Raw genomic sequence first — 72,089 nt, 5'->3', positions numbered from 1 at the left:
TTGACATTGCATAAAGAGCCAGGAACCAGAGCCTGGATAGCCCAGAGACCTAGGATAGAACCAAACCCAACCAGGAGAAAAAAGTCAATAAAATGATCCCCAACAATATTCTGCTAAGCTCATAGACAAGAGCTAGAATAACTGTCATCAGAGAGGCTTCATCCAACAACTGATGGAAACAGATGCAGAGACCTCAGGCAATCCAACATAAGAGAAAACAAAGGATTGTAGGAGCCAGAGGGGTCAAGGACACCACAAGAAAATCCACATAATCAACTAACTGAGACTCACAGGGACTCATGGAGACTGAGATGACAATCCGCCTGCACAGGTCTGACCTATGCCCTCTGCAAATATGTGATAGTTGTATAGCTTTGTCATCTTGTGAGAATCCAAACAGTAGGATTCTCTCTCTCTGAAGGTTCTGCCTGCTTGAGGGAACCCCTTTCCTCCTAATGTGTTGCCTTGTCCAGCTTTAATATGAGTGGAGGTGCCTAGTCTTAGTTTATTTTTCATTGCCATGTTTCATTGATATGCCTGGGAGACTTGTTCTTTCTGAAGGGAAATGGAGGGGGAGTGGATAGGGATTAGGGAGAGGCAAGATGGCAAACAGGAACTAAAAGGAAAGGAAGGAGTGGAAACTGTTGGGATGTAATGCATGTAATTCTCCAATGTGAAAACCTATTATACTATAAACTAATTTAGAAAATAAAACTTAAAAAACAAAACAAAGCAAAAGCAATGATAATATAACCTGACAATATGGTCACTTGTATTGGCTCCAGAATAAATGATCTGATTACCTTTGAGGTGAGAGTTGTGGTTTGGCATCTGCAATATTTACAGCAGGTGTTGGTTGTCTATTCATTTGTTAATTGACGTTTGAGTAGCACCCACTTTGTAACTATTATGAGTGATACAACCATAAACATTATACCAAAATCTCTTCAAAACTCTGCATCTAATTCTCTTGATAAATTTTATGATAAACTATATTATAATTTCATTTTTTGAAAGAACTATATTTTCTAAAGAGTTCACATTCCCACAAACATTACATGGATTCCAATTTGTCCATATCCTTATTTGTTGTCTGCTATTTTGTAGACAATGGTCATCCTGAGTCCTCTCTTCTTACAGTCTTGATTTGCCTGTCCCTAATGATTATAAATAATGATTACTTTTTATGTGTCTTTTTATCACTTTTTTTGTCTTCTTCATAGAACCCTGTAAATGATTCCTTGTTAAAACCTTTAGTTTAGGTTGTCTCTGCTATCTTTTGGGTTTTAGATCTGTAGTGTTTCTCCTGGGCTCAGTAGGACCACTGCATCACAAAGCAACATTGCTATGGTGACCTTGTTCCAAAGCCCTGTCACTGAAATACACACAGAAATACAGAAGTAGTTCATTTTATCTTCTCTTTCCTTGTATATGTGTGCAAGGGTGTGTGTTTGTATGTATGAGTCCACATGTGTGCATTGGGGAGCAAAGTTGATTGCAGGAGTCATCCACTGCCCTTATTAACTGAGACAGTATCTCTCTATTGAACTCAGAGCTTGCCCATAGGACTACTCAGCTAGCTTGCTTGCTGTGGGACCTCCTGTTTCTCTGTCTTTGAACACTGGAAAGGCAAGGGTGTCCCCACACCCACCCAGCATTTATACAGGATCTGGAGATCCAAACTCTCATCACAATTGTTGCTTGTTGGTATCTACTTTTGTAGCTGAATCTTTTCCTTAGCTCCCCATGGCTATTTTAATGGCAATGAGTCTAGTTAATATTGATCTGTGTAAGGAGGATGTTAAAAGAAGCAACCTGACATCCCAGTTACCACTTTAATTTGCACTAACTATGAGCTACAATATGTAGAGAATGGAAGATTGCCTAGAGTTCAGGGTTAATACATTCCTCAGTGGCTAGCTGAATATCGGTTAGCCATGCTAGGTTGGGCCCTTTTGATAGCATAGCTGCCCAAGATCATCTAACTCTCCTGTAAGTAACAAGAGAGAAAGAGAATGAGAGAGGCGGAGTGGAGAGAAGGAAAGAAGTAAAAGAGGGAGGGAAGGAAGGAAAGACAGGAAGAAAAGAAGGAAAGGACACTAGTAAGCATGGCAGCCTAGAAGCTCACCAGGCAGTAAGTAAGGAAAACTCATAACACAACAAATGGCTGGGAGGAGGGAGATCAGACTAATGAGCGACTACTACAAGTCTTGACTACAGTACTGTCCACAGTACAAACAGTAATGGGTTCTACACATTTCATGCCAGTCTTAACTCCATCTGGGTATGCAACTCTCTTCCAGGATGTCTAGTTTTGGTTTTTTTTTTTTTTCTTGCCTTCACTTACCTTCTGTGACTTGGGGCTCATTGTCTCATTAAAGTTTTTCTCTCCTAAACCTACTAAACTCAAACTGTCTTCTTTCTAAATCCCAAGACTCTCTTATGATTATCACAGACAGTGCTTTTACATTAGTTTTAGAAAAACATAAGAAATCTGCAACAATTTTAAAAGACATAATTAAGAACACGTACTTGAGAAAATCAATCTTACAAAAATCACAGTATATAATAAGCAAATTACATTCTTCTCTTAATTTCCAAGCTAACTTTGCTTTTTTAGGAATGGAGCTATAGTGAGACGCATTGTTCTTTCTTCTTTATCTTGCTTGCTCTGTGTTTGTAAGATTTATTTTGGAAATCTGATTTTATGAAGAAATTTTCTAGCTATGTAAAAAAGGTTTTATAGTTTCAACAGATTTTAAGATAAGTCTTAATTTATTAGCATCCTGTGTGTCATATTTAAAAATAGCAAACCGATGATGGAATTATTCAATAATTTCTATTGAAAGGCTTAGAAAGTGATGATACAGCAGTTTCATATAATACCTTTTATAAATTGTGAGCATCAACCATTTCATAGATGTGAACTGTTCTTATCTATCAAAAGGAAGCCTCATTCCCTCCACATTCAAATCTTCTACTGACTGATGCCAGAGTATAATCTTCTCTCTCATCATATTACTATTTTGTTTGCTATATTCATGTTAGAGTAAAATCACCAGGTATCTCAGAAAGAATATAATATGCTATTTCACTAAGTCACTTGTAATCCTATATAAGAAAATACCCTAACAGTTAATTTCAAAATGTTCAAAATTAATGATGTTGTTGTTGATGATGATGATGGTGACGACAATGATGATAAACAAGGACCACTAGCTAAAAGGACACACAAGTTTTTGAAAGATACTTGTGAGTCAATGTGTGTGACCTTAGCTGAAAAGCATAACAGTGGGGGCTATGAATCCTGAAGAGGTCACCTCTTGTAGCCAGGCAGGAACCCCAGTGAAGAAATAAGGACACCAACCCACCCACAAAACTTTTGACCCAATATTTGCCTTGTATTCAAGAAATGCAGGGACAAAGAGCACTCTTTCTGACATTTCTAATGGGACACCTACATTTTTCATAAACCTTTTTACTGCTGAATTATTTCTAAATAAAAATCTGATATATTACTAAATTAGAAGTGTGATTATTTTTCCAGTTCTAGGATCTGCTATCAGTCTCTGTGTTTCCTGGCAAAGCAGCTATTTCTAAGAGATAATGGTGTCTCACAGAAGACTCTTGAAAATTGTATAGACTCGCGGAAATGGCTTGAGCCAGCTTTCTTTCCATCATCTTCTGCTTGCCCAGGGCTTGCTGAGGGCCTCACTCCTGATGTGATGATTCTTGATAAAGGTCATTATTGTGACATGATTGTTGTTACATGCTACCTTCTCCTTGATGACAACCCCAGTACCCATCACCCTCATGCATTCAGGAAATAGAAATGCAAGCATAGCATCTGGTCTTGACACAGTAGCACTGTTCTCCAGCCACCAATACTAAATTTCTCTTTCTCCTAATGTAGTTCCATCCATTTACCTGTAAGCTTCATGAACCAGATTTTCATTGCTGATTTGCCAGTTGAAGGACATCTTGCCCTAACCTTAGCTGATGAACTACAGGCAGATGTTGGATGCTATGGAAGGAAATGTTACCTTTCTTTAGGAATGTAGTCACTGATAGGTTCCCTGGACTCAAATGAACAGTTCTCTCATCTGTGTGAACAAGGGCAGCATTAGTGGGAGATAATAAGTTAAAAATATAATAACTTAGTTAATTATAAAGTATATAGAAGAACGTGAAGTTATGAGGAGATGTGATGCAGAGGATCCTGAGGGAACTTGAAGGGAGTGAGAAGAAGCTTGACCATATGGTTAAGCTATGTTGAACAAGCATAAAATTTCAAAGAATAATAATTTGTTTAAATTCATAGACAAAATATTAAAGTTTAAAGGGGGAAGAAAAGAAAAAAAAATAGGTCTACAATTCTTTTCTTTTACATACAATACCTTAATGTTGAAAAATGAGGACACAGAATTCTCACTACTCAGCTTCCAACTTCACCTCACCCATGCCAGACAGGGCTGGCACATCCTCTCCTTGTCTTTATGTCTAGTGTCCTCTAGGGAATGAGCTTCGTAATTTATAGACATGCATGTGAGGGACATACAGAGGTGACATTCCAGAGCCTCACGTGACAGTTAAAAAGGATTTTCTAAAACTTCTACAAAGTCATATGCAAATGTATGCACACTATACATAACTTATTTGTTAGACATCTGCATAGGAGCATACTTTATGTTACATATTATATAATTACTATACATGAGATGATGTATCTATGTAACTTATTTCTGTAAATACTGTATATTCCATTCCACATGTAAGACTTTCTGAAGTACTTAATAAGGAAAAAAATTACCTACCTATTCAAAATATGTTGTTCTTTTACACAGTAAAACCATGTAACTTATTAAATACTAAGTTGTGTCTTAGTCAGGGTTTCTATTCCTGCACAAAACATCATGACCAAGAAGCAAGTTGGGGAGGAAAGGATTTATTCAGTTTATATTTCCACACTGCTGTTCATCACCAAGGAAAGTCAGGACTAGAACTCAAGCAGGGCAGGAAGCAGGAGCTGATGCAGAGGCCATGAAGGGATGTTCTTAATGGCTTGCTTCCCCTGGCTTGCTCAGCCTGCTTTCTTCATGGTGCCAAGCCTCAACTACTTTGCAATTGATGGCCCAGGACTGAAGGGGTCATGGAGTGTTTTGGAGATGCCAGTACCATGAGATGACCACCAAGAACAGCAGCAACAGTGGAGTACAGGCAGCTGGAGCCTAGAAGATAACATATGTGCTACAAAGGGCAAGGCTGGAGAAATGACCCAAGCACTTGGAGGACCCCCAGAAGATTGTGAGTTGGATCTCAGACATTGGATGTTTGGAGACTGATTTTTGCTTTTGATTGTGACTGTGCCCTGATATTTTTCCCCCTTGAAGAAAGAAAGTATTTTAGTGGAGTCCACAGTTAAGAGACTGAATTTTAAAAGACATTGGACATTTTAAAGGGATTTAACTTTAATATACAAGACTGTGGAACTTTTAAAATTGTTTAGATCTTGGGGATGAATAAGAAAGAAAGGGTTGAGGCTTAATAGTGATGTGTTTTTGTGTCAAGTTGACAAGGGGTCAATTTTCCTGGCTGGTTTTGTGTGTCAACTTCACACAAGCTGGAGTTATCACAGAGAAAGGAGCTTCAGTTGGGGAAGTGCCTCCATGAGATCCAGCTGTGGGGCATTTTCTCAATTAGTGATCAAGGGGGAAGGGCCCATTGTGTGTGGTGCCATCCCTGGGTTGGTAGTCTTGGATTCTATAAAAAAAAAAAAAAAAAAAAAAAAAAAAAAAAAAAAGCTGAGAAAGCCAGTAGAAGCAAGCCAGTAACATCCCTCCATGACCTCTGCATCAGCTCCTGCTTCCCGACCTTCTTGAGTTCCAGTTCTGACTTCCTTTAGTGATTAACAGCAATGTGGAAGTGTAAGCCGAATAAATTCTTTCCTCCTCAACTTGCTTCTTGGTCATGATGTTTGTGCAGGAATAGAAACCCTGACTAAGACAATTTGCTAGTCAAATATGTGACTAAACCTGTAATTATATTTCCATATTATGATGGAAATGAAAGAATATATTGTGTCACTATTATTGATATAGTTATATAGGGTTGATATTTTGGTCTTTTCATTGTTTCTAAATATGGCATGAAACTAAAAAAGGCAATTTTCTCACAATGCATCATTAAATGTGTGCACATATGCATAAATCACAAATCATGTTCTCAAATGTTTAACTGCTTTACATGTGCCTGTACTAAAATGAACATACACTCATAGTTCCAAGACATTAAACACCCAGGTCATCATTTTGCCCATACTACATGGGAAACTGGGGAAGAGAAAGCTAGCTCAGAAACTAAGGGTAGGTGACATGCCCTTTCAGATGACGTTTGTTTCCCAGGACCCAAGTTAGGCAGCCCACAACTGTCTAACTCCAGGTTCAGGTACTCCCATATTTTTGTCTCTCAAAGAAGCCTGCATTTAATTGTGCATATACAGGTGTACAGACACACACACACACACACTTGCATGTGATTTAATATTATTATAAAAATAATTTTTTTATTTGTTCTGTTTTGTTTCAAGACAAGGTTTCTTTGTATAGTCTTGCTGTCATGGAACAAACACTGTAGATAAGGCTGGCCTCAAAATAAATAAATAAATAAATAAATAAATAAATAAATAAATCTTTCAGAGAAGAGAGAGAAAGAGAGCGAAAGTGTGCATGCACACTGGGGGGGGGGAGAGAGAGAGAGAGAGAGAATCTTCAGAATACTGGAAGTACTGAAACTGTCCTTCACCAGTACCACACTGTGTTCATACTGGAGGTGGGGTGATCAGGGTGCTTTTAATGGACAAATACTCAATCCCACACCAATGCATAAATACTCCCAACCGACGAGCTTTGCTTGCTTCGATAAGTCACACAGGTACCCACAGATTATTCAACAGCGATATAGTACATGGTAATTTGCTCAGAGAAGGAGAATTTGAAATACTTAGCACAATAAACATTTTACATTATTTTATCTTACTTTAGCAAGAAGCAATTCCAGTGAACAGAAAACAAATTCTTGCTAGCTGGTCCCATGCCAGCATTTGGAATTTCCTGTTCAGATTTGAAGGTTCATCTAAAAACCTGACAGCACGGTTTATTAGAAACCTCATTACTAAACTCTGCAAAACATTCTCCCCTAGATCAAGCTTGTGTTTGACTGGGTCTCTGCCAGATACAAAGCACAGGCCTCATTGAACACATTGCCTCGTGTTCACTGTTTCTAAGCTTCCCCTTGAGGTGAAAACACATGACTGGCCTAACAGAAACCTTCCAGTTGCCTTAACGCCTACAATGTTGAAGCCAATAAACAAAGCTTAGTTCAGCTAAGGAGAGAACTTACTAATATATCATGCCATCTAACTGGATAATTTATTGACTTGCTACATTTGCAACAAATAATAACAAAACATTAATATTCATTAACAAATTTCTCAGAAGATACACTTGATTCTAATTGATTCTGTATTTTCAAGGTAGGCCAAATTTCTCTTCTCTGTTATTTAGGTACTTGATTTACAAACAACAATCATAAAACTTCAATAATTAGAAAAACTACTCAGTCTCATTTTTTCTGAACTGCAGTCTGAAGATAACTACAGCTACAAGACTCTCACACCAATGTGAGCAACTCTGGCACTGCCAGTGTGTTCACTTCTGAGCTGCGTGGGTCTCCATTCTAGTACGTTCTCTTGCCTTGTTTATTTCCTGTTAGTTCTAATCTATTTCTCTGATAGGAGTGCATTATGAAACAATGTATCTATCTGAGCATTAGCATTTTTTTTTCTTTACTGTTAACTGGTAAGAGACTGTTCATTACTGTGAATGTGTTATCTGGTTCCTGCTGCATCCTACATAACCAAAGGAACCAGCCTAAGACAAAATAACATAACTTAATAAGAGTCCCCAATGAAGGAGTTAGAGAACTGAAGGAGTTACAGGACTGAAGGAGCTGAAGGGGTTTGCAGCTACATAGGAAGAGCAACAATATCAACCAACCAGAACCCCAGATCTCCCAGGGACTAAACTACCAACCAAAGATTACACAGGGCACAATCCATGGCTCCAGTCGCATATGTAGCTGAGGATGGCCTTGTTGGACATCAATGAGAGGAGAGGCCCTTGGTCCTGTGGAGGCTCGATTCTCCAATGTACAGGAATGCCAGGGCAGGGAGGCAGGAGTAGGTGGGTGGGTGGCAGAGCACCTTCATAGAAGCAGGAAGAGGGAGAGTGGGATAAGGGGGTTTCCAGAGGGGAAACCAGTAAAGGATTAACATTTGAAATGTAAATAAATAAAATATCCAATAAAAAAAGAATTTTTGTGTTTACTTTGTTATATTTTGTCCTAGTCATTTTTTTAACTTTTTATTGATTCTTTGTGAATTTTTTATCGTGCGCCCCAATCCCACACTTATCTCTCTGTTCAGAAAAGAGAATAAAATAAGATGGAACTGAAGAAGGAGAAGAGGAGGAGGAAGAGGAGGAGGAGGACGAAGAGGAAGTCTTATCCTGTAGTAGGTCACAGTGTATCACATAATATACTCCTTGTTCACACATCTTTGTTTGAAATTGACCATTGCATTGAGCTGTTGCTTTGTTTCGAGGACTCTTAACTTCTGCTACACTCTCTATACTGGATCCTCACAGAGACTGCTTCTGGTTATCCTATTGTTAGCCTATGTCACGGAGATCCTGCTGCTTTGGATCGGCAGGACCAGTGCTTTTATGTTCTCCAACAGATCATAGATGCGGTAGATATTGGGGTATGTTAACTCAAAGCCCTGGATCTAGACCTGAGAGATAGCTGAGCTGACCAGCCAGCCACCCAGTTCTCCTGGGTCCACACCACCAGTATGAGCTCTCAAGCACTGCCCCAGCTAGAGCTCACTCAAAGCTTCAGCCTGACAAGCTTGAGGGCAAGCCTCTGATGCTCACTCTGTGAGGAGCAGCTCACCTGCTCTCTGTCATCAGAGTCAGCTCGACTATGCTATCCAGAAGATGTGCAAGTCCCACTCCCCCCAAGTGCTACAGCTAATGATGTCTAGGAACAGCTGTCCTGCTCTGATGACCTTAGGACTTGCTCCTCTGTCTGCTGTAGGCAGCAAGGGATGAAGTGGGAAGAGTATTGCCTATGCCATCCAAGAACAGAGGAGTATCAGAGCCAGCTTTTCCTCCCTCACACTATAAGGTCTGGCTCATCTGTACCCCTTGCCACCAGGTCTAGCTCTACTGTGCTACCCAGGTGAGGTATAGGCCTCACACTCCAGAGTTCTGCAGCAGGTGAGGGGCAGGGACAGCTCTCCTGCTATATTGCCCTCATGACTCAGGCCAGCTTTTCTGTAAGTGGCGAGGTGGGTGAGTGACTTACTCATTCTTACTCTATGCCTTAGAAATGTCAATACATTTTTTTGTTCTTTTTTTTCCTTCCTTACTAAATCTAAACTTTCTACTTTTTCTTTTAAGAGAAACCCTTCTAGGCATTCTTCAGGACCTAGGATTCCAGCCTTACTGCTCTTATACCAGGAGGTCACTGATAAATACAAAAAACTTGTTTGATCCCAGCTGGTCAAGTATCAACAGAACCTCCTTCATAATTAGCAGCTTACAAAACCAAGAGCTGAAACCCCAGGTCTTTGACCATTGGTCAAAACAATGAGATCCAAATTGTCTCTCTCCCAAGCTCTGTCCACTGATTGGCTGTGGGTATCTGTACCTGTCTGAGTCAGTTGCTGGGTGGAGCCTTTCAGAGGGCAGCCATGTTAGGTTCCTGTCTGCAAGCATAACAGAGTATTATTAATAGTGTTAGGGATTTGGTTCTTGCCCATGGGATGGATCTCAAGTTGTTGCTGGGTTTTGGTCTGCCATTCCCTCAGACCCTACTCTATCCCCAGTGCCTGCATTTCTTAGAAACAGGATAAACTTTGTGTAAAAGTTTTGTGGGTAGATTGGAGTCCCTATCATTCCACTAGGGTTCCTGCTTGGCTACAAAAGAACCCTCTTAAGGTTCTGTATCCCCAATGTGGTGAGTCACAGCTAAGGTCACTCCCATTGATTCTTGGTTGCAGCCCTTATCCCAGGTCTCTGTCTCATGCTGGAGATGTCCCCCACCTCAAACCCATGCAGGTGAAGATTTCCATTAATTCTCATGGACATCTGGCCATCTCTCTTGTCCTTTCCGGGACCTGATGCTGAGCTCCCGAGCAATCCTCCTCCCCACCCGACCCTCTCAGTTCCCTCCCTCCATCTGACTCTTATGACGATTGTATTCCCCCAAGTGAGATACAAGCATCCTCTCTTATGCCTTTCTTCTTGCATGACTTCTGCAGACTGGGTTACCAAACTCGGGATGATAGTCTCAAGTAGCATCCATTTGCCTGAAAAATTCATGATCTCTTTGTCTTTAATAGCTGAATAGTATTCCATTGTGTATATGTGCCACATTTTCTTTATCCATTCTTCAGTTGAGGGGCATTTAAGTTGTTTCCAGTTTCTGGTTATTATGAATAAAGCTGCTATGAACAGAGCATGAGGCCACTGATAAATACATAAAACTTGTTTGATCCCAGCCAGTCAAGAATCAGCAGGCCAGAATGTTAATGAGAATGAGCCTCCTTCTTAACCAGTAGCTTACAAAACCAGGACCTGAAACCTAGGTCTTTGACTACTACTGGTCAAAATAGTGATATCTTAATTGTTTTTCTGGCTCCTTGGTAGGGATATGATTTTCTAAACTAGGAGACAGACAGACAGAGAGAGCACGTGGCTATTGTGTCACTGAAAGCTTTCTAAACATATAACATTGTTTTCTCCCTTAAGAACTAATTCAAACAGATCTGTTCATCCCCTGGCAGAAAGCTGTTTGCTGTAAACTTTACAAGTATTACATAACCTATCTAAACATGTATCTTTACATAATGATATCTCTGGCTATTGTCCATCTCACCCTTAAAAATACCTCATGTTCTTCCACAATAATCCTCTCATCAACACTCATAGACACTATGTTCTGGGTGTCTTATCTAAAGTCACTTGATGGAGACCTCAAAGATGAGGGAGCTAAATGGAGGTCAGAGCAGCGTGCTAATAACAGAATATCAGGAGCAGAGATGGCATGGAAACTCAGAACAAAGATGAAGTGAGCCCAGATGGTTGGTGTGAGTTTTCATCATTCCACACAGATGGCACACAGTTTCAACCTGATGAACTGCTTACATCTAGAATTTTCTGTTTAATGTTTTCAGACCAGCAGACTACAAAGAATGGAAGCCACAGAGAATAAAGTTGAGGATAAGGGCAGATGATTCAATGTAGAACTGACAAATAAGTTTATTAGTACTAAAGGTTAACCTTGAATAATGCTGACAAAAATGGGAAATGATATAAACACTTTAGAAAGTAATTTAGAATTACTTTATACACATTCTCAAGCCTCAAGATAACAATTCCCTCTACAGATATTTGTCATGTATATATATATGAGAAACAGAAAACATTTGAAGACAATTTATAGTGGTATTTTTCACAAGATAAAAAAAATACATAAAAATAACCCCAAGGCCCAATAACTGAAGAATGGGTAAATATATTATTATATATTATTAGAATGATATGTCAAACTGTCATAAAACCTATAAAATTATGCTACAATATTTCCTATGCAGCAACCCAAGTACACTTTTGAGACAGGGAAAAAATCTAGTCACTGAAGCCTACTTATACAGAAACGGTCATTCATGAGATACAAATTGCCTAGAGATACAGAAACAAAACTAAATTTGTCTCCTGTGTATGGAATAAGTTCCCAACAGAAATGTCCTGGTTTTCCTTTAAGCATCTGAAGGACTGTCCTAGTATGAGCACACATTAATAGATTGTATGTGTAACTGGCTAAAATTTGAGAAAAAAAAAAAAAGACACGAATGACTTCAGGGTTTCAGGCATCTTATATCAAGCACTGTTTAATACAACCCCAGTTCTAACAGATGATGTGGTTGGCATCCATACATCAGTCAAAGCAGAAGAACATACTCCTATTCTTTCCTTCCTTAATTATAGATATATCCCTAGTTGTCTTTTTGGTTGTTAAATACACATTTGGTTGTTTTATATAATTTTTGTCTACTTCTAGCTTAGCATCAAACGACCAGCCAACATTGATCATGAATTCTGACAAGCTTTGTAGAGTAATCATGTATTCCAAACTCAGGCTTACATTTGAATGTTGGCTACATATGTATGGGTTTTCAACTTCCAGGAGAAAACGTCTCTTTAAAAGAGAACAACCAAAAGCTAACAGAAAATACAAGTGTTACACTGGCCTTTGTTCGACCAAGAAAGCAATTCATCTTGTTTCTTCCTTTGTGGTATACAGATAAAGAAAAATAAAATCACTACAACGAAAGCAAAATCTCTTCAGCGTCTCTAATACATCTTCCAAATCAGTGTGTCTGACCTTTTCTTAAGACTTTAACCATCACAAGGAAACCAGTGGGGAGGGAGTCATGTGCTGCCTAGTAGTTAAAGGGCAGGAGAATTCACTGGTGTGAGAAGGGATTAGTGAGAGCTGGAAGAGAGGACTAGCCCCTCCCAGTGTGAGGGATCTGGCTTGGGATTTACTGTTTGGCAGAAAATCTCAGGCAATTAACAGCTGGCATCAGGAGAAAAGCAGACATCCAACAAGACTAGCTCTGAAGGAGATCATCAGAGAAATCTTCCAGAGCTTCATGGTACTGGTGAGCAGCTCTGTGGTGGGTACCCTGTGACAAAAGCTCTAGGAACATGAAGGAGATTTGCTTGCTATAAACCTGTTTCCCATTCTCCTTTCATATATATGGTTAGCTATTACTGTGGTAGTCACCAGCTAGTGGATGCTTTTGGTAAATGACATCTATGGAAAGTCTTTTTGGACTAGGGTGATCTTTTTATGTATGTGTATGCGCGTGGATATGGGTGCATGAGAGCAGGTGCCCAGAAAGGGTAGAACTGATTCCCCGAGGAGGGCTTCAGTTACAAGTTGGGAGTGATCTGATGTAGGTGCAAGGCACTGAAGTCAGTTCCTCTGCAAGAGTACTCTATGCTCCTTACCACTGTGCCTTCTCCCCAGCCTGAGAATAGTATTCTTATGGGTAGGAATTTTAAATAAGAAAATTCAACGATCAGAAGAGTAGATTCTGTGATCTAGATATTATGCCTGCAGATATTTAAAGGTGAATAATTGTTTTTACTATTGTTTATAAATGTTGTTTCACATGAAAGATTTCATTTCCGGAGTGCAAAAGAACTTTTGCAACTCTGTTTTGCCTTTCTGTTTTTCAGCTGTATTTTCATCTGAGCACCCCTGTCTTCTCCATGCAAAGAACAGCATAGGAGACCTGTGTTCTGAACTCTTGCTTCGAGAAGAATGAAATCTTACAAAGTCCTCCCCCTAGCCTCTACCTCCCTTTCCCTGATGCTGTTTTATCAGGTCTGGGCTCAGTTTCCACGAGAGTGTGCCAATATTGAGGCTCTGAGACGTGGGGTGTGTTGTCCAGACCTGCTCCCTTCCTCTGGACCGGGGACTGACCCTTGTGGCTCATCATCAGGAAGAGGCAGGTGTGTGGCTGTGATTGCAGACTCCAGACCCCACAGCCGCCATTATCCCCACGATGGTAAAGATGACCGAGAAGCCTGGCCTCTGAGGTTCTTTAATAGAACATGTCAGTGCAATGATAATTTCTCAGGACACAACTGTGGGACTTGCCGTCCTGGGTGGAGAGGAGCTGCATGCAACCAGAAAATCCTCACAGGTGAGTAGAAAGGCGGGGAAGGCAGTTTCACTGAGTTAGACTTGAGGCTATGTGTGAATCCTGAATCACATAGGTCAGGAGTCACCTTAAATCCTAGAGCTCAGCCCACTTTTCCCAATTTTAACCTACACCTTTTAACTAATTCTATTTCCATAAATCTGGAGAGATGGCTTTGTGGATAGTAAGAGCATTCTCAGGAGCTGGGCAGTAGTGGCACACGCCTTTAATCCCAGCACTTGGGAGGCAGAGGCAGGTGGATTTCTGAGTTCGAGGGCAGCCTAGTTAGAGTGAGTTCCAAGACAGCCAGTGCTACACAGAGAAACCCTGTCTCAAGGGGAGGGGGGGGGGAAGCTTCTCGGCACCCAGTAGGAAACTGGGTGTGGCCACTTGTGACTGTATGCTCAGTACTAAAGGTGGGAGACAGGTTAATTTCTGGAGCTTTGAAGATCACGGGTCTAGTCAAAAAAGAGATGAACACCTGTGAGAGACCCTGTCTCAAGATAATGAGGTACAGAGTGATAGAGGACACCTGATCCTACACATACAGGCCATGTCCTACTTAGGCAATTCCTATATGTTAGGACTGACTTTTGTGACCAGAGGTCTGTGTACTAATCCTTGTACATTAGATTCAGAAAGGTCAAACTCATGGATCTGGACCTTTAGCAAAGAAAGGATGTCCACTGAAATCTAGCTAGCTCTAAAGAAAACACTCTCACCTCTCTAAGCAGCCCTGGTGACTCACATACTGAAGAAGTTCATGCATTTTAGATGAAGGAGCAGGTACGTGCAGTATTATACAGTAACAACAACAGTACTTGCTTGGTTTCCATGTGTGAGACACTGACCAAGGGTTCCCAGACTACCTTTTGAGACTTTAATATCATCCAAGCACCCGTCTACTTGGTGGGGGGCAGAAGGGGGGAACAGTGTGTGGGGGGGTATATTCCTCCTCTACATGTCTTTGTAAAGCAAGAGTTTTTTTTTAATCCAAATATCAAATAACAAGAAAAAATAAGCCTGAAAATATGTGACAAAAGACAGAAATTCTCTGTTTTAACCACTATGATGTATTTGCTTGCCTTGTTTTTTTAAGATTTATGATATTTATAAAGTAGAAAATTCCACTGGTAATAGTGATTCACACCTTTAATTCCAGCACTCAGGAGAGAGAGGCAGGAGGATCTCTGAGTTTGAGGTCAGTCTGATCTACAGAGTGAGTTCCATGATAGTCAGAGCTACACAGAGAAACCATGTATTGAAAAAACAAAAGCAAAGAAGTAGAATTTTCTTTAAAAATGCCAATAATAAACAAAAATAAATTTGATAAGCTTTATTTGACAATAAATGATAAATCTCCATGTATTATTAAAGAAATATTTTAGAAATCCAAGAGTAAATTGCTGAGACAAAGAGGGGAAGGAAGAGAGATCAGTCTAAACACAGATTTAATGAAGAGTATTTTTAATAATATACAGATTGGACAGCTATGAAATCAAAATTTCAATATTATCCAAACTCTGAAATTTTGGAACCCCAACATGGTGTTCCAAATGGAAAGTGCCACACTGTTAATCTTTGTTTTAAGCACAAAACAATGAAACTGTGGTTGAAACTGTCTTCAGGCTATGTGTGTAATGAGGTGTATATGAAACAAATGGATTTTACATTTAGCTTTGGACCCAATGCCTAAAATATAATATATAAGAAAATATTTCAAAATGTGCAAACTCCAAAACATATCTGGTACCAAGCATCTTGGAAATGATAACCAGCTAAATAATGTACAAAAGATCTGAACAGGTACACATGTGGCCATTAATGGATACTAGAGGCATAGCATGTTGTAATATGATTGTGCTAATTTTCATGTCTTAATCTTCTCATGTTTACAGTCAGGAGGAATCTTCTGGACTTAAGTCCAGAAGAAAAGAGCCACTTTGTCAGGGCCTTGGATATGGCAAAGCGCACAACTCACCCTCAATTTGTCATTGCCACAAGGAGGTCAGAAGACATACTGGGACCAGATGGCAACACACCACAATTTGAGAACATTTCCGTTTACAACTACTTTGTTTGGACACACTATTATTCGGTCAAAAAAACCTTCCTAGGGACAGGACAGGAGAGCTTTGGTGATGTGGATTTCTCTCACGAAGGACCAGCTTTCCTCACGTGGCACAGGTACCATCTGCTGCAGCTGGAGAGAGACATGCAGGTACGCTGATTCTTGGTTTTTAGGTTCCTGCATGTAACTCACATTGTACTGAATGACAAGATGAAGTGCTATCAGGGTACTCTACACTCTCAGATAAGATCCTTCCCACACTGATTATTCAATAATTTATTAGCCATGGTCTTTTGTACAGTGAAATGAAAGCAATGTTAATGATGAGAGAAAAAAAATGGAGACCTGTTTATGCAAGAGTTAAAGGTTTGGAATTTTTTAATAGTTTGATAACTGAGCAAAATTACTTATGAAACAAACAAAAAAAACAAAAAAAACCCTCACTTTCCAGATCTTCTTCCTCTGTGGAATGTTAACAGTTGCCACCCCCTGGTACATGCAAGTATGTATGGTACATACATGTATGTACCATACATACTTGCATGTACCCTTCCATCCATGTGTAACCATCAAAACAGCTAATGGTTCTAGAGCCTAAATCCTTTCATTTTCACTGAACTATATTTTCTATACTACCTACCATTTTAGAGCTTACAGAAAACCCCACTCAAAAGTCACATAACTGTAAAGAAATAATGGGTGTGTTCAATTTCTTGGAGGTAGTAATCATTTCACTGTATGTATGTGTGTGTGTGTGTGTGTGTGTGTGTGTGTACACATGCATATATATTCCTATTTATAATTTTATATGCCATTTTTTCTAAAAGGACTTCAAATTGGCATATCTTTAGACATGAATTTTCAATCAAAAACTAGATTTTTGAAGGAAAATGTAAAGTAGACCTCAACTGAAGCACAGTAACATCAAGAGTTTTTTGTCTGGTTGGTTGGTTGGTTGGTTGGTTGGTTGGTTGGTTGGTTGGTTGGTTAGTTAGTTGGTTGGTTGGTTGGTTGGTTTGTTTTTAAGCAGATGTACCCAAAACACACTAAGGTATCTGGTAGCATAAGTATCGAGTTATTGCCTTTTCACTAATAAACTACTTTTTAGGAAAAATATTGTTATTCAAAAAGTTAACAGCTTAGGGGTTGTGAGCTTATCTCAATGATAGAGCACAAGGCCCTAGGTCTAATCCCCAGGTTTATTTATTTATTTATGTATTTATTTATTTATTTGGTGTGTTTTGGTTTTTCAAGACATGATTTCTCTGTGTGGCCCTTGGAAACTGCTCTGTAGACAAAGCAGGCCTCAAACTCAGAGATCTGCCTGCCTCTGCCTCCCAAGTGCTGGGAGTAAAGGTGTGCACCACCACGCCCACCTAAGAGTATTTATTATTGGATCTCAATTATTAACTCTATAAATCAAGCTTGTTTCTTATATAAAACAGTCATGAATCTCTACCCTAAAGTTAAAGTCTTAAAATTCATTGAAATTACCTTAACACACACACGCACATGCACACGCGTGTACACACACACACAAAAGCCCACCTCTCCAGACTTATTGATTAATGTACTGAGTGCTATGCTGCTACGCTAGCAATTCAAGGGAAAGTAATGGGTAGCCGAGACACAGTGGTGCACTACAAGAGAGTCAGATAGTTGACAGAAGTTTGTGAAGGTGATTGAACAACCCCTCTAGTCCTCCTGGCATCATATTTTAAAGCTCTGATTACAAGAAAGACATTTAATAGATTGTGAAAAGATGAATCTGTCATCCCTAACTGACTGTAGATCTTCATTCCCTATAGACGCTTTCCCAATGGCTCACGGAAATGAAAAGGCAGGTGGGAAGTGTCTAAAAGCTGCAGTTCTGCATGTGTAACTTCCACCTCAATGACTTACATTTTTTTAGCTGGGAGCACAAGGCATCATCTTGTTCCAGGCTACAAGTGACATGTAGCACCATATGAGTGTGCCCAAATGCCAGCAGCCCAACCACGGTTGTTTTTGATTCATAATGAGCTTGGACGTTGTCACTAACTTTTGTGAGGCACAATACTAGTTTTCTTTATGTGTTATATAAACCCTTGGAGATCAATACCTCGAGATACCCTGAACAGCTCCTGACTTTCTAAAACCCCCAAGGATAAGATGCTTGCCAGAAGGGAGCTGCAATTAAAGAGCAGAAATCGCCAGGTGCTTGAAAGACACAGAAGGCAAGAGGAGCTTCACACTAAAACTCCCTCTCCGGAAGTAACTCCCCAAGGGCTAAAAGAAAAGCAAATGAGAGAAGCAGTGTTTTAAGGAATCTAATAATATAAGCATGTGTCCTTGGTCTCATGAATTTTCAATAACATGTGAGATGGTTTCAAAGTGGAAACTAGGTCATTGGTCTTAAGAACAATAGGCACAGAATTCATTCCACTTCTGCTTAGCATTTTGACTGCTAGCTTCAGGCAGTTGCCTGTCTTCCTAGTTCAGCATTGCAGTGTAGATCTCTAAACAAAACTCCCTTAGTACTTTGCAAATAAGTCCATGTGAGACAAAACAGGCAGTCTGTCAGCAAACCAGAATCTAAGTACATGCAGTCATCCAGACCACATTCTAAACAAAAATTATCGTTACACAAATCATTTCAAAATTGAAGTCATAAACTGCTAAGATTTCATGGTGTTTCAATTAAAAATAAGAAAGTGGAAGATGTAGAAAAATCAAGGATTAAAAAATAAAACTCAAGGATTGTGATATAACCAACAGAAATACAATTATCTGCAATAATTAAAACTATGTTTTCCTCTATATATTTTTGGAGAAATTTCTTCATGAAGTGAGTTTCATTGTTTCTACTGCCCATTTGACTCCTACAACTAAATTCCAAACTTTGTTCAATAAGTTTTGGGTCTCAAACATTATTGGCACACTCACTGACTCCTTAGCAGGTAGAGAGCTAAAGGAAAAGGACACCAGGGCTAAGCAAGCCAGGACACAAGATGTTAGCAGAAACAGAGACCACTAATGGATTTCTATGATCTAGGAGATGCTGCAGGAGCCTTCTTTCTCCCTTCCTTACTGGAATTTTGCAACTGGGAAAAACGTCTGCGATGTCTGCACCGATGACTTGATGGGATCCAGAAGCAACTTCGATTCTACTCTTATAAGCCCCAACTCTGTCTTTTCTCAGTGGAGAGTGGTCTGTGAATCCTTGGAAGAGTACGATACCCTGGGAACACTTTGTAACAGTAAGACCCAAATGACAGCTACTATTCACAATTCTTTATTCTATAAGTGACTGTGTTGCCTGTAAGGTCCCTCTTCGGAATGAAATCTGCTATCTCTCTTCAGAGAATCAGTGCAGTTGCACGTTAAGCACCCAGGAGACAAAAGCAGTCTAAAGGGTGCTCTTGGGAAACACAAAGTACTTGTGTATTTTATTGATTTTCTTCAGCAATTCCACCAGTACGTTTCTAACTTCGTTTTCAAAAAACCTAGTGTAGATTAATCTTCTTAATACAGCCAGAACTGCTTAGCAGTCATGTGTCTTGGGATGGAATTTAACTGAAAATGTCTTCCAAGAACATCTAAACTGTGCAAAAAATTGGTCAGGAATCTTCTGGGAGCAGAACAAGAGGGAGAGAAGCAGAGAAGGAAAAGTGTATATTCAGCCAGAGAACTAAAATCCAAAACGGATACCTTTCACAGGTATAGGAATAGGAAGATGTAGCACCAGCAATACAGGCAGACTCACTATTCTCAACTCTCCTACAGAAAGTGCCCACGTGTCTGCCTATTGTGCCTCTGCCATGGACTATGTCTGCTCTGTACCAGCCTGCTTATGTGCTTTTTATTTTCTTCCATGAATCATAGTTACCCTCCCTGTGCTACTAACCGGATTTTCATTGCTGGGGCTCTCTACTGTTTCTTCTTTTTCTTCTTCAAGCATTTCCAGATATTTTAAATACTTGGATTTCCATATGAAAATTAGAGTTGTGCTTTAATATTGCATTTGTGATACATCACTCTGCTTGTATTTTATGCATCAACTTTTGTATTGCTGTAGAAGCTTAAAGAGAGAATAGTTATTAATAAATCAAAGGAACTAAGTATATTTTCCCCGTTAGGATAGCATTTAGCTATATTTTAATATCTTTTAAAAATGTGATAATACATGAACGTTTCCTTTAGAAGTCTAACACCTGAGCAATTGGTTCCACCTTGTGACAGAGGGATGAAATTGAAGGTCAGCATATCCTCACTAACACATTCATCTTTCAAACCAGACTGCTATATTTAGGGCTGGAGTATTTTAGACAGTTTGTAACCATACTGATACTCTGTGTGTGTGTGTGTGTGTGTGTGTGTGTGTGTGTGTGTGTGTGTGTGTGTGTATGTTATACATGCATGTGCAAATGCACCCACATGCACACTCATGTGTTCATATGTATGTAATCCATAGAACACTCTCAGCTGTCATCCTTTTGGCTTTTCCTACCTTTCTATTTTTGAGCCAGTGTCTCACTGGCTGGCCTGTTGCCCACTATGTAGTCCAGGCTAGATTCTGACTCATGGAGATCCAACTGCCAGACTACTTACTTTCTCTCAAGGGCTAGGATAAACACCAGGCCCCAGAATCCACTTAACTTTGAGGGATGGAGGGCAATGTTTATTACCCATCAATAGCTCATGTCCACCCCTGTCACGACCTGCTCAATGCTGATATTGCTAGAGGGCCCTAAATTATTTCCTTTTCTTTTCTGTGGACTCTTCAGTCAAAGTCAGGTCTCAAGTCTTTTACTTTTATTAGCTATCTTTCCAGCTTAGCACAAATAATTTAGAAGAGCAAGTGAAATATAGCATAAGAGAAAAGCATAGAAGTGGAAATATTTCATTTTGCCATAGCTTTTCCTATCATTCAATTTAACAAGATTCACAATATCATAAGAAGTTGAAGAGTACTTATTCTGAGTTAAACAAGTATTGTGATTGCCTATTGTGACAATCCAGGATGTAAAAATCAAACATCATATTTATTGAGCATGGTAAAGAGAGCTGCAGAGATGTCTCAAGAAGAAGCTCATGTTGTCAAGACTGACAACTTGAATTCAATCCCTAAGAACCACATGGTTGTCTTCTCACCTGTATATGTGCACACACACACACACACTTAATTTCAAAACTCAAAAATAGTAAAGAATAAAGAAAAACAGCCCGTATCGGTCACATCATGTGTCTCATAGAGACACAAGATGCCTACTGTGTCTTGTTCAACTATTTCTTTTCTCTATTTGTGACTGAGAAGATGTTATTCATTTCTACACTGTCATTGACATCTTCTTCAAGAGAGTGGTGCATGCATGTCCTTGGATTAACCTTTCTTTGGTGATCGCATATGTCCATTGTTTTACTTGTTTTACTGAATTTAGTGGGTGAGAAGAGTGAGTTAGTGACACTTGTCATTCTTTCCTCCCTCATGCATCTACAGTTCATCAGATGAAAAGCACTGGTTTATCCTTTCCAGCATTTTTTGAACCTATTTTTCTCTTGGACATTCTGAACTTCTCATTCATTCTGATATGGAAATTTCATAGGCCTACAAGTCATAGGACACTAATGGTTGAGTTGACAGAGGTTGTCCATAGGCAAACTTATATTCAAAATCACTGGAAAAAAACTAAAATGACTCAGTTGGTATCTTGTGCTAGCCAAACTCTCAACCATGAAACTCCATGAATATTAACTAGGGTGCAGTTGCTTGCAACCAAAATAGACAGTATTTTTCCTTCATTGGACTTACGGATGACAATTCCCCAAACAGCAATCCCCAAAATACCATCTTAAAGTCAGGTTTAGTGATGCCTCAAGGTTTTTTTAACATAGTCTATAACCCCTAAATGCACATGGACACTGCAATCCTAAAACAGGTCTAAGTTTTACTGCTGTGATATTTAATGGTTGTTAGTTAATGTAGCAGCCAGGCAGAACTGTGCTAAGAACTCAATAGAAGACATTTGTAAATGAATAGGAAAACAAGATGAAGTTGCAGTGCTGTCCCTCACAAGTCAATAGATTACTTGCCTCGTCCCTGTAAGGCACTTATGAGTCTATCAATCACCATGGAATACTCATGAAATTTTCTCTGAACCATTCTTTCCTTGTCGCATTTACATAGGCTCCAGTTTTCCTCCACTTCCAGTTGAAATAAATATAACCTTCAGAGCTTGGTATTTCTTCACAATATGGCTCTGGCCTAGCTTCTCATCCTCCTGACAGTCTGCTCTGCAACTTGCAAGCTCTTTCCCTCAAAAGATCCCTTTTTACAGCCACAAGAAAGTATGATTCAGTTCCTTGTCACCAAGAAAACACAAGGCACTGTGCCAGGGATGGTGAGAGGGTTCATGTTCTCATGAGACAAACAGAAGGATTCTTCTGGGTCTTTGCTACTTCTCTTCCTGACTAGTCTTGCAATGTCTATCTGACTTTACCTATGTAAATTCTTCCCAATCATTCAGTTGTTCAGAGTTCCCTGTTAATCTACTCTTTATCTTCTCTGTCTCTCTGTGTCTCTGTCTCTGTGTCTCTCCTTTCTCTCTGCCTCTACCTCCCTTCCTTTCTTTCTTTACCTTTATCACCTATTCTATATCACCTTTTAAATGGTTTAATGATGACAATTGATTTTTAAAAAGGGAAAATATTTGTAGATTGAAATATGCACAATATCCAACAAGATTTGCAGATTTTTTTTCTTTTTCTTTTTTTTTTAAAGATTTATTTATTTATTATATGTAAGTACACTGTAGCTGTCTTCAGACATTCCAGAAGAAGGCGCCAGATCTCGTTGCGGATGGTTGTGAGCCACCATATGGTTGCTCGGATTTGAACTCTGGACCTTTGGAAGAGCAGTCGGGTGCTCTTACCCACTGAGCCATCTCACCAGCCCCGGATTTTTTTTTTTCTTATTTCTCTAAAGACTTATAACAGATGGCATTTAAGTGATGTGTGTGTGTGTGTATGTGTGTGTATGTGTGTGTGTGTAATATATATTTTCAGTTTTTATTTAGTTATTTAGTTATTTATAACAAAATTAAGTACTTACATTCTTGTAATAAAACTTGTTGCAACTTAGCAGTACTGAGATCCACGTCTTTCAGCATGATTATATTTTCCTTCCTATGTTTTTTATATATCAGTTTGTCTCAATTCACAGTAATAGGATAACATAATTTAGATGTGTTTCACAGTAAACATGTCTTTTCATATTTCTTCCATAAGGATGTCTTTTTCGGTGGTTTTGCTATATAAAGAGAGCATTGCTCAGACCTGTAGATATTCTTTAACTAAGTACATTCCTTTCCTCCCTAGGCACTGAGGGTGGACCAATCAGGAGAAACCCAGCTGGAAATGTAGGGAGACCAGCAGTGCAGCGTCTTCCTGCACCACAGGACGTCACTCAGTGCTTGGAGGTCCGTGTATTTGACACACCTCCTTTTTATTCCAATTCTACAGACAGTTTTCGAAATACAGTGGAAGGCAAGTAAACTAAAGTGGTGTTTTGAATTAATCCAATTGGAAGAGCAAGTTGAAGTGCCCCAAATTAGATGGCTTTGAAAAGACTTTGAAAACCATTCTGATCACATGGGTTCATATGAACTGGCTGTTGATTTTGATTTAGTTGATATTTCTGGTTCAAAAATAAAGAGAGTATCAGACTCCATTTGGCGATGAGAGAAAAGCCATGGGGAGTTGCCGACTTAAACCTCTTAAATATCTAGAGCCTCTTTAACTTTGGTACCTGGCCATTATCAAGTCAACGAGTGTAATAAAGCTGTGCCACTACATTAACAGGCGACTTCAATTGTAAAGTGTTTCTTTACAAAATAAGATTAACAGTTCTTTCAGTCCCAATTACTTGACAGTCTGTACAGTCTTGTTTGTTGGGAAGTTTTATTTAAGTTACATTGTATCACATTTTAAGGTCTATAAAAGTTTAAATAAAGGTCTACTGAGGCTTAACTTGATTTTCCTCATTTCATAACAATTAATTTGAAGTTAAAAAACTGCACAATTCAAATAGGTGCAATGACTTTTCTAAGATAGCCAATTGATATATATATTCAATTTTCTTACGGGATATAATTATGTCTTACTTAATTTGAAGTTTGTCACTGTTGAAATTTCCCTTGAGTTCCTGCACCAACCCCCTTCCTCTCCTATGATCTGAAACATGTGAGACATAAATCCAATTACTACTTTTAATACTGTGCCCTTTAATCAAAATTGTATACACTCCTTATGTTTATTTAAATGGTATTAACTCACTGACAAAAGTTGGCTCGATGTTTACTTCATATAGGTAATCAAAATGATATCTACAAAGCTAAAGTGGTCATTTTTAGAACAATATACTATGTTTTCTGAGTAAAAAAATGTGGATTAAATGTATTAAAATGAGTTAGTGAATATATATATATACATGACAGTTCAACCCAATCAGACACATTTAACTTAATCGCTAATCACAAACCCTCTGCCTTCTGACCTACTTGGCATTTATCCTTACCAGCCTAAACACGTAGAGGTACTATGAAAATTCCCTAATACTTTGAAAGTAATCTTCCCAGATGTTTAAAACCGTATAGAAAAAGTAGGCAAATAGTGACACATTAGCATTCCCACAAAATTAATTCTCTAAAAATAAATATGCTGGCAGTCATTGAAAAGGAGAAAGGTGGGAAAGTGTCCAGGAGAGTGACAGCTCCCAGTGGTCACAGCAGTAACTGGAGGATTTCCACTGTCTCTGTTTCCATGCAGAACAAGCTGTGCCTTGTCAAAATTCAGCATTTATGCATTCTATTATCCTTTGCAGGTTGTTTTGTTAACCTAAAAACTACATTTGGAATGCCATGCTACCAGCTCAGAACTAACCTAGTTCTGAGTATAGCAAGCAAATGTCACCAGCCATTGCTCTAGAGAGGCAACACTGGTATAATGAGGTGATATTTAGCCTGGAAAACTTTGACAACCTTTTTACTAATTTAATTACTGCTGCTGACTATCAGTGTTGTATACGATTTTCATCCTTACTTTCAAATGTAGGTTACAGTGCTCCCACAGGAAAATATGACCCTGCTGTTCGAAGCCTTCACAACCTGGCCCACCTCTTCCTGAATGGAACAGGAGGACAAACCCATTTGTCTCCCAATGATCCTATTTTTGTCCTCCTGCATACTTTCACTGATGCGGTCTTTGACGAATGGCTAAGGAGGTATAACGCCGGTGAGATGTTTTCTTATGTTTTCTGCAGGCTTTGCAAAGAGCTTACCTTGAAGGTGTGGTTATCAATTCAAGCTAGCCCTTGACACCTATAAAATATGCTCCAAAATAAAGATGCAGTAGTTCTCATATCCAGCCCTTGCCAAATACTTAAAACCACCTTGAAAAGTGTAGAAGTCTTTCACTACAGTAACCAATAAGAAGACACTAGAGGCATTTTTGTCATTAAAAAAATGACTATGATGTGTCTCACGTTTTTATATTTTCCAACAGACCTTCTCGTTGCTTCTTAGAATAAATGGAAGGATGTTGCAGATCTTTTCTGGGGTTTCACAAAAGACTAGACATGCCATAACCATAATCTGCAGTTCTGTGCTATATCACTTTACGGCCTCACAGAAATGGAAGATTTGCTCTACTTGAAAAGTTAACTGTCTTTATGTCCCACCATAGGAAATCTCTTTTGAGTTCATTTCAATGCTTTCTTTAAAGTGTTATTTTAGAGACCTAATTTACTGCACTCTTACTCAGCTAAGAGAAGTGTGATGCTTTTCCAAATCATGGAAGGACTTTCACTGGTTTAAACAACATAAAATTTCATACTTTGAAAATGTTCTGCATGTTATCTGCCATACCTTTATCATGCACACACAATGCTGAAGGTTAGCTCTCTGTTGCTATATCTTTCCAATGAGGGCATTCACACTACTTTGTGTGTGACAGAAACCTCTATTGCAACCTGTCCCAGACTATTAATCTACATGTTGGTCAAAATATATTATTCTGTCAGAAGCTGCTTAAGAAACAAGTATTTGCCATATATGGTAGTGTTTATAATTTTGATAATCAGAAATTTGAGGTAGAGGACTTAGAGTTCAAGGCCAGCCCATGCTACAATTCTTTTTTTGAGTACTGACTCAAAAAAAGAAAAATCAGACAAGAAGTTTACATATAAATTCTTCCTTAGCTGTCAATGTTTTATAAATTGGTATATACAATTGGTATCCTGTCTCAAATTTCATGTGTATTTACATACATAACAACAAAAGAACTAGCTATGTAAGACCAGATGGCCTCAAGCTCACAAAGATCTGCCTGTTTCTGCCTCTCACCACTACTGTTATAAATCTGAGTAACATACAATTCATTATCCTTCTTCCAGTACTTTAGAATTATGTATTCTTTCAAACGTAGTGCTCCAGAACTCCATGCATTTATTTTTTCAGAAAAAGCAGTTTGTACATTTCCAAAATGATTGCTTCTTCTTGAGCTAGAAAGGAAATGGAGCAATGATAAAGCCTTTCCTGAACATTGGGTGAGCCCTTAATGTTTGCTGGACGACATTCTAAGCACCAGAAGTAGCATCCAGAACTCAGAAGTGCTGTCCTCCTAGAATTTTCCTACCTATGTGACAGATGACTATAAGAAAATACAGTATAGGAGAAAGTGGATAGTTGTTGTAGGTAAATAAAATCAGAACTAAGATTGGGAATGAAGTGTAGAAAGATGGAAGATCATCCTAAAACAAAGGGATTTGAAGGAGCTGATACAGCTGGAGCAGAGGGCCCCTGGGAAGAGGAGGTGAGAGGAAGTGGGCTCAGCAAAACAATGAGAAGATACTCAAGCTCACTGCATTACAGCCTTGGAGAAATGGGGGTCTTTAGAAGGATCTTGCAAAGAGAAATTACTTGTGATCCAATTGTGAATGCTGTTTTTGCTATGACTCCTCTGCCCATTTTGGTGAACTTTATCCCATAGCAGAAGCAAACTGAATCAAGAGTGATCAAGTCAGAATTCAATAGACAGGTGGAATGTGAGTTTACAATTTTAATTGAATTATAAGCCTCAACATAGAACTTTCATAGGCTACTAGTACTACAATAGGATGTGAGACTTTGAGGACTGGAAGGTGGCTTCTTTGGTCAGTGGACCAATACCTAGCACCAGCAGGTACTCAGTATACTTACATCAGTATTTTACTTCTTGTAGTACATGGTAAAACTGAAAAGACAGAGATATATGAAAGCCATTGCCATTTTGGTACCTGACTTTTTCTCAAAGGAAATGCTGAACCATCCTTTCATGACTCCACAGATACCAAGTCTCCTACAAAAGGACACCCTTCACCCTTGCTGTCCTCTCATGTGCCAGATGTCCACAAAGAAGCAGTTAGTGCCCCTCCGAAACACAGATCCACCTGTGGTTTGGGGGTATTCTGTTTGGTGTTTAATAGCACTCATACAAATACAGATTAACAAGAAAAACATGGCTCGCTTTTGACACAGAGAACCTATTCTTACTTTCATCCTTAATCACACAAAAAAGAAAACACTAAAATATAAATGCCTTCGGTTTAAATGGCTGATTTAGATAGAAGGAAAGAAGACAACAGGGAACAGTGTTCTAGAGATCAGATTCAAATTTTAATACTTACTTCTGTCAAAGTAAATTGAAGAAAATAGAAATATTAAACAGATACAACTGAGGTCAAGGACAACCATCTGCCAAGTTTGAATTACAGACCATAATAGAGAAAGGGCAGATCCGGCTCTTTATTGACTGAAAAACATGTATTGTGGATTACTTTAACTTGTGTAGTTTTAAAACTGAAGAGCTGAGAATCTTATACCGAAGTAAAACTCACGTTCTATTAAGACATGTGCTGGAACCATGTTCTCCCTGTTCTGCAGAGACACTTGTCTTGAGACTATCCTTGATGTAAACTGTAAAAACACTTTCTATGTGTTTCTTGCCCATTAACTACCTTCAGAACATAGCAACTACTTTGATGTCAATTTCCTGTCTGCTAACATGCTGCCTTTGGAATATTTTAGATATTTCTACCTTCCCATTGGAAAACGCTCCTATTGGACATAACAGGCAATACAACATGGTGCCATTTTGGCCTCCAGTTACCAACACAGAAATGTTTGTTACTGCTCCAGACAACCTGGGATATGCTTATGAAGTTCAATGGCCAGGTCGGTTTTGTCAGTGTATTTTTACTGTGGTGTTCTCCAAAGTCAAATTTGTCATCTTGAAAGTGAAGTCCCACACAGTCCTGAGTTTAGTGTGTTCTATTCGATATGAAGCTCTCCCATGAGTTCTTACTTGGGAATAAAAAAAAAAAATCTGAAAAGTTGTCACTTAAGGAGTACTCACTTTGACCCAGTACTGAAATCATTGTATGGTACTCTATCTTACTTGATCGTCACAGTCTTTGGAGACAAGTATTTTATTTCTCATTTTGCAAATAAATAAATGAAAGAAAACTAAAACATTAGAAATCAGTTCTAACACTGAAAAGGTTATGTTTCAAGTAAAGGACATGATGAGTTTTAAACTTAGACACCTATAAAGGAACAGGTAATTGAAATATTCAAAGCTTCTTTTCTGGGATTTTAAAATTCAAGACTTTCAACTCTAAATTTTCCTCAACAAACAGAACCTAGTGAAGGATCACAGAATATTGGACTTGAAAAGGCTGAGCTCTAAAACTAGAAATTCTTTCAACAGCCCAGTAACCCTGGGCAGGGTCTCAATTCTTTGACCTATCATGTCTTTACCTTTAGAATGGCAATAACGTTGATCTCATCAATGTGGCTCACTCACAGAAGGAAATAAAGAGTACTTTCAAGATGGGAGGTGCTAGGCTCAGGTAATACGGCCAACGAAACTTAAACATGAGGATCTCTCCTACAGTACCTTGAACAGTGCCTAAGCAGACCATTTTGGGTGATAATTATTTTAAATATTTATATTATTCTCATCTTATTTTTCAAATAGGTCAGGAGTTTACTGTATCTGAAATCATTACCATTGCTGTAGTAGCTGCGCTGTTACTTGTAGCTGCCATTTTCGGGGGTGCTTCTTGTCTGCTCCGTTCTAGAAGCACCAAGAATGAAGCCAACCAGCCTCTCCTCACTGATCACTATCAACGCTATGCTGAGGAGTATGAGGAACTCCCGAATCCTAACCAATCCATGGTCTGATACCCACCTGCCTGTCCCCTCACGCAGCAGGTTGGGAAGCAACCTGATTGAAACACAGCTGTCAACCATATTTCCTTTTGCTTCCTTCTTTTCTTCCCAAGATAGATGTGGTTTGGGACTAAAGCATTGCTCTCCACTGATAACAATTTAGACTCCTTTCAATGGGTTTTAATAATTAGTTCTATTGAAGATGGCAAATTGTACCAGTTGCTTGATATCTGAGAGGATAATGGGATGAACTTGGTGGTATTCTAAAGATGGCCTGTATGCTGTGAAAAAGCAATGCTTTGTTTACAGAGGAAAAATAAGTTTGATGTAAAATCTCTATTTCAAATATATGAGTGGTCATTCTTATGGCGTTAACATGTGAATGCATTGTTATTGTTGGTAATCAAAAGTTATAAAAGCAGCCATGTTGATTGGTTACAACAAATCACATGACATTATAAACAAATAGAATCCTGATTATCTTTCTGAAACTGCTCTCATTTTGCTTTCAGCGTATTATTTGGCCTCAGGTGCAAGATCACCACAAAGTCATAGTCCTTGCCACACTTGGTAAAGACGAAAGCTTCACTTGCTGGAACACATCTGCTCCTGCATATTTGCCAATGTATTCCCTAGCTCAGTTCTCTGGACATAAAACTGCCTGGGCCACAGTTCACCTCTAATTCTCGTATCTTAGAAGATTATCAGTCAGAGGACACAATGTTCTGTGCATCTTATCAAATGTTGTATTTCATTTCAACAGCATTGTTACACCACTTATCAGCCTTCTGTGTATTTCAAAATAAATATAATAAAATCTTCTTTCATTGGTTCCAGGTTTTCAAAAATTATTTCTTTGTTCCTTCTTTTATTTATTTATCTATTTTTTATACTCCAGATTTTATTCCCCCACCCCATCCACCCACTGACTGTTCCCCATCCCATACTTCCTCCCCACCCCCTGTCTCCATGAGGATGTCCCCACCCCCAGTCCCCACCACACCTGAACTCTAAACTCCCTGAGGCCTTCAGTCTCTTGAGGGTTAGGTGCATCATCTCTGATTGAGGACTAGGGGAGGCAGAGGCAGGTGTATTTCCATGAATTTTAGACCACACTGGTCTAGATAGAGAGTTTCAGGTCATCTGGTACAACAGAGTTAGATGTTGTCTTACACCTGATCTGGTATTGGGTGAGGGAAAAGTACTGAAGCCCTGAGGTCCAGCAAAAAAAAAAAAAAAAAAAAAAAAAAATTGAAACAGGCAACCTCAGGAGGTAGGAGGTGTGATTCCTTGCCAAAGCAGCCATATAGATGGATTAAAATTCCTCTACAGAGTCCTCTACCTAAGTTTTTAGATAAAGTATTAATGAAACTTAACACCCCCACTACATACTCTGCATATTCAATATTTACTCATTTGGATACATTCATTATTCACATAATAAATCTGAGCCATTGTTCAAGGTACTGTGAATTTTTGGAGAGAGTTAAGATTGGGAAATTTAGAAGGTCAGATTTGACTTTGGCTTCAAGGAAAGCCATTGAATTTATCAAATATAACAGCAGAGAGGGGCATTATTTTCAGAATGACAGTGTGAGCAAAAGCACAGAATCTCGAAAGAGCACAGGACATCCAAAAATATAAAGTAGGTCAATATGGCTACAGTGTAGCTTTGATGGAAAGGAGTAGAAAGGTCGATCAGGAATGAAATTACCAAGTGTCCTATGTGCAATCCTGGACATTTTGAAAGTACAGGATTCTCTACACAATGTAAAGCAGCGAGGCCAGTCAGTGGTGGGATGGTCAGATGTGAGATGCAGCTATGAAAATGAGAGCAGCAGTAAAATCTGTAAATAATGTTGCTGAGAGATAACTAGAGGGGAGGCCAGAAGAGTGGATATGCAATAGTCCATGGGAGAGAGACGTATTGCCCATAACACAGACACGGATTATAAATAATCTCACTATGGGAGAACTACACTCATTATCTCACAAATGTAGTCAATTTGCTCCTTTGTTTTCCTTGCATGCTTTTTTTTTTTAATTGTGCAGCTCCATGAGGAGATCTTATGACTTATCTTGATCAGATGGCCCTTATTCATCAAGTAATGTGTTCAATTATTCATGACAAATAATATTCATCTGGTGTCTTAAAGCACTGGCATGCTTATCACTCTCTGTGTTCTCTTACAGAGCCCAAAGCAGAGGGAAGTCATTACACACTCATTAGTAAGCACATTCTGCACCATCTAAAACCCATCCCTTCCCGTGGTCCTGGTTCATTTCATGCCAGTGCCACGGCTGATCTCAGCTAGTCTCTAAGCAGAGCACATAGAAACAAACACAAAAGTAGGAGGCTGAGCAGCCAGGAACCGTGCATGCCTGTAAAACCAGCCTGGATACATAGTGATAACCTAGTCTGGGAGGTGGGGGGTGGGGGCGGGGAAGAAGGGTTAAATGTGTACAGCTCACACTTGTTATATGTCCTGTCTTTATTCTCAGAAGCATATTTCAGAAATAGTGATATCGTTTTGCTCACTTTAATTTTTAAAATTGGAGGCAAGGGGGAAATTTGAGACCATTAACATAACTATTCCATGATTTGGTTTTATTTGTTCTGAGCTCAGATAGGCATGACAGCACTTTAATGAATATTCAATTATGTTATGTTTTTTTTCACCCTTTACTGTGTTGAGAACAAAAGTGTTATCAACCAAGCAACCAAAAAATGTAGGATCAAATTGGGCAGAGACCTAATATGAAATATGCAAATATTTATAAAATTTTAAAATATTGGCAAAAACGCAAACACACCTTCATAAGAAAATATAATAATAAAAATATGTAAAATATGAGTTTAAAACATAAGTGGAAATTACAGAGTAGAACATAAGAGCTAATTAGCTTCTTTACAAATAGTCAGAGGGTTTTAGTGTTCTCTGAGTTAAATATAAGCCATTAGTGTGATTTAAAAAAAGAGAAAAGTGATACATAATTCACAAAGGGGGCACGTGATAGTTGTTAAGAATTAGTACAGAGAAAGAGAAATCTGCTATGCATAAGTTCCGTCTAGAGTATTAATTCAACTTTAAGTCCATATTTGAAGAAAAACATTTAAAAATTATAATGTACTACTTCATTTTTATTATAAAAGATATAATTACTATCCAAAGAGAGAAACATGGAGGCATCCTTCAGTTCTCTCATCTTACTCAATTCTCACATCTAGTTAATTAATAAGTTTGTTAATACTGTCATTAATTCTTAACTCTTGTATCCTAAACACTAAACCCAACATTTAAGGCTGACTCTCCACTGAAGGGCAATTTCACCCCAGGAGACTTTTGGCAAGGTTTAGAGATACTTTTGGCTACTCCAAGTGTTCCTGCCATCAAGAAGGCAGAGGCTTGTGGATGTCACTAACATTTTGTGATTTGCAGGACACAGGCAAAAGGCTGGTGGTGACCATCTTTAGAAACCTTGGTGTAGACTATAAGGATAAACAAGTTTTGTAATGTGCCTACCTGCCCTCACATAGTTCACAACTAAGCACAAGCACACACATACATACACACACACACACACACACACAAAATGTACATAAATATTCATATGTTTATCAGTCCACTATGGCCCAACAGTTCCTTGTTCCCTCTTCATTTAGCTTTTCCCTCTTAGCAGACTTTTTTAAAGTATGAAGTGTAGTCACTACTCTCAAGCACTATGCCCTATGCTCAATCCCTAGAATTTATTCATCTTGCAAGAAATTTAAGAACTTCCATATTTTCTCCCCCTCCCCCACTCCCCAGTGATCTCTGTTCAATGCCTAGTCTCTCTGAATTGAGCTCTTTTATTTTATTTTTTTAAAGATTTTTTTATTATGTATTTTCCTCAATTACATTTCCAATGCTATCCCAAAAGTCCCCCATACCCTCCCCCCACCACTTCCTTACCCACCCATTCCCACTTTTTGGCCCTGGTGTTCCCCTGTACTGGGGCATATAAAGTTTGCGTGTCCAATGGGCCTCTCTTTCCAGTGATGGCCGACTAGGCCATCTTTTGATACATATGCAGCTAGAGTCAAGAGCTCCGGGGTACTGGTTAGTTCATCATGTTTTGCATGAAGTCAACTTTTCTTTCTGAATCTAAATTAGCTCACTTGGTATGATTCAAATCCATTTATGTAACAAACAACATGGCTTCCTTCCTTTGTAAAAGCTAAATATCTCATTGTGTCCATGTACATTTTTATCTAATCATTTGTCATTGGGCATTTGTATTGTTTCCATGCCTCTGCCTTTATGAATAATGCTACAGCAAGTCTGAGTGTTCAAACAGCTCTTTGAGATTCTCAGCATTCCGAGAAATCAGGCTCCTGGCTAGTGAGGTGCCTCTTTTATCTGCACCCTCACCAACACATGTTATCTTTTGGTTTCAAAGAGCAGCTTAGCAGATGTGAACTGATGTCTCTTCAGCATTCCTCTGACATCAGTGATACTGAGCAGTTTCACAGACTGTTAGCTTTTCATATTTTACAAACGTGTACACTCAAATTCTTGTCCATTTTAATTGGGATCATGAGAGTTCCACCATTGAGCTCTATGCCATTCTTATATTTTACATATTAATCCATCAAATACGTGATTTATAAATATTATCTCTCAATCTGTCTTTGCAGTTCATTGTTTTCTTTACTATGCAAGTTTTTTTTTCATTTCTTAACATTTACTTTTTTAAAAAATATGGACAGGTATGCACATGCCACACATATGAGCAGACGTCAGACAACAACATATATGAATCAATTTTCTCTTTCCACAGCTTGAGGGTCCTATGGTCTGAACTCAGTTCATCAGGCTTGTGAGGTGTGCCCTTTACCCACTGAACCATCTCTTCAGTCTGTCCGTCTGTGCAACGGAGGTTATTAGGTGACCTCTGGCCAGGCCAAGCAGGAAGGTTCAAGCAAAGTAGGAAAGGAATGAACAGTGCTTCCATCTCCTCTGCTGCAGCTGCTGCCCTGCCATCCACTGTTGCTGAGATACTGCACTGGCTGCACTGAGCTGAGCCTAGCTGGGCTGAGCCAGCAGGAGCAGGAGCAAGAGGGGGTGGGTGGGTGTTAGTGAACAGAGCGCAGGGGAGCTTCTGCTGGCAAAACCTTTGGGAGAGCATTCTCTTCCTAGGCAGTGTTAAGGCTCTTGTGACAGATGTTCTCAGACTACGGAGTAATTCTCACACACCTTTATTCTTTCTGGATAGGCCCTTGAGGGGCTGGGGCTACCTGACAGGGGCCTGGAGTCGGGAGCAGATGAAGCTCTTACCACCCCTTCAGGGTCCTTGGGGTTTCAACCTTAGCTCAACCTTACCAAGCTTTCCTCTCACAGTCCTCTGCCTCACACCAGTCCAGGATTATTTTAATTTTAATTTGTTATTATTGATTTATGGTGGATGGACAGTCGATGGTTTTATATGTTGATTTTATAACTGGGATGTTTTTTAAAGTTTTAATATGTGTGTGTGTGTGTGTATGTGTGTGTGTGTGTGTGTGTGTGTAGCTGTGTGTGTAAAATATTTACTAATTTCTGCATGTACAAGCATGTTTTCTCTGTCCATAGGGAGCTGGTTTTTCTCTTCCTGTTTTGGATGCTTTCCCTCCCTGCTCTTTCTGTCTCAAATCTTCATTGTTATGCTGACTAGACATGATGCCCATTGGCCTCCTTGTTTGTACTGAATCATAGTTTCCTTCCTGACACGTTACCTATAAGTTTACATTTCTGGTCCTTGTTACCTTAAGTTTTCTTGGTCTCTATCTACTTTAATGAGAGTTTGACCTTTGTCAGATGTTTTACTGAATCTAGTGAAATAACCATGTATTTTCCATTATTTAGAAAGTCTAGCCTAGAGTTCACTATGTAGATCTGACTCACCTCCAGCTCACAGAAATCTATCTCCTTCTGCCTCTGAGTGCCAAGTGCTAGGATTAAAGGCAAGTGCTGCCATACTGGACTAAGGACTTTTATTTAATCAGTCCTTGTATTTAAATTTTATGCACACATAAAAAATGTTGTGATTACTGGAACCACGTACCCTCTATAATCTCTTCCCACTCCTTGTAGCCACCCTTCCTTGATTTCAAACCTTCACGTATCCAGGTTTGCTTTTTTTGTTTTGGTTTGTTTGAGGTTCATGGAGTTAAACCAGGATGATCTGTGTGACCATGAGGATGTCCATCAGTGGGTACACAACTGAAGACAATGACTGTGTTGTCCAAAATTCTTCAGCAACCAGTTCATCAGCAGAAGGTGATAGATAGGGCTCTGTGGGCACCTTCCCATCACAGCCTGGTCTTGCTTAGACCCATTGCAGGCAGCCACAGCTGATGTGACATAATGACTGCATTGTCTGACATGGCCAGAAGTCATTCAACCCTCCTTCTCCCTGTCTTCTAGTTCTCATATTCTTTCTGTTTCCTCTTCTACAGTGGGTGAAAGTCTTTGGTGTGTAGTGGTATAAATGCTCCATTTTGAGCTCAATACTCAAGCATTGCTTATTCTTATCTGTAAAAAGATTATTAATATTCTGTATTACTTATTCTGTATCAATTAAAGATAGAAAGTCACATGTCCGCACTTATTCTTTAACTAGGTATTTTTCTAAAACAACGACACAGAAACATTTTAATATTTTAAAGCTACAGCCTTATGTGGGCAGACTCTCAACTAGTTCATCTAAGTTCACCTATCCAGCCACATGACTAACTATACCTTCCAGGACTGTATTCATGTCCAACTCCCTTCACATCTTCTCAGCAAAGCCTTCCTTTTTCTTCTTCCCAGAGTTCCTTTCTCCCTCCCAGGAAGTCCCACCTATCTCTCTTTACTGCCCAATCACAGGCTTTAGCCTTTTACTTGGGGGAGGGGGGTGCAAAGTTTGTACAACAAAAGCTGCTATTAGTGAGAATTTGCTCATCTTGGAGCAACCAGATATTGGGGAACAGAATTTAGCATTTGAATACATAGCAGCACCAGACCTACCCCAACATTTATCACCTTGGGCAGCTGTGCATCTCTGCATTCATTGGCAATCACTGAAAGGGAGCTTCTCTGATCAGGGCTGGGAGCAGAATTTGTCTTTGGGTATAAACATAAATATTTAACGGGTAGTTTGGCTTTGTGACAATTAGCTCAGCCACAGAGTAAGTTTGGAGTGACAGATATGAATTCTTTGTTGTGAATTTGGCAGGTAATTGAATGAAACCAGAGAAAAATATGCTGAATAATGTAACTGAACCTCAGAAGGATACGCACCACACGCTTTCTCTCATATGTGGACCCTGACTTCAAATCTTAAGATTTGTTTCTAATCTGGAGTAACTGTAAAGGTAAAGAAACTAAACGAGGGCCTTTTGAGTAGAAGATGTCTTAAGGAAGAAGAAGGAACTGAAGAAGATGGCAATTCCCACAGGAAAATCAACAGTATCAACTAATCCGGACCCCTCAGAGTTTCCAGAGGCTAAGCCACCAACCAAAGAACATACATGGGCTGGTCCATGGCTACCTGAACATATGTAGCAGATGACTGCCTTGTCTGGCCTCAGTGGGAGAGACTTGATGCTCCAGGGAAGGGGGAGGCTGAGGAGGAGGGTGTGCATCAATGAGTAGGGTGGGTGGGTAGGGAACATCCTCTCAGAAGCAAAGGGGAGGGGGAGGGGTAAAGAACTCTGGGAGGAGGTACCAGGAAGTGGTGAACAACATTTGGAATGTAAATAAAATCATTTTTATTTTAAAAAAGAGCTCTCAAAATTAGAAAACTCAGAAGGCATGAGATTCCCTGAAACTGGAATTGTACATAGAAGTAAGCCACCCTGTTAGGCAGTTAATTTTCTGACTTCTATTCTATTTTTAATTTAAGAATAAATATTGGTTTGGGTTCTTTAGACTTTTGACAGAATTTACCTATTACATCATCTTGGTCCAGACCTTTTTAGAAGTTTCATTACTGTCTCAATGTGGTTGGGACATTTAGGGTTTCTATATTTTTCTTTATTTAGTTTTGATAAAGCATATCTTTTATCAACTGTTTTTTAATTGCAGGAGCTCATTTAAATAAAATATATTAAACAATCTTTTTATAGATAATCCAATTTGGGATCAAATAATTTTTCATTAAAACTTATTTATTTTAATTCCCAGGATATCATCCGAGATACTTACTTCGACTGTTCATCAAAGGTGGAGGCACCCACACATTCTTATAATCCTGCCTCCTCAAGCTAATATTTATTTAAGTGTTTATAAGTAACTAATCTAGTTGACACACAAAATAATGAGTTTAATTTTGACCCTTTCTATACATGTATCAGTACACTTTTTCATATTCTCAACACCAGTAAGTCTACCCTCACCTACTCCAGCTTCCCACTGGTCTCTGCAAATTGTCACCCTCCCACATTCATGTTGCACACACATATATAATATTTAATATATATTTATATTTATAAAGTATTTGACCCAGAAGCATAAGAATCTAAATTTAAATCCTCAGAACTCATATAAAGCCAAACACTCATCTGTAATCCCTAGAGACAGGAAAATACTCAAAATCTCACTGGTAGCTAGCCTGTCAAATGCAGTTTAAAAAGCAAAGATACCCAACTTCAAACAGTCCATCATTGTAAGGCAGTCAAGACAAATCCCTGAAGCAAGTTCGAAGTCAAAAGCAAAAAAAAAAAAAAAACAAAAACAAAAAAGAGAGAGAAGCATCATGCTTAATATTTAACTAGCTTTTTCCACTCATATATCATCCAGGACCCAAAAATCTGGAAATGATATGACCCACTTTGAGGTTAGGTCTTCTCGTGTCAATTAAGGCAATCAATATAATTCTTCATAAACATTGCCGTAGACCAATCTTACCTCAACAATGTCTTATTAAGAGACTGACTTTTCCAGGTGTTTGTGCATTGTGTCAAGTTGATATCTAAAACTATCGAGAGACAGACAGAGAGAGAAAGAGAGAGAGAGAGAGAGAGAGAGAGAGAGAGAGAGAGAGAGAGAGAGAGAGAAGAAGAAGAAGAAGAAGAAGAAGAAGAAGAAGAAGAAGAAGAAGAAGAAGAAGAAGAAGAAGTAGGAGGAGGAGGAGAAGGAGGAGGAGGAGGAAGAGGAAGAGGAAGAGGAAGAGGAGGAAGAAGAGGAGAAGGAGGAGAGAGGGGTGTGAATAAAATCAATCTAGATTAAGTACATGACAGGAAACATCATCTTCATGGCTCTGAGTCCCACTTGTCAACTAAACATCAAAATCAACAATTCAAACCATTTTATTGCAAAGATGTTGATGCCATTTGTTGTTACAGAATTTTTAAGACCAAGTTTTCAGCAACATCATTAAGATATAATACCAGAAATTCCACTTCTCCCTGACGTGGCAATGGATGTGTTTAATCTCAGCACTCGAAGAGATAAGACCTGTGTGAGTTCAAGACCAGTCTAGACAACATGGCAAGTTCCACAACGGACAGGACCACATAGAACCTCAAAGAATGAGAGGAAAGAAGACAGAACGACGGGAAGGAAGCCACACTTCTTTTATGTTTATCTGATGTATTGTTTCCTAGCACATAGCTGTGTATAGTAGATGTGATTTGGAGTTGTCATTAAATTGGAATTCATGTGGGTTTCAATCAAACTCATATATCTTTCAACATAGTACAGTCTCTAGGTTCCTCACTTGAAACTTTCACAAAATGAAGGAGAGGACCAACTGTGTCTCACCAGGCTCCTTCATGGTACAGACGAGAATGTACAAATGCTACATGACTATTGAAGATACAACAGAGACAAGAAGGCAAGCTAGAGCCCAGGCCTCCCATAGGAAGGGAAGCAGCATCGCAGGCCCCTACTTTTTATAACCTAGGAGCTGTGTTATTACTCTAACAGTGTTGCTTTTTTTGTTCTAGTCTTTTCTGTTCTGTTTTGTTTTAAGTCCCATTCCTGCTAGAGAGGCCATACAGGATTTTGTAGAGACCATGAGATCAAGAATGTATAGTCACAAGGCAAAAAAGAAAGGGTAGTTATCACATGAGTGCAAGGAGCATAACTAGGCTAGCTAACTTGGCCGCAACAATCTAAAATGTACTGAATGATTGATTAACATTTACCAGCAGTAAGAATGAACAGCCAGAGGGTCAGAAGTATGTAAAGAACTGAAAGATATGGGAATCCTACCACAGTGATTAAAAAGAGGGACGATCAGATTGATATGGTCCTACAGAAGGAGACTGAGCGTATAAAATTAACCCATAAATGACTGTCTACTAGAGAGAGTTCATGTAATAAGCCTCAGTGACTTAAAGTTGGACAAGCTGGAGAAATGGCTCAGTGGTTTACAGTGTTTGCTGCTCTCAAAAGGGCTAGAGTTCAGTTCCCAGCATACATGTTAGCCAACTCAGAACTGCCTGGAATTCCAGCTCTGGGGGTTTCTCACAGCCCTATGATCCTCATTGCGTTTGTACACAGTGCACACACACATGCAAAGAAACACACATAATATACACATAAATAAGATAACAAAAAAGCTTTAAAATTAAAATTGAAGAGCTAGAGAGGTGACTCAGTACTCGGAGCTCATACAACTATTTTAGAGCTGACTATGGTTTCCAGCAACCACGTGGGGTGGTGTACAGCCTCCTATAACTCCAGCTCTAAGAAGATCCATTGCTTCTCACCTCTTCAGGCCCTGAACTCATATGTATACACATACCCACACGCATACATATAATTTAAAACTTTTGAAAATGAATATCTTTTGAAAAATTTAAGCTAGATCTTCAGCCACAGAGATGGTTCAGATTTTAAAAGCACTGGTTGTCCTTCTAAGGCACCTGAATTCTATACCCAGCACCACCGTGGTGACTTAAAGCCACCTATAGTTTCAAGTCTAGAAGATCTGACATCATCTGATTTTCTTAACCACCAGGCACACTCTTGGTATACACGTAGGCAAAACACTCACATCCATAAAATAAATAAATCTTAAGGAAAAAGGATTTAAGGCTGGACACACACAACCATGTATTTAAAAGATTAGACTGTATGTTTCCTAAGAACAATTATTTCTATTTAATAAAGCATTAACTATACAATTATTTTCATTTTATTTAACACTATGTTTGGAATACAGAGCTCTGTGTGTTCCTTTACATTCCTTGTAGAACATCTCACACGAATAAGAGTATGAGTAAATGCTTACATAAATAAGGATCGTTTATGAGACTATGGAAGCCAGAGGTAATAAAAAAAAAATTAAGTGCCTCACTTTAGGAAAAGAAAGGAGATGGTACAATCAGGAATAAATAATAACTACCATACAAAGCATAATACTTTAAACAAAACTGTTCACATTTTTGAAAAATGTTCTATGTAATCAAGAAAAGTGTTTCAACAGTCCCTAAGCTTAATAAAGTACTACTACAATTGTAATATTTCCATTTCCAAATATCTCATTCTTAAATGAGCAGTTGTAATCATGTTTGTTTTTATTTCAAGAAAAAAAGAATAAGAAATATTCTAGAATTTTCTGTAAAATAAATATCCATTTTAAACTGATAAGTTGTCTTTCTCATATACTGGGCTCATCACTAATTTACAGAACCTGTTTTGTAGCCTTAAGGTTTTTATGAAATTCTAAACTTAACTTCTCCAGTGGAAAAAAACTCAAGCCTAAGTAATGCCACTCAGAGCAAAACATAAAATATTTAATATTTGGAAATGACAGAACAACTCTAAATGTTATGTCATATGAAAGGGAGAGGAAAGTCATTATTGAGAATATATACTAAGTCTTAAAAGGTTAGTGGAATTCATGTAAGTTCATAAAAGATGATATAGTCATCAATTCTCAAAAAAATATATAGATTAATTCTCAGAAAGAAAATCTTACTCTGTGAGAAAGAAAATTTCACTGTGTGAAACGATGTGAGACGCTGAAGAACAAGAGTTTTATGGCAGCATAAATAATACAATAACCTAACATTAAGAAGTGTAGTGCCACGAGCCAGACAGAAGCAAAGCCATGTGAAAGACTGACAACTGGAACCTGGAACGTCTGTGTTCTCAAGTTCCTGAGTTTAACAAAGTGTGAAAGACAAGTCTAGCTACACCTGGTAAGATTCATCTCTAATCCCAGAACTTGGAAGGCAGAGGTGGGGAGATCTATGTGAGTTCCAGGCCAGCCAGGCCTGATGTCATGAGATCCTATAAAAGAAAAACTAAGGATAAGTCTAAACATGCTGTATTAATACAAAGACAAATCAGCCTCAAAACATGAAAATGCTTGTCCCTGTCAGTGAGGTCTGGATGGGGCAAAGTCGACAGGCAACTCACAGAACTCCATCAGTCTTGACCTAGAGAAAAACTTTAATACAAGAAATGGCAATGAAGTATGTATGGTGTATCTCAAATTGTGCAACATAGGACAGAAGTTTATTCTCAATTTTCCTTTTGTTGTATACACACACACACACACATACACACACAATTGTTAGGTTTGTAATATGAGGAAGAAAAGAAGGGACACTGAATAAAACTTACTGTGCCTTCTGAGAGAAATCAGAACAGTTTTTGTTTCAATTAAATAAATTGTGTTTGGAGGTACATTCTGGCCCTCTTTCGTTATTTAGATTTCAAGCCAGAAGCTTATGATATGTCATCAAATGTACTTCCATGCTGTTGTTTCTTTCTAACCCTCAGATTTGGCCTGATTTTGTCAATAAATCTGCTGAAAATTGAATAGAAATCTCCCACAAGATGGCCCCTTTGAGTACATTTCACAATTTTGATTATGGGCAACAAGCGACTCTGGCTGAAATGAACAACGTTCGCAGCTGCTGCTCTTTTTCTGGCTTAAAAATGCTCACATGATCATTGAAAACAGAAGAAACAGCTTCTATGTTGATGGAAGAGACATTTGTAATTAATAATCTCCCCATACTGCTAAAATTCTCAGATAAACAATAATAGCAAACATGTGTCCCCGTTTCTTGTATAATTACACTCCTTTATCATGGTCACCAGGCTCTTCCGGACACACAATGAAAGGTGGGTGGTACAGCATCCAAGTACGTCCACAGACAATAGATGAGCCTGACAGACTAAAGACACTGATGGTTGTGACCAAGCTGAAAAGGCTAGGCGGGCGTGGGAATCAGACCCACTTGGCCTATGCTAAGCATACCGATATGGAAAGGAATGGTTAATTTGGTAGACAAATATCTAAAGCTTTCAAAGAAAAACTGACCTATTATCCATGTTTAGCTTTCTTAAGAAAATTCCAGTGTGTGGAACGTTTGCAAGAATATAATGCACCCTCAAAAATGTTATAGGTAGGTTTAACCGGTACTAGATTTTGCACGTATGTTTTTGCTATCACTATTCGTGTGTGTGTGTGTGTGTGTGTGTGTGTGTGTGTGTGGTATGTTTCCTGAGCAAGAATAGAAGTGAGTAGATGATGTTTGGGCCCTTTATTCCTGTTTCAGTTGTGTCACCCCTGTGAATGTTTTTTTCAGGAAAATTCTCTTACTATACATAATGAAATGGGAAGGAAATTTGACAGAAATAGAACACTCCTTACTAATATGTAGTTCAAAACTTTCCCAGTTCTAGCAGTGACCTTTAGAATGTTTTTTATAAACAAACAAACAAACAGCTGTTAAAAAGAAAAATAAAATAATGTAGAAATGCCAACATCTTAGTCCTAACTGTCTCAGACTCCCTCACCACATCCATCAGGCTGGCCCGAAACTCTGCCCACCTTTGCTCCCTGAGTGCCAAAGTTAAAGGCGTGCCCCACTGGCTTGCCAGTCCTCTAGTAGTTCATAACTCCTCTAAGCTACTGTTTTCTTATACGTAAAATAAGGTCAGTTCTACAAAACAAAAATAAATTTGTAAACACTCAAAGTAAGAATGTATGTTGTGTATCTGTAGTGATGGTGTATGGGCTATAATGTAAAAGAACTTAATAAACTTCAAGAGGTTCTACGAAATTCAGTGATAACTACAATTTTTTAAACAATTATATATATATATATATATATATATATATATATATATATATATGCTGCAAAGTTTGATCTCTAGGTTTGCCATAGCTTGTAGCACGCTGATTTCCAACTGAATGCTCTCCTCCCAGTGCCATCGAGGGCATGTCACAGCTAATTATCTGTCATCACGCCCTGTTGCATAGGCGGTACCTTGCCTGCTGCTGCTGGGACCTCTCGCTGTCTGTTGATTCATTTGCATTACCTCCTGAGAGTCTCTGCTGTGTGTGGAGCACACAAAGCAGAGCCCAGGGGCTAACTGGCAGGCCTGTCAGAACCGCGGAACGCTTCTCAGTCCCCTCCTCATTACTTAGTGAGTAATGTGGGGATGTTCTCTGCTTCACGCGCTCTGGCAACGTAAACGGTCATCTGCTGCTTCAGCTGCTTCCCAGCGTCTGGGGTGCAGCACCACATCGCAGGAGGAACTGCGCTTGCACTTATGCAAATCGTGATGGAGCGCCTGGGTTTGGCAGCATTCCTTCCAGAAGCCTCCTTTGCGCTCTGCACCGGCTGCCTGTTTGGTGCTTCCAGGGTTTTGAGAGGCAACCTCAGAATAGATCTTGCCCAGCTCAATATATTTCTATGTTCCTGGACTAAGGAAAACATTCAGCTCTTCCCAACGTCCGTACTGAAACCATAATGTTTCAATTTCATCTCTAAAATACACGTTTGAGACCGAATCGGCTTATGCATATCTATCTATCTTTTCAAATTAAGGAGATGTACTTCCTTAACTGATTCTCCGGGTTAGATTTAAAATATATGAAAGCATTCTAACAGATCATCTACACATAGCACATGTACCAAATTGTTGGAGTGCATGTGTATGTGTATTTATATGACGTATATGTATATGTATACATATGTGTGTATGTGTGTGTATATATATTATATGTATGTGTATATGTATATATAAGTATAATATATGTATGTATATGTATATATAAGTATGATATATGTATGTATATGTATATGTGTGTGTGTGCGTGCGCGTTCATGTGTGTATGTATATATTCATATTTTGTCCTAATAATTTTTTTATCACTGTGCATAGTTCTAAAGCAGAAAAGTGAATTTTGTTCAGGTATTTCTTTTTTTTCCAATTTTTTATTAGGTATTTTCTTCATTTACATTTCAAATGCTATCTCAAAAGTCCCCTATACCCTCCCCCAACCCTGCTCCCCTACCCACCCACTCACACTTCTTGGCCCTGGTGTTCCCCTGTACTGGGGTATATAAAGTTTGCAAGACCAAGGGGCCTCTTTGGAGCTGAGACGAAAAGATGGACCATCCAGAGACTGCCGCACCTGGGGATCCATCCCATAATCAGCCACCAAACGCAGACACTATTGCATACACCAGCAAGATTTTGCTGAAGGGACCCTGATATAGCTGTCTCTTGAGAGGCTATGCCAGTGCTTGGCAAACACAGAAGTGGATGCTCACAGTCAGCTATTGGATGGAACAGAGGGCCCCCAATGGAAGAGCTAGAGAAAGTACCCAACATGCTGAAGGGGTCTGCAATTCTATAGGAGGAACAACAATATGAACTATTCAGGTATTTCTTCAGCACCTTTCAGCTACTTTACTCCCAGCAAAGACAGGGTGGAAAGTGACAACAATTCACTTCATCTTTATACGAAATCTTAGGTGGGAAATTTTGGTTTTCTTTCTCTGCATTAGTCTATGCTTTTTAGGACAGAGTATTTCTGTAAAAATAATAATAAATTCATAGTCAGCTTAGAGAACAAGAGAAGAAACAATGCATGGCAAAATTTAATAATAATAAAATTGAAAACTGAGCCAGGAAACTTGCAAAGTCGTTGGAAAGCCTCTGTGCTTAGGGCCGCTTTCCTCTAGATGTCAGTGTAGTCCCAGACTTTACAGACCCTAGCTGTAATGAACCGAAGGGCACAGGAAAATGTTTATTGCAGGCCCGTGCTATGTATGTAATTGAATGGTTTTTCTTTTGACAACTGAACCAGATTTACAACTATGGATGTTCGTGTGAAGATGACATAATACATTTTGTTCTTGAAGAACAAAACATGGCTAACACATCTTACACACACTGTTTTCTGCAACGTTGTAGGCATTTCCCAACCCTGGCATTCCTTGTGGCATGCATAACTGAAGGATGTCATATACTGAGATGTTAGTATTTTTAAAAGCTCAATAAGTTACATTATCTTAGGTGGTTACTGATATAATTGATGATGACTGAACTCAATTTAATCTGCCCGTTAGCATGGAGTCTTGCATTACACTTTTATCACCAAAAAGCTAGCAACACCAAATATTAGAAGAAAGAAAATTTATGAATCTGTGGAGTACGTATTGCAATTTATCACAACATGTGCGGCGAAACACTGGAATTCACAGTTCTCCAACCATAAAGACACCATTATCATCTTCTCTAGAGATGAAACTTGATCACAGGGCTACTGAGTGTATTCTCAAAATCCATTACTCTTCTCTGAATTTTCCTCTAAACTTTACTTTGAAAGTTGTCAAAGCACTAGGAAATTAGAAAAGGGAAATAATGATTGTCCTCATATTTCTTATCCGGTTCACCGATTGAAATTTTGTCACGTTTGATCTCTCTAGATAAATACTTTAACATTTTAACACAGTGAGCACCAAGTCCTAGTGAGGCAAGATCAGGCCCTTTGAAATCAGTGGCCATGGAGGCCATGTTCACCATGGAGCCAACTCAGTTTCTATCTTCCGAACACAGGATGGCCCCAGCGTTGTATCCATAGATACACTCACCTACCAAAGGCAGCCACTGATGCCAAATAAGGATGAATGGATGGTCTGGGATTGACAACCCCAAATGCTCTTGAAGAAATCATTGGAAAATTCAAATAAAACATGAAGTTTTCTAAAGTTGGTATAGACAACTTCCTATACAGATGGCAAAAATACTAAAGAACTAAGCTAGATAGTGGTGAAGGTAAATAAATGTATACATATTCATTTCTCTGCTTGAATAAGTGACAAATTCTTATTCTGTCCTGGGCCTCTGGACTTCTCAACATGTGTCATGACCCAATCAATAGTTCAGCTGGTCATGTTACAAGATTAAAATTCTACAAATGATAGATGGTAACCATGCCACAAATGAGGGGTTATTTCACAGTTTAAAACAAAAAAACAAATGAAGTCTAATAAGCCTTGCCCTCAGCAGACAGGTAGGCAAATGTCTGAGGTTGAGGCCATCTGAGTATACATAGCAAGTTCCAAGCCACCCAGAGCTACACAGTAAGACCCTGTCTAAAATGTATCACCAAGACAAAATGTATCTTTAAGTAAAGATTTCAAAAATCACATTTTAATAGTTATCTACAGTGATGATTCTCTATGTTTAAAATATTGTAAGGATTATTCTTTTTTGTCAACTTTATTACATCTGGAATTTACTAAAATTCAAAGGCTGGATACACTTGTCAGGAAATTTTTTGTAGTTAAATCATTTGAAGTGAGAGGACCCATTCTTTTGGGGGGTGGGGAGTTAGGGGGAAGGAAGGGTTCCAGATAGGGTTTTTCTGTGCAGCCCTGACTGTCCTGGAACTCACTCTGAAAACCAGGCTGGGAGACGATCCATTCTTAATCTGAATTTTTGAGGTAAGAAGATACATTTTTAATCTGTTCCACATCTTCTGGTTGACAGCCTACATAAAGGACATGAGAGAAGGGAGCATGGAACATGTAACATGACCAGTTAAACTATAGATCCGGTATTGACTGACTCTTCAGGATTCCATCATGTACTGAAGATGAGCAGAGACATCCAGCCGCATGGGCTGAACTGGATTCTTGGCCTTTCTCTTGATAGACAGCCATCGTTGGACCTAGCCTAGCTGGACCACAGCCTGTAAACCACTCTAATAAATCCTGTATATAAATGTAAATCTCTCAATTTCCAAGTCGGTTTTGCTGAGAAGAGCTCAGCATTTGCTCAGGACTTCCTTTCCCATCAAGGATAGGGAAAACTCCTCTTTGCCCTTCCTAGCTTCTGAATCTCATTGCTTTCCGTCCTTGGCTTGTGTGCATTCCTCCACCTCTAAACCCCAAGGTCTGCATCTCTTGTCTCACATTTTCTTCTGTCCCAAGGCTTTCCTTGTGTCTGTTCATTGAATATCTGCTCTCCTCCACTATGCCAGGAAATGTGTGATTGCATTTCAGACCCGTGAAGGTAATCCAGGATAATCTCCCCATCTTGAGATCTCAATCATACCTGCAAAGTCTACTTTATCCTACGAGGTTACACTCCAAGTCCATGGATTAGGGCCTAGGCACCTTCCAAGCCATTCCTCAGCTCTTCACAAACGTTCCCTTTGTGAGAAACTGGCTCAGCTGTGAGCAGCAGAGAAAAATGAAGCCACTTCCAGATTCTTCATCTTCCCTTAGCAAATTCCCATGAAAAGTTTATCCTTGACTTTCTGTTGGCAATGATCAAGGACAATAAATCAAGACTATAAAGCTGACTGAAGGATTCTAAGTCACTCTCATAAATCCTGAAGGAAATTTCCTGTCCTTCAGTTATTTCTCTCCTACCCACATGAGTCTACTGAATGCTGTGTCTACTGAAGTTGCCTGTACTCTTACACTTCGGTCTCACATTTAACACAGCTTGAAGCTCTTCCTCATAAATCCGCTTTGTTTGGTTTATCCGTGTCTTCAATATTCACATAATTAAAATGTTTATACTAGTCAAATCAAACATTCTGTAGAATTCCATATTTTTTTAATAAACAATGGGCCAGGTGTGGTAGCACAGACCTCCAATCCCAGCCCTCGGCATTCAGATGTAAGAGGACTTCTCTAAATTTAAGGACAGAATGGGCCAAACCTGATCTACATGGTGAATTCTACATAGCCAGGACCACATGGTGAAATCTTTCCTGGAAGGGGAAAGGTATTTTCACAGTTAGAGAAAAAACTACTCTAAATTCACATGGAGGCACGAGAAATTCCAATTAGCCAAAGAAATCTTGAACAAATTAAGCAAAACTGGAGGTATCATAGTACCTGATTTCAAGACATACTCTCAAAAATCAAAACTTAAAAGCTTTAGAGAGAAAGACAGAGTACAAGCCACAGTATTCAAGGCACCATCACAGCATAACAGAAACTTAGATCTGGGTTGTTACAGAGATCCCCAAAACAAACCTAAATGTCCACAGACAACGTATTCCCCAGCAAGGCATCAAATATGCACACAATAGTAAGGACAGCCTCATCAACAACCAGTGCTGGAAAAACTGGATATCCATGGGAAGAACTTTATCTCTATCACTCACTGTCTAGGTAAGGTTTCCATTGCTGTGATGAAAGACAATGACCAAAGCAACAAGGAGCAGAAATGCTGTATTGGGCTTACACTTCCACAGAACTGCTCATCATCCAAGGAAGTCAGTACAGGAACTCAAATGTGGCAGGACACTGGAGGGGGGACCTGATGCAGAGGCCATGGAGGGGGCACCACTTACTAGCTTGCTACCCATTGATTGCTCATCCTGCTTTCTTATAGAACTCAGGACCACCAGCCTAGGAATGACCACACCCACAATGGGTTAGGCCCTTCCCTACCAATCACTAATTTAAAACAAACAAACAAACAAACAAACAAACAAACAAACAAACCGTACAGGCTTGCTTGCAGCCCAACCTTATAAAGGCATTTTCCCAACTGAAGCTCCCTCCTCTCAGAGGACCCTAGCCTGTGTCAAGTTGACATAAAATCTAGCACACTCGCCAGACATAAAATCAGCTCTAAATAAATGAAGGAGCCTAATATAGAACTGAAACGATGAAAATCACTAGAAGAATACGGACCAAATACTTCAAGGTGGCAGTTCAGAAAATGAGCAGATGAGCTGATACCCAAAGCAGGTGTGTCTGCATGATGCAGCAAACAGCTAACAAAGGAGAGAGGCAGCCTGCAGATGGGGAAAAAAAATACATGTCCACTAATCAAACGAAGAATTAAACAGAAAGTCCAGAACATGTACAAAACAAACAAACAAACTTAGAAAACCTTAAATGCAAAGAAAGAACCAACTAATTACATTACAAATAGGCAAATGATTGGCAGAGATACTCCTCAAGGGAAAAATAAAAAGGAGAAGAAAAGGAATTCTTCCACACTGTTGTTGGGATGTAAAGTATTGCAGCCCTGTAGAGAGCCTCTACGGAGTTTCCTCAAAAACTATCAACAGTCCCACCATTTGATCCAGCTGGGTTTTTGTTTTTTGGTTTTGGTTTGTTTGTGTTTTGGTTTTTTTGTTTTGTTTTGTTTTGTTTTGTTTTTTTGCCTGCATATATGGCTGTCCACAATGGAGGCCAGATGACAGTGCCACATTTCTTAGAACTCACATTTCTTAGGGTTCTGTAAAAACAGCAAGTGCTCATAACCACTGAGCAATCTCCCCACCTCCACCACCCCCTTTTACCTTTCGTGTGTATGTTTTGCATTGATGTACGTCTGTACACGACATTTCTGCCTAATGTTCACAAAAGTCAGGAGATGACATCAGATCCCCTAAGACTGAGGTAATACATAGTTATGAGCTGCCATGTGGGTCCTGGGGAATTGAACTGATGGCATCTAGAAGAGCAACCAGTCTCTTAACCACTGAGTCATTCCTTCTAGAATCTCTTCCAGAGGTTCTGGGGTCAATATATATATTCTCAATATATATTCTCCATATATAAATACTTATGTTTATACATATATACATATAAATATATATTTTTTCCCAAAGGAAATTAAGTCAGTATAGCAAACACCTGCACTCCCATTTCTACTACAGCATTGTGTCCAACAGATAAGACACGTAAATAACCTAAGTGCCTGTCAATAAATCAATGATGAAAACTTGGTACACACATATAGTGTAATATTATTCATCCATGAATAAAGTAAAATCCTGTTATTTGCTACAAAATTGATGTGAGAAGGGAACATTATTTGCTGAAACAAGTCCCACACAAACGACAAAGACCATATGTTTTTCCCTCATGAGCAAAAGCTGAAAGTTGTCAACCCACATGAAAAGGTGTGATGGCTGAGATGGGAGAGATAGCTCTGAAGTTGACAACACTTGCTGCTCTTGCAAAATCCCAGGTTTGGTTCCTAGCACCCATGTCCGGTGGTTCTCAACCACCTGTTTACTCTAGTTCCAGATTGGACACCATTTTCTTGTCTCTAAGGATACCAGGCATGCAGGCAGTGTGCATACATATGAGGTAAAAATAGATAGGTAGGTAGATAGATAGACATGGATGGTAAATAGCTGTTTAAGGAGTAATTCCTAAAGTTGGCAAGAGTAGTAGGAGAGGAGGGTGGAAAAAAGAGAATATGTATTTGATTAGGGCATGTTATGTTAAAATATCACACCAAATGTCATCAATATGTACAATGCAGCATTTTAATCAAAATCATAATGCTAAAAAATGCTTAAGGAAAAACAAAACTTTTATGAGCCACAGCCTTCAGAATAAATGCCAGTTCATCAGCCCTTGTGAAAATGTCTTTAGACTCAAGAAGACATCATCCTTAGTTCACGGTTCAAATTCTCCTTAGGAGCTTGCAATCTTCCTCACAGTTTTAATCACCTTTCCCGATACAATAATTCTCATCCTTTTATTCTGTAGTCTCTCTGGTCCTCAAGTGGGTATATCATAAACTCCCAGTGAGGCCTAAAACAGCCAGAAGTGCCAACCAGACATATGATATTAGCTCATATATATATATATATATATATATATATATATATATATATATATGTGATAGAGATTAAATTTATAAGGTAGTAACATAGCAATAGCAATAATAAGTAATAATGTCATGGAGCCACAAACTGTAACAGTTAGCAGCAGGTTGGCTTTTGTGTTGTGAGCAGCTAAGGAAAATAAGGGTGACCTGAGGGTGACCATATCATGGCAGCCAACCAGTGCTAAGACAACTGTAATAACTTTAATGTTCAGGTGCCGCAAACAGTGTGAACACTGTAGACAGAAAGACAATCCATGTCCTGAATGTCAGGGGTGGGATCAGGGCAAGATTTCATTACAATATTCAGAATGGTACACAACCTCTAATTTTTACATTTTCAACCATTCCCTTAAATATTTTCACATACAACTTGACAGTAAGTGACAGGGAAGAGAACACACGGCCACCATTATGAGCCACAGTTTTGCATGTTAAAGGGCAAGGCAGACCAGTCCATTGGAAGAGTCATCTTGAACTTCAGTTCTGTATAGTATACCCACAGGCAGCCTCCTGGTGCCTTGCCCGGAGCCACAGTGCACAGCGGTTCCATCCAGGAGGCACTGCCTCAAACAGGAATAAGTCTGGATACCGTCCTCCTCCTTCACCTGCTTGTTGGATACGGCATCATTTAATCAATATACACAGTGTCTGTTCATTTGTCCTCCAAAACATGGCCCAACTCTCATCTTGCTCTCAAATCCTTTCCTAGACCATTCTAGCAATCACTTCTTTTTGGATTATTCTGTTTTGCCCTGTTGATTGTGGGTTTGGATGGGGGGCAAGAGGGGATTGTTTGGTTCTTTGGTTGGGTTTATTTTGGTATTTAGAAGTGCAGCAGCAGAGTTGTTGCTGTTGTTGTTGTTGCTGCTGCTGTTGCTGTTGCTGCTACTGTTGTATGTATGACAGAATTTCAGGTAGCCCAAGTGCAATGTTTATGAAAGGTCTACAGCGTTTTTGGTTGGTTGGTTGGTTGGTTTTGTTTTGTGAAGCTTTAAGGATATTAACACATGGGTGGGGTGCCAGATCAGTTTTACAAAATGTCTATTAAATGCTTACGTTGAATAACTCTTCAATACAGGTAGAATTCAGCTATTATGTTTATTAGTAATGATTTGCTCTTTTTCTCTTTCTCTCTTTTTCTTTCTCTTTAGTGCTTCCATTCCTGCTTCTTAGGATTCCACCGGCAGGAGTCGCCCACTCCAGACAGTCTTCTCAGCGAGTGCCCAGCAAGGTGTGATCCTCCTGAGACACAGTCCTTTTTGTAGGACCCTGCCCTGGCTCTGGGTCTTCTCTACATTCCAGTCTGTCCAAGGCATATCCTCACCTATCTGTACTGAAATTTTATGGTGGAAACCATGTCTTATTTTGGTTATGATAACTTGCAGATTACCCAGCACAGAGTAATGTCTTCTGCACATGGGAATTTATTAGAACGAATAAATCTGTCCAGAGTGAATTTTCAGAGCTGTTACTTCTGTAACATCTCCCATGTTCCACCAGGGGGCAGTATGTCATTCTTTAAGGGGATCTTATCAGAAAAAAAATCGGGGGTGGGGGGGTGGGGGGGAAACCCATGCAAGCACAGGGGAGCAGGGTCAGTGAGGGTACTGTCTAAAGCACTGGGTATTACACACATCTCTGGTAGGCAGGCAGAAAGAGAGGCCTCAAACAGATAATAAAGATGGCAAGCATGGGGTTTTTTCTTCATACTCCTAACAAAGACCTTAAAGGCTTAGCAGGCTGCTTCTCCAGCCAATAGCACCCTCACCCACCACCACACCCTAAACAAGCACAGCTGGGTGAGTTCAAGACCCGATCCAGACATCTTTACAGCAAAGTTGTGGGCCTGTCTGTCTCCATCTTTGTTCAAACTGACCAACCATAAATTAGAGGAGGAAGACCACTCAAAAGACCCTGTAAACCCTTAGCTTGTAAAGAAAAAAACAGATTTGGGGCTTGCCCTTCTACTTCGTGGAAGACCTTTCTCTGTGTGAGCCTTGCTATATGCATGTATACACTTGAGTTCCCTCACCCCTAATAACAGCCCATCTTTCCTGACTGATGATGGATGCTGGGTTTGAGATCCACCCCCCTCCCCCGGGCGCAGCCCCCCCCCCGCACCCATCCCTTGTGCTTTCTTTTAATTCTTTGACTGCAGAGAAGAATCCTATCCAGACCCCTAAAGGATGACGTGTGTTTGTGAGGAGTAGGCCTCTTCTCACAGTGACCTATTTTTGAGTGCAAAATGCAGATGCTGGTATTTCAGTTATGCTTTTTACAAAAACAAAAAGAAATATTAAACTACTGGATAACTACGATAGCTAATCTTCCGATGACATGGCGTTTTTGTTTGTTTGTTAGGTCACACTGCTATCACCCGAAATGGAAACACAACCCCCAACACAAACACATACACACACACACACACACACAAAGTTTCCCATTTTGATCTTGGACAGCACACGGAACTTTGTAGTCTGACTGTCAAAGCTCCTGCCCTGTACAATTCTGACCTTTGACACCGGAGGTCTCAATCTCCTCCCACTGGCAGTTAAACTGCAAAGTAAATAAAGGATCAGATACCATACTATCTACTTACTGTGTGTGCAACAGACCCAGTAAAGAGAGAAAGGAGGAGAGCTTTGGCGAGAGGGTAAGGAAATGTGGAGGGGAAGCAAGAGGTGTTGAAGAATGCAGGCTTTTTTTAAAGGGAGGGAGAAAAAAGAAGAAACGGAAAATACAACAATTCATTAAAGAATAAACGATCCTTCCTATCTCTTTAGCATGGCTTAAGATGACTGGACTTCCTGGAGAGGTGGGGGGAGTGGGTGGGGCATTAGTTCTAGGCCAAAGCGATGGAATGTCAGGACTCCACCCAGGCCAGAGAGTCTACCCTCCAATCCAGAAGCGTTTCTTTTTTTTTTTTTTTTTTTTTTGACTCTAGCAAAAAGATTACCAGAGCTAGAAACTTCTGGTTTTTAGTGGTGGTGGTGGTGGTGGTGGTGGGTTTTGTTTTTTGTTTTTTGTTTTTCATCGATTTTTTTTTTTAATTTTGCTTGTTTATTGAGATGAGGTATGTAGCCCTGACAGCCTTAGAACTCCCTGTGGAATCCTAGGTAAGCCTGAAACCCACAGCAGTTGTCCTGACTCAGCTCCTCAAGTGCTAGGATTACAGGCATGAGTCATCATACCTCGCTTCCAACATTTTTTGATGTGAAAAACGCCATTAAACCTCATTTTCCAAGCTATAGAACTATTTTTTGCCTTGCTAACATGTTGTTAGGGGAGTCACCTGCAGGCTATTAGGCAAAGTGGTGACAGCCAGCCAAACATAGAAGTTGAAGCGCAGATGGGGCAGGCATAGACTGAATGAGATCATTCTGGGAGACAAGGGGGAGAAAATAAAAGTCTCATTTAAAATGTTCCTTAGCATTGGAGTTTGATAGACTCGGCAGAAGGCTGCAGACGACTTGGAACTACTAAGACACGAAAGCCCAGGGAACGGAGAGCAAGGTGTGTCTCCTTCAAGAAGTAGTTAATTCCTAAAATACCACAGCAACAGATTCCTTCTCCTGCCTTAAAGCCTTTGACCTCTGGTAAACACATACTGGGGCAGGTGGCTCTTGAAGTCTTATCAGATATTTGCATCTAAATCATACTGATGTTATCAGGTTCCATCCCTTTAAGCAGATTTCAGAAAGAGAAGGAGGAAAGCTTCCTAAACCCTGGAAGGGAAGAAGAGGGCTCTTCGGGGTGTGGGGTAGCTTTGTAGCTTTATATACAGCCTCTGTCAGCCATGCTGAAGTTCATATTTTAATATATTAGTTTCCATTTGTGAACAAACTGAAACACAAAGGAAAAAAAACAACACTAAATATGAGCTTTTATTCAAATAAAATACTGTTGCTGTAAATTTTTCAGACAATGTGGGCAAAGAAGATTGACTGGCTTTCCTTCCGACAGCCTCTCACTACAGAACATTCAAAAAAGACCCTCTGAGTTTGAAATCCTTGTGAACGCAGCAACCCCAAGTTCACAGCTCTTATCTACATGTCTAGATCCTTCTCTATTGTCCTTCCACACATGTTAATATCTTTAATGTATGTAGAAAAGTCTGCAAAAAATGTCACTGGTCCGCCAGCAGCCACGATGTCCCTGAAGATGTGGTGAAGAGGAGTTAACCACAATTTGTCTTTACAACCCAAAATTCTCTGCCTTGTTGTCTGACTTCAGCTACAGCATCTCAATGCCATACAGAAACCTGAAAGCAAGATTACACATTTTAAACCACCTTCCTTGTATTTATGTTTAATTTCCAGATTAATAAATACATTAGATCTTATTATATAAATAAAAATAGATTAATAAAACAAAGGAAGTAAATACTAAATTATATTTGCTTTCCAGAGTTAAATATAGAAGCTGACACTGACCCTATCACTATTTCCTAATGTTGCCACGACAGCCTGATGTAACTACACTAGCATCTTAAAGAAAGTCCGGAACTTCAGAATCTTCCCGAGGTCATGGACACACTTCTGCCATAAAAGGAGAAAAACACATACCTCAACTATACCTCAAGACTCTTCGTAAACACATAGTGTTGTGTAGTGCAGTAACAGGCTAGATTTCAGAGATCCTCTTCCAAACCCAGAACTTCTGATAAAACCCTCAACCCAGAACTTCTTCAGAAATTGTTCCGTGCTTTCTTTGTAGTAACACCTTCGTTGTCTCTAAGTGTGGTTGGCCACAATATTTTTTCAGGTTGATCAAATTAACTAAATTAAAAAAATAATTACAAGAAAGAGAATATAAGCTGTAGAAAGGAACAAGCAGTTGAAAGAGTCAGATGCAGATATTTGCACCCAACCAATGGACAGAAGCAGCTGACCCCTGTTGTTGAATTAGAGAAGGCTGAAAGAAGCTGAGGAGAAGGACGATCCTGCAATTAATCTGGACCACTGAGATCTCTCAAACACTGGACCACCAAACAAGCAACATATAGCAGATGATATGAGGCCCCCAACACACATACTGGAGAGGACTTCTGAGTCTGTGTTCATTCAGAGATGATGCACCTAACCCTCAAGAGACTGGAGTTCACAGGGAGTTTAGAAGTCAGATGGGATGGGGGTGGGACATCCACTCGGAGACGGGGGGGGGGGGGGGGACGAGGTGTGGGATGTGGAACAGTCGGAGGGTGGATGGGTCGGGGGAAATAAAAAGAGTGTAAAAAATAAATTAATTAAATTAAATTAAAAGAAAAGAAAAGGGCTCATATGTGCTCATTGCTTGAATCCATTCCTACCATGCCTAAGGAGCATGGTTCACAACACCCAGAGAGTATGGGTCTGGGCTCTAGAAGCTCATAACAAGGAAAAGTCTTATATGCAAAGCTGTGCCAGAAGCAAGTTCATAATAAAATTCTGCTGTGACCACAGCACCAGCAAGCATCTGTAGAAGTCAGTTTCAAGAGGCAGACGGTGTTAGATGCAGAGCTCCCCCAGGAAGCACTGGCCATCCTCCTCTCTGGGGGCTTACAGCACAACCAAGCTGCGTGTAATCACAGAACTCAGTGTAGGACAGAAAAGAATGCCTTTCCCAGTCCCAGAATCACTTCAGATGATACTTCATAAGAGATCCCCTTTAGAAATGTGGGCATTAAAAAGGGGGTGCTATAAATAATAAGGCAGTGTAAGAGAACACCAATGATTGAATATTAGTCTGATTGTAGAAGAGTTGGTAGGAAAGTGATGAAATCGCTCAATGGAGAAAGCAGAGTGCTTCTATGTTCAGGTTGCTGAAGAATAGACAAGCATAGGAAAATGAATCAAGAGATCTGGTAAGTGACCAAAGTGGAAGAAACATAGAAAAGTATTATTTGATTCTTCCTGGTGTCTCCCTCGCAGAAGATAAGAACTGCCTTCCCTGGCTCTAGGGACAGAAAGGGTTGAAGAAGTCAATGCTTTGAGGGAAAGCTGTCAAGAAATTAGATACAGAATGAGCACAACTCAAATAGTCAAGGATGAAATTGTTTTCTCTATGATATAGAACAAACAGAACTCCATTTCTGCTACCGCCACCATTTTTTTAAAAATACTAAGAATATCGGAATGATTTGAGAAAGTTATAACCCTGCAGAAACCAACCAAGTCTCTTTAAATAGGAGTGGAACAATTAACTGACCTTTGTTAACTGATGGCACACAATATATGACTATAGAGTGTACCACAAAGCATAATTATCAAAGCAGCAGTGTGGAGCCAGCATGGAGGTTACTTACTACAACTCAAAATAAAACCTAGAAATAAATCCACACACTTAACAGACAACTGCACTTTGTGTCAAAACCTAAATAGAAGCACCATGAAATAGCTAGAAGAAAACACAGAGAAAATTTTAAGACACAAGTATGGGAAGTAGCACAGGCAATGAACTAAACAGTAAATAGGTTATATATTCTTTCAAACCAAGAAGTTTCAGCAAAGAAAATGCTCAAGAAAGTGGAGACATCAAGAAACTCATGGTATTGCATGTTTAGCAATTGTGTGTCTTCAATCATTTGTGCATTTTAATTAATTTCATTGTGTTTTGGGATAAATTATACTTAGTTATGACACATAAACTTTTGATATGCTGTTGGATATGTTTGGCTAGTACTTTGAGGAGTTTTAGAGCACACTTGGGCAAATTACCAGATAGAAATTTTGCAAAAGAAGATAAACAACTTACTATGTAGGTGGGTGTGTTGGCACATGTCCTTAATTCCAGCATTCTGGAAGAAGATGCAGAGACTGCAATATCTGTGAGTTCAAGATCAGCCTGGTCTACATTTCAAGTTCCAAGCCAGTCAGAAAAAAAAAATAAATCTAGTTACATAGTGTATATAAAAAAAAAATCAATGTTAGTAAATATCATACAGTGTAGATCAAAACCACAATTACAATGAAACATCATCAGGCTCCCAATTAACATGGCTGCCTTCAGAAATATATTCAAATGCTAAATACCCTGATTTGATGATCCCACATTATATATGTATGCATCACTTTATCATACCATGCTCACAAATGTGTACAGTTATCATACATTTAAAAAAAAAACTTCCTTTTATGAAAAGACTAGATTAATTGATTCTTACAAAAATATAATAATAGGTAAATAAAAAGGTATTTCCTTAAGTTATTACCCTACTTGCATATGCCTCAGTCAGGGCAGAAAACTACAACTGTGAGGTTTAAGCAGAAATGATAAAGGCACTCCCACCAGGTTCCTGCAGTGCTCTCTGCTGCTCACTCCCAGAAGACCTGAACCCAGAATCCTTTACCTCACCATCTAAGCTGTGGAGTACCCCACTGTCCCCTGTGTGCGCAAGCGTCAGTCTGCACTGCGTGCGCCTGTGTCTGTGTCTAATGCGTGTCTTTCCCATCACCTTGCAAGCTGCTTGAGAGGAAGGAACTCAGTTTTCCTAGGCTAGCACCCACGCTGCTTGCATGAACTTGGAAAGCCACACATAATAATTGAATGTGTATTGAATTAATTATATATCATTATTAATTATGTATTTCATATATGAGATACATATATAAATCATTATTAATTAGCAGCCTTGTTTTAATTTAGTGATGGAGAATATATTTCACTAGCTAGGGCTATGTTCTGAACTGTTTTAGCTCCTTTGTCAAGAGACATGGCTTCTTTCAATTCCTGCTGTATTATGCATTCCCGCTGTGACCCTGACCCTCAAAGACAAGGTTGGAAAGTGGTACAGCTTGCAAGACCACATCACCTACATTTCCCCTTTATATCTACTTTTCTTTTGGAAGCACCCATCCCAGCAGAGTCAAGCCTTTTATGGAAAATAAGGTTTATTTCAGAGTCACACAGAGGGAGAATGTTGTAGGTAAATAAATTCTCCAAAAACATATTCTCAAAAAAAAAAAAAAAAATCTAATCTAATCTAAGAAACCTAGAAATCTGCCCTATTTGGTGAAAAAAAAAAAAGATTTTATTCTGATAATTTAGATTAGGCCAGACATGCTGTGTGTTCTGTTTTGTTTTGTTTACACTACTAAGAACTGAGCACAAGGGCTAATGCTCACCCTCTGGGCCATAGCCCTAGTCCCTTTTAAAATTTTAATTTGATACAGACTTGCACAGTGTAACCTAGGTTGGCCTTAAAGGCTCAGCTCACCCACTTCTGCCCAGCCTGCCAAGTACTCCAGTCTGTAAGAGTGGGGATTGACGGGCGGTTACTTTTCTTCCTTTCTTCCTTTCTTCCTTTTTTCCTTCCTTCCTTCCTTCCTCTCTTTCTTTTTCTTTCTTTCCTTCTTTCCTTCTTTCCTTCCTTCCTTCCTTCCTTCCTTCCTTCCTTCTTTCTTTCTTTCTTTCTTTCTTTCTTTCTTTCTTTCTTTCTTTCTTTTTCTTTCTTTCTTTCTTTCTTTCTTTCTTTCTTTCTTTCTTTCTTTCATCAAGTCAATATTTTTTATTGTCAGTTGATGCTTTATAGAAAAAGGTGTGGAGAACAGGTCAGGGTTGTACAAAAAAGCCTAGGTTCCTACATACGCTATTTACACAGCTGTGGGGGCTTCAGGGGCAACAGCTGCACTTGTCTCAAAGCCTCTTTGCAGATGCTGCCCTGGAAGCACTTCTTTCAGTCCACGGGGCAAAAGGAGCAGCAGATTTTCTTGCAGGAGATGCATCCTCATTCTTGTATGTGCAGAAGCCCACACAGGTGCAGAATCTATCTGAGGCACAGGAGCAATTGGGATTCATGATCAATGAAAGATGGGTGGGTGTTAGAGTTTTATTCCTTATTTTATTGGCATATGTTAACTGTACAAACAATAGGCTTCATGTGACATCTCCATACATCTACATAGTATCATTATCTCTCATTACACTCTCTGGACCTATTTCCCCTTCCTCAGCTCCTCCTCTCCTAAATAGGCGCCTCTTACTTTCCAGTCATTTTACTTTCAGTCATCTGCTTGATGGGTGCTTTGCTAGTTTGTTGCTCTCTGAGACAAGGCCTCACTGCAGTCCTAGCTGCAACTTGGAGTGATCCTTTGGCTTCAGTTTTCTAGGGCTTGAGATTACACCATGCCTCCACTTTGACAACTGTTTTTTTTTTTTTTTTAAGATATGTTTATCTTATTTATTTGAGTGCTGTCTTCAGACACACTAGAGAAGGCATCAGATCCCATTACAGATGGTTGTGAGCCACCATGTGGTTGCTGGGATTTGAACTCAGGACCTTTGGAAGAGCGGTCAGTGCTCTTAACTGCTGAGCCATCTCTCCAGCCCTTAACAAGTGCTTTTCATCACAGAGAACCAGAAAAGAATTAGACATGTGTATAGAAGAGAAGATATGAAGATAGAGACAGAGAATGGATGAGGCCATGAAATGTCTGTAGCTGGGAGAAGTCAAAGATGGCAGAGCCTGCAAAAGGAGCATAGCCCCACCTACATCTGGAGTGTTTACTCAGGTTTCCCTTCCTTCTGAATTTTGTCCTTCTTTAAGACATAACATTTATTGGGAGGCAGAGGCAGACAAATTTCTGAGTTTGAGGCCAGCCTGGTCTACAGAGTGAGTTCCAGGACAGCCAGGGCTACACAGAGAAACCCTGTCTAGAAAAACCAAACCAAAACAACAACAATAAAAAAAGACATAGCATTTAGAGGAATTTGCTGCTATGTCTTCAGGCAGCAAAGCCTTGCAAGAACAGAACACAGGAAAGCAAGCATCAGTGATTATTACAACTACTGAAATTGCTGGCATCCCTGTATTTTTATTACATGAAACACCCTGCCTTTTGGCTATCCCTCTCCCCCTCCCTCCCCCTCCCTCCCCCTCCCTCCCCCTCCCCCTCTCCCTCTCCCTCTCCATCTCCCTCTCCACCTCCCCTCCCCCTTCCTCTCCCTATCCTCTCCCTTCTCCCTCCTCCTCCTCCTCCTCCTCCTCCTCCTTCTTCTTCTTCTTCTTCCTCTCTCTCTCTCTCTCTCTCTCTCTCTCTCTCCCTCTCTCTCCTTTCTTTCTCCTTTTTCCTACTTTATTCCTGATAGTTCTCAATTTCATATTCTTCTAGTTTGTGTTACCTCCTAATTTCAGTTTGCCCTGTTTCCCTCATGTAGTTGGTTTTATAGGGTTGGTGTTTTAACCCTTTCTATGTTGGGATAATTTCTGTGTGTAGCTACTAATTCATTTTTTTTCCAATTCAAAAATCCCTAACAGTGAAAACAATTGGCCTATAATTTCATGGGCTACTTCACATGAAATCTCAGACTTCATACTACCAAATGGCTGACCACAGCTGGTCACATCTATGAATCTTCCTTGAGATATAACTGTAGATATGATATAGATCCTATTTAATGTAGACTATCCATGTTTTTCATATTCAGAAAACTTGCACTGGATATGCTGAGAGAAGAATAATCCAGGCACTATCTTACCCTATCACAAGGAAGGTCAGTTTCTTTCACCCTTAAGACAAAGGTTTGCATGAGTATCCCTGCAGAGATTTTAACAGTGAAATACCATTGCTTTGTGTAAACACCCTGCTCTCTCTCTCTCTCTCTCTCTCTCTCTCTCTCTCTCTCTCTCTCTCTCTCTCTCTCTCTCCCTCTAAATGAATGAAAATGTCTGAATGTCCAGAAGAAAGTGGAAGTAACTGGTTGGTTTACAAATAGACTTATGAGTCTATAGGCAAGGTTCAAGTTCACTGAAAGTGGTCAGGCTAGATCTCTCTTCCTGCTCAGTCATAGCTTTACATGCTAATGCGTTCTGAGGTTATTTTATTAGACTGAACAAGCCATGAACTTATCTGGGCCAGGACAGGATAAAGGGAACTAAGATTTCTTTTCCTTCCCTAACATTTCCTAAGTAAAATTGTATTCAGGATACAGGAAGTTACAAAAAAAAAATACTTTTAGGGGATTTCCTGAAGGTGACTTTTAAAACCCAACTTTAATTTAAATAGCAACAGCATTTAGCTTAGGAGGGCTGGAGCCACAGGATATGCTATTCACAAAGGATGAAGCCAATATGGGTAAGGGACAATGGCTATTGTTCTACTTCTCAATTCTATCTGTTCCTACTTAAAAGGTAATTAGAAATGTGCTATGTCTGACACCTGTGGGCCATGAAGCAAAGACATTGGACAAGAAGAGAAAACAAGATTGTTTAAAATTCACCTGGCCTGATATGTTGGCCATATTGCCATCCTTGTGTGAATTATCAAGCCTCAAATTTTTTAATGACACTGTCCTGTGCTGTTTAATTTATTGCTGTTTAACTTCAATAAGTAAATGGTGTTTTGAAAATTCCTAACTTGTATGGCAAATATCTATTTACTATAAGAATGCACAGTGAGAAATTATGGCCAAACAATCAGAATATTGTAAAAAACAAAACCAAAAACAAAACACACACACACATACACACATACACACACACACATACATTCAGATTGCTTTCTGAAAACAGATTTAATGGTTCCCTTTTATATGTATCCTGATAGAGTATGAGATCTTTGAACTGCTCTTCTTTTATTCCTAAAATACAATCTATCCTATTTTTTTATTTAAGCTTTAGTTATCTGTGTGTTGGGAGGGGTGTGCATGTGAGTGTAGTGCCCACCTAGGCCAGACCGTCTATTGTATCCCCTGAAGCCACCCGATGTGGCTGCTGGGAATTGTATGTCCACCTTTCCAAAGCTCTATCAGGCACTGTGTTTGTGTAGAAAGTGGAAACTAAAAAATGGGAGGCTCCTACTACAACTTTTCACGTGTGCCTCCCTCCCCTTTTCTTCTTTTACTTACCTTTTTAAAAGGTTAGTTATTTGTATATCAATGTGTTGTCTGTGTGTTGTTCTGTGTTCCACGTGTGGGTCTGGTGCCAACAAAATCCAGAAGAGAACATCTGATCCCCCAGAACTGGAGTTACAGATGGTTATGGGTCACCGAGTGAGTGCTAAGAAGTGAACCAGGATATAGAAAAATAGCTGGTGCTCTTAACTGCAGACTCACCTCTTTAGCTCAAACATATTCATTTTTCTCTGTGTGTGGTGCACTTCTAAGTGCCTGTTCTTAGAAGCCCAGATAGCCCTAGAAATCAATTAAAATGGAAACAGTTTTGTATATTTTTCTGCTGATTTCGAAACCCATATTTTATGAAATTAGATTTAGACCTGATAGACTGAATACAGGTTCATTTGGTCTTTAAGATTCTTTCCTTCCGGATGAAAATTGACTTTAGTTTGATGTTGTAATAGAAATCTATAAAACATTAAAGACCCACTCCTTATATATGTTGTTAAACCTAGTACGATCCATAATGTCCTATAGGAACACTCAGGAACCCAATTTTATTACAAGTCAAGTCTTCAGTTAGTTGCCACTGGCCTCAGGGCTCCAGTTTTATGCTGCCTCAGGAATGTCCAAGATTACTGTGAGAAAAGGGCTTGGTGGCAGTGTGTGTTTCTGCGCATGTTTTATAGCCCTCAGCACAACTTCCTGATTACATATCTGGAGGTATACTACCTCTGTTTAACAATGGTTTTTGTTATATAGCCATTTTCATGCTACTACATGGCTTGTTATGTATTTCTTTAACTACCAATAAAGAATGGGTTCTTGACTCACTGAATTATAGACTGAAGGAGGGCAGGGGTGAGTTAGAAGAGCATGAGTGTTCTAGCAACCACTCCTTGGTCAGCCAATTGGAAGCTGGGTCTTAGTCATCTAACTCCATGTTGAAATGGTGGTGTCAAGAAGGAGCAGGAAGCTGGAAGAAATGTTGACACCCAGGACAGGACAGTGCTACTTATGTGACCCATGAACATTTTAAAGTTCTAACTCCCTATTCCCTTTCCATGAAATAAAACTATGAAGCCAAGCCATATCAAAAAATTTCAAATTATAAATTTGAATTCTTTAAAAAGTATTTTTATGTATGAGAGTTTTGTCTGTGTATTTATAAGAGCATCCTACTTGTGACGGGTGTCAGATGGGGGCCTCAGGTCCCCTTGTATTGAATTATGGGTAGTTGTGAGAATCTATGTGGTTGCAGGGAATTGAACCAGGGACCACTGAGGAGCATCCAGTGCTCTCTGACTGAACCCACTGAGCCAGAGAATTGTATAGATGTATGCAGTGAAACATGATAATATTCCCCCACACCATCCTCTGAAACATGACCCTTCCTAACTTCATATTTCTTTTTATCAACATCCCATAATATCCTAACCAGTACTGACCATTTGTACTTGGCTGTGTAGGCACCACTAGAGAAAGGGAAAGCTACCAGAGGCCATATATTTAAAAAAGAACAATTCTCCTTCCACAGGAGCTATCAATTGCAGATAATTTCTTAGTAAGGTACGGTGCCCCACGTGTCCATCCTCCAAATCTGATGCAGTTGTCTGGGTGGATCTTATGTCAGAGATTCTTTTCATTTCTAACACTCTTGATCTAAATATAAATACCAAAACAAAAATGAACAAAAACCTATTGAATTTGGTCCAAAAATGAAATATGTTATGAGTCAATTCATTTAATTTTCACTTACCTGTCATGGTTGTGGAGCAATGTTTTGGATGTTTTTTTCCTTATAGATATAAGGTTTCTTTCTATTGGTCTTTCTTTCTTTCTTTTTAAAGATTTATTTATTTTATGCGTATGAGTACACTGTAGCTATCTTCCGACACACCAGAAGAGGGCATTGGATCCTATTATGGTTGTGAGCCACCATGTGATTGCTGGGTATTGAACTCAGGACCTCGGGAAGAGCAACCAGCGCTCTTAACCTCTAAGCCATCTCTCCAGACTGGATATAAGGTTTCTTGTTAAACAAAACATTAAAAATATCACACAAGACTATTTTATTCTTATAATCTTCTACAAAATCTTCCATAAAAAAAGGAATATAGAACTCTACCAGAAATTTAGAAATTACATCAAATGTTTTAAATCATAGTAGCAACTATATACTCTTCAAAGAGAGACTGTATGAAAATGAAATAGAAATGATTACCTATGAAAGTAAGTTTTAGTTTACACAAAACATCCCCTTTCCCCCCTCCATTAATAGCTTTATTTTTTAATTTTACATCCCGACTCCTGTTCTCCCACTCACAGAGTTCCTACCCATCCCCCCTTTTCCTCTGAGAGGATGGGGGGCCCTGGGATGGGTATTCCCACCCAGCCTGGAGCATCAAGTCTTTGCAGGGTCAGGTACAGCCTCTCTCACTGAGGCCAGAAAAGGCAGCCCAGTTGGGGAATGGATTCTACAGATAGGCCACAGCTTTAGGGACAGCCCTGCTCCCCTGTTGTTGGGGGAACCCACATGGAGACTGAGCTGCACATCTCCTACATATGCCAGGGTGGGGGGGTAGTATGTTCTTGGGTCGGAGGCTCAATTCTGAGAGCCCCCAAGGGTCCAGGATAGCTGACTCTTTTAGTCTTTCTATGGAGTTCCTATCCCTTTTGGGGCCTTCAACCCTTCCCCCAACTCTTCCCAGGGAGTCCACAGCTCTCTTGGCTGTGGGTCTCTACATTTCTTTCAATCAGTGGCTGAGCAGAGCCTCTCAGAGGACCATTATACATATACAAAACATTCTTGAAGCAATATAGATCCTGAAGAAATAAACTGGAGGATCCAACAAGGAAAACCCACCTCTGTTCATTCAAGGAAGAAAAAAAAAGTTAAAAAGGGACGTCTTCTGGACATGTGGACATGTGATAGTTTATATTGAAACAACTCCCAAAACCGAAAGAATTAGGCAGACCAGCTGCAGGAAGAGCACTCCAGAGAGGATGGGGGTGTGTAAAACTCGCCAGTTATGTGCTCTTTGCAGAGATGCATAGGTGGGGTGGAATATCTAGAGAGATAAACTAGGACTGTCGGGCTGTCTTAGAATTTACACAGAGGAGATTAGGACAAAGACAAGGAGAAACTAATGAAAGATTTCAACCAAACTACAAAGTATGAATACATTTTGAGAAAAATGATTTTCCCTTTATACAAGGAACAGGAAGGAAATAGGAAAGAGAATATATCAAAGGCCAGCAAAGAGACTCGGGCTGTAATTCAAGGTAAAGATGATGACTGTAGGCATAGAGGACAGTGTTAGGAAGAAAAGAGGATTGTGTGAGAGAACATCCAGAATTAATAAGCCTTGATGATAGGTGAATGCTTCAGGAAATGGAGTAATCAGAAATTACCCTTAGATTTCAAGATCGTCTAACTGGGCAGCTGATATTATTACTGAGGTACAAGACATTGCTTATGAGAAAATAAGAGGGATGAGGAAATATGGTGATTATACTTCTTAGCTTCCTAAGAAGTCATCTGTGCAAATATGACTGCGGACATACATACACAGACCAATGTGCAAATAGCACTAGCAGCTAAGGGGAGAATTTAGCTGACTGTGAAGTTGTTCCAAAGTACTTGGAAGGTTTCTATTAGCTTGGATATTTCATGGAAGCTTCTTCCCACAGTTCGAACCTTCGATGTTAACTATCTATCCATAATAATTCTTGTCCTGCTCACAACTCTCCTTTCTGGTAGGGACGTGTGCTGTGGTTTCTTATCATCAGACCTAACCCGTGGAGCAGTGTGTTGGAATAGGGAGTGTCAGGAGACCCCTTATTAACTAGTTATGACAGCATGGACCCACCCTGTGAGTTCATTTGGCTCTAATGGGAGGGAGGGGAAGTGGGTGGTTTTAACTCCAGGGCTGTCTGCCTAAGAAGTGTTAGGCTAAACAATTAGTTTACACTTTAAAGGATATGCTGAGAAAATATCAGAAATGAAAATTTCCCCATTTTGATTATGTAAAATTTCAATGTAGAGCAACACTGAAAAAAAAAAAACTACAGTATTTTCTATGTCTCACACTCAAGTTGACATTATAGCAAATGTAGTTTGTGCTAATTAATTTACCCACTCCTCCATTCATCCATGAATTTAGCGCACTGTTTGTGCTTCAAAGTCATTATGGGTATCAGCCCATTGCCTACCAGATTCTTTGGCATGTGTAATGTTAAATCGAACTAATATTTCTGATTTCTGGTAAAGTTAAGCACACAAAATGCGAAATTCTTCCGTGTTCATTTACTGCATTTAAAAAAAGAAAAAGTGTGCCCCGGTGGAAGCCAAATCCCTGTCAAAGAAAAATCATCACCACCATCCAAGAACTACTCCTCACACTGCGCAGTTCACTGTCTCCCTTCCCACAGGAAACCACTCTTCTGTTTTTCTAAATTCTGGATTTCATCCACGTGAATGCAAGTATTAAACACTCTCTTATGTGTTTTGCTTAACTTTTAAAAGGTTGTTGCTGTCTGTGTTTACAAATCAACATGATCCCTCTGCTCCCCCACACCCCCAAAATCATATACGTATTTTTAGCTGTCGAATTATATACATGAGTGCATGGTTCCTGTTTGGAATAAAGCAATGGTCAAAGTTCTTTTAATTTTCTTTGTCAAGATGAATGTCCAGCCCTTCAGCACCATTTGGGAAACGTGAAAAATTTCCCTTTCCCAGGAAGCAACCTCTTTCCCAGTATCTATTATGTTCCTGGAGTTATGCAATTTAATAATGCTCTTGTTTTTTGCATAACTACATGTTTGTTTTCAAGATAAAAAAAAATTTAACTGAGGTAACAGCTGCCTCATCTTCAGCAATGTGAGTCACAGCAGAGCAATTGAGTCTGGCCCAGGCTGTCCTCACCCTCGCACACACAAAGGTTGTTTATGTACTGGGTACTGGGGCTCCTCTGCCCACTCTGATGATTCAGAGATGTGGGAAATGATTGGGCTTGGTTCTCACAGTGCTCTCTCAATGTTGCTTCAGTGGCTCAGTTCCCCAGCAGGCAAACTGTCTCACCAACTCTGAGAAAGTGTTTCCTGTGAATTCCATGTTTCATTCACCTTTCTCACTTGGACACACTATCATGTTTCCCCATACAGCCTATATCTCGAAGCCTGAGGGGTTCTACTGTTATCAAAGGAAACTGTTCTTTCACCCCCACCAGTGGGAAGTACCCCCTTCAGGCACTCCCTAGGCATTTTGCTCATTTCTCATTGTTATCCTTATGTCTCTTCTCAGTCTCCTCAGTCTCCTTATGTCTCTTCTGTGCCTCCTTTCTCCTTACCAGGGCCTCTGATAAGATCAGTCTATTCATCTTTCTTTGCACTCTGGCACATTAAGACAACTTTTATGATAGCTCTGCTGTGTGACAGAATTGAAGTTTTCTGAGGAAGTCTCTAAACTTTTATTATGTTTTTAATTTTAGGCATGAGCAACAGGAGAGGTAGATGCATGCCACCATGTACATGTGGTGGTGAGGGGACAATTTTGTGGTTGGTGTTTCTCTCCACTTTTACGTAGGCTCTGAGGATCAAACCAAGATTGATAGGGTCATAGAGTGGCAAGTAGTTTTGCCCATTTGGCAATCTAGCTTGCTGGACCATGAGACAGTTTAAATTCCATGTCTGTTTCATCATATTTATAACTATATTTATGCTAAGAACTCAGAGCTTGGTGACTTAGCTTTGGAAGTTTAATGATCTTCCAAATATTATAGAATAGAGAAAGCAATTCTCTTTTTTTTAATTTTTAATATTTTTATTACATATTTTCCTCAGTTACATTTCCAATGCTATCCCAAAAGTCCCCCATAGCGCCCCCCACTTCCCTACCCACCCATTCCCATTCTTTTGGCCCTGGCATTCCCCTATATTGGGGCATATAAAGTTTGCAAGTCCAATGGGCCTCTCTTTCCATTGATGGCCGGCTAGGCCATCTTTCGATACATATGTAGCTAGAGACAAGAGCTCCGGGGTTCTGGTTAGTACATCATGTTGTTCTGACAATAGGGTTGCAGATACCTTTGGCTCCTTGGGTACTTTCTCTAGCTTCTCCATTGGGAGCCCTGTGATACATCCAATAGCTGACTGTGAACATCCACTCCTGTGTTTGCTAGGCCCCGGCATCGTCTCACAAGAGACAGCTATATTTGGGTCCTTTCAGCAAAATCTTGCTAGTATATGCAATGGTGTCAGCGTTTAGAAGCTGCTTATGGGAAGGATCCCTGGATACGGCAGTCTCTAAATGGTCCATCCTTTCATCACAGCTACGAACTTTGTCTCTGTAACTCCTTCCCTGGGTGTTTTGTTCCCAATTCTAAGAAGGGGCACAGTGTCCACACTTTGGTCTTCATTCTTCTTGAGTTTCATGCGTTTAGCAAATTGTATCTTATATCTTGGGTATCCTAAGTTTTGGGCTAATATCCACTTATCAGTGAATACATATTGTGTGAGTTCTTTTGTGATTGTGTTACTTCACTCAAGATGATGCCCTCCAGGTCCATCCATTTGGCTAGGAATTTCATAAATTCATTCTTTTTAATAGCTGAGTAGTACTCCATTGTGTAAATGTACCATAATTTCTGTATCCATTCCTCTATTGAGGGACATCTGGGTTCTTTCCAGCTTCTGGCTATTATAAATAGGGCTGCTATGAACATAGTGGAGCATGTGTCCTTTTTACCGGTTGGGACATCTTCTGGATATATGCCCAGGAGAGGTATTGCTGGATCCTCTGGTAGTACTATGTCCAATTTTCTGAGGAACCGCCAGACTGATTTCCAGAGTGGTTGTACAAGCTTGCAATCCCACCAACAATGGAGGAGTGTTCCTCTTTCTCCACATCCTCGCCAGCATCTGCTGTCACCTGAATTTTTGATCTTAGCCATTCTGACTGGTGTGAGGTGGAATCTCAGGGTTGTTTTGATTTGCATTTCCCTGATGATTAAGGATGTTGAACATTTTTTCAGGTGTTTCTCTGCCATTCGGTATTCCTCAGGTGAGAATTCTTTGTTCAGTTCTGAGCCCCATTTTTTAATGGGGTTATTTGACTTTCTGGAGTCCACCTTCTTGAGTGCTTTATATATATTGGATATTAGTCCCTTATCTGATTTAGGATAGGTGAAGATCCTTTCCCAATCTGTTGGTGGTTTTTTTGTCTTATTGATGGTGTCTTTAGCCTTGCAGAAGCTTTGCAGTTTCATGAGGTCCCACTTGTCAATTCTCGATCTTACAGCACAAGCCATTACTGTTCTATTCAGGAATTTTTCCCCTGTGCCCATATCTTCAAGGCTTTTCCCCACTTTCTCCTCTATAAGTTTCAGTGTCTCTGGTTTTATGTGAAGTTCCTTGATCCACTTAGACTTGACCTTAGTACAAGGAGATAGGAATGGATAGATTCGCATTCTTCTACATGTTAACAACCAGTTGTGCCAGCACCATTTGTTGAAAATGCTGTCTTTCTTCCACTGGAAGTTTTTAGCTCCCTTGTCGAAGATCAAGTGACCGTAGGTGTGTGGGTTCATTTCTGGGTCTTCAATTCTATTCCATTGGTCTATTTGTCTGTCACTATACCAGTACCATGCAGTTTTTATCACAATTGCTCTGTAGTAGAGCTTTAGGTCCGGCATGGTGATTCCACCAGAGGTTCTTTTATCCTTGAGAAGAGTTTTTGCTATCCTAGGTTTTTTGTTATTCCAGATGAATTTGCAGATTGCACTTTCTAATTCGTTGAAGAATTGAGTTGGAATTTTGATGGGGATTGCATTGAATCTGTAGATTGCTTTTGGCAAGATAGCCAGTTTTACAATGTTGATCCTGCCAATCCATGAGCATGGGAGATCTTTCCATCTTCTGAGATGTTCTATAATTTCTTTCTTCAGAGACTTGAAGTTTTTATTATACAGATCTTTCACTTCCTTAGTTAGAGTCACGCCAAGATATTTTATATTATTTGTGACTATTGAGAAGGGTGTTGTTTCCCTAATTTCTTTCTCGGCCTGTTTATTCTTTGTGTAGAGAAAGGCCATTGATTTGTTTGAGTTAATTTTATATCCAGCTACTTCACCGAAGCTGTTTATCAGGTTTAGGAGTTCTCTGGTGGAATTTTTAGGGTCACTTATGTATACTATCATATCATCTGCAAAAAGTGATATTTTGACTTCATCTTTTCCAATTTGTATCCCTTTGATCTCCTTTTGTTGTCGAATTGCTCTGGCTAGGTCTTCAAGTACAATGTTGAATAGGTATGGAGAAAGTGGACAGCCTTGTCTAGTCCCTGATTTTAGAGGGATTGCTTCAAGCTTCTCACTATTTACTTTGATGTTGGCTACTGGTTTGCTGTATATTGCTTTTATCATGTTTAGGTATGGGCCTTGAATTCCTGATCTTTCCAAGACTTTTATCATGAATGGGTGTTGGATCTTGTCAAATGCTTTTTCTGCATCTAACGAGATGACCATGTGGTTTTTGTCTTTGAGTTTGTTTATATACTGGATTACTTTGATGGATTTCCGTATATTGAACCATCCCTGCATCCCTGGGATGAAACCTACTTGGTCAGGATGGATGATTGTTTTGATGTGTTCTTGGATTCGGTTAGCAAGAACTTTATTGAGGATTTTTGCATCAATATTCATAAGGGATATTGGTCTGAAGTTTTCTATCTTTGTTGGGTCTTTTTGTGGTTTAGGTATCAGAGTAATTGTGGCTTCATAGAATGAGTTGGGTAGAGTACCTTCTGTTTCTATTTTGTGGAATAGTTTGTGAAGAACTGGGATTAGATCTTCTTTGAAGGTCTGATAGAACTCTGCACTAAACCCATCTGGTCCTGGGCTTTTTTTAGTTGGGAGACTATTAATGACTGCTTCTATTTCTTTGGGGGATATAGGGCTGTTTAGATCATTAACCTGATCTTGATTCAACTTTGGTACCTGGTATCTGTCTAGGAACTTCTCCATTTCATCCAGGTTCTCCAGTTTTGTTGAGTATAGCCTTTGGTAGAAGGATCTGATGGTGTTTTGGATGTCTTCAGGATCTGTTGTTATGTCTCCTTTTTCATTTCTGATTTTGTTAATTAGGATGCTTTCCCTGTGCCCTCTAGTGAGTCTGGCTAAGGGTTTATCTATCTTGTTGATTTTCTCAAAGAACCAGCTCCTTGATTGGTTGATTCTTTGAATAGTTCT

At 39.5% G+C, this 72,089-nt stretch overlaps 1 protein-coding gene across 1 annotated transcript; it reads left to right on the top strand.

The window, feature by feature from the left end:
* The first annotated feature begins 13,415 nt into the window (after positions 1-13,415).
* On the top strand, positions 13,416-29,167 carry Tyrp1 (tyrosinase related protein 1). The gene is made up of 7 exons (XM_021159228.2): positions 13,416-13,840; positions 15,736-16,058; positions 18,943-19,147; positions 23,265-23,432; positions 24,999-25,178; positions 28,010-28,156; positions 28,962-29,167. The coding sequence occupies exons 1-7, from the start codon at positions 13,456-13,458 to the stop codon at positions 29,165-29,167; spliced, it is 1,614 nt and encodes a 537-aa protein (XP_021014887.1). The 5' UTR covers positions 13,416-13,455.
* The last annotated feature ends 42,922 nt before the right edge of the window (positions 29,168-72,089 follow it).

Source organism: Mus caroli, unplaced genomic scaffold (genome assembly GCF_978045245.1).
Source record: "Mus caroli unplaced genomic scaffold, Mus_caroli_1 scaffold_6, whole genome shotgun sequence".
Classification (NCBI taxonomy): Eukaryota; Metazoa; Chordata; class Mammalia; order Rodentia; family Muridae; genus Mus; species Mus caroli.
The sequence above is the reverse complement of the archived record's forward strand: the minus strand, read 5'-3'. Positions and strand labels throughout refer to the sequence as shown.

What these genes read in the sequence shown, in the direction of transcription:
- Tyrp1 (XM_021159228.2), top strand. Translation starts at nt 13,456, where the DNA reads ATGAAATCTTACAAAGTCCTCCCCCTAGCCTCTACCTCCCTTTCCCTG. An exon ending in GCTAAGGAGGTATAACGCCG is followed by an intron (nt 25,179 to 28,009) that starts GTGAGATGTTTT and finishes GGAATATTTTAG; the next exon opens with ATATTTCTACCTTCCCATTG. An exon ending in TTATGAAGTTCAATGGCCAG is followed by an intron (nt 28,157 to 28,961) that starts GTCGGTTTTGTC and finishes TTTTTCAAATAG; the next exon opens with GTCAGGAGTTTACTGTATCT.